This window comes from Monodelphis domestica, chromosome 8 (genome assembly GCF_027887165.1).
Source record: "Monodelphis domestica isolate mMonDom1 chromosome 8, mMonDom1.pri, whole genome shotgun sequence".
NCBI classification, from domain to species: domain Eukaryota; kingdom Metazoa; phylum Chordata; class Mammalia; order Didelphimorphia; family Didelphidae; genus Monodelphis; species Monodelphis domestica.
The window spans coordinates 139874700-139946788 of NC_077234.1; the positions used below are offsets into that span (position 1 = coordinate 139874700).

The following is a 72089-nucleotide window of genomic DNA, read 5'->3' on the forward strand; positions in this document are numbered from 1 at the left end:
CTAAGTCTGGTATTTTTAAAGTGTCTTTGTAAAATTAATTATTTTAAGCTCTTGAGATATTTAAGTGCTCTTTTTATGTATTAATCAAACATCCTACAGGGGGTAACTTAATTTTATGCTTATCTGTTTTTGTTGTTGTTTGACTCCACTGAAGGAATTAATGACCATGTTACTATTATAAATAGTAATACTATCTAGAAACTTACAACAATTAATAAAAAAGAAAGTAAATTAGAAATCAGAGTTGCAATGCCTTTTTTTTTGCTTTTCTTATTCCTTGAATACATCTGTAATATATAATAGTGTGTTCCTGAAAACCAATAGGGTATAAAATTGCTTTATGTCAATGTACATAATCCAATAAGAACAACTATGTCTTCTTGTAATTGATCTTGGAAACAATTTCTATATTATCCCATGGAAACTGTCCTAAAACAATTTAATATTTTTCATCTACCATTCTCTCAAATGCAGAAAGCTCGTTTCCTTCCTAAGAAAAATGCATATTTTTATGCATTAGTGGCAAGGTAATAGAAAATATATTTTGTTTAATTTTTCTTTTAAGTGAGCTATAATTATAACTTCTCTTTTTGGAAATTAATTAGTAAATATGTTGAAAAATAACTAACTGAATAATGGCAAACTCAATTGTTTCTTAGGTGGCTTTATGTAATGAATTTGTGGCTTGGATGTTGGAGACCTGATTTTTCTGCCTGTAAATAGGTTTTTACATTTGGTTAAACCTCTCTATGAGTTGCTAGAACTCAGATGACAGAAAGCTAAAGGAAATACTGCTAGTTACTAACTCATTGCTCCTTTAAACATCTAGAAAATGCTCTACTCTGAGTCCTGATCAAGAAACTCAAGAATAAATTACGAATCATTTTTCCAGCTCATTTAGACATAGGAAGATAAAAAAAAGGTCTGTCAACACTGGGAACAGATTCTAGTCAAGAGCATCTGAATGGAACATTACAAAGCAGGGAGAGGCTTGGTAATAGGGCAAGAAGAGGACTCAAATCCAATACGGAGGGGTCTAAATATGTGCAGGGGTATGTGGAAAAGCTGCTGATTATTAGCTTTATGGCTCACTACTCAGTTCTGAGGGGTGTATGGGGTGTTCAGGGAGGAGTAATATCTCTGGTATGGAGGGCTTATCATGCCCTCCTAGGGCAGCTCTCCAGCCTCTGACCCCCACCTGATGCCCAGCTCTCACTTGTGGCTCCCAGTAGCTGCTAGCATGCGGCAGTGGCCACACCCCGGGCAACAGCTTCGACAAGCTGGCTAAACCTTGTGAGGGTAGCCATCGGGTTGTGGACCCCTGGTGAACCAGGGCTTTGCTCACCCAGCTTGTGAAGACTGCTTCGGTGGAACAGGCGGAAGAAACCAATAAGAAGGTTCAACGGCTGAGATGGCAACGCAGCAAAGCACTGTGGAGTGCTTAGGGCATGTTGGAGCACAAAAGACAACATGGCCATCCAATGCAGCTGAGGAAGTCTCCAGATGTAATGAGTTTTCGTGCCACTGGACCCAGGCTTCCAACGCCGAGAGAATGGGACTGTCTCTGTGCATCACTTTTCCACTTAAATCTCCCTCATGCACAAGTGTCTTTGTGCACACTCATCTATCATAGATGAAAACGCACAAAGACAATCGTCATCCTCGGTTACCGAGAAACTACTACTAGTAACTTTATATGCCAACATCCACTACAAATTACAAAGTTAAGTTCTATAAAAACCCTTGGTAAGCTTTATGGAACAAGTAAACCTATACTTTGACAGAGTGATTTCAAGGGAAAGATAGGAACAAAGGAAGATGGTAAAATCTCTTTTTAAAATCTTATAAAGAAGTGGCAAAGTCAAAGCCTTCTAAATTAGTAAAAAAAGTACCCTGTCTTCCTAGAATAATGACAAAAGATTCTGACCTTTTTAAAAAAGGGAAGGGGAAAGAAGAAGAGAAGATAAAACAAAAGTTACTAAAACTTAAGAAATCAAAAATGGTTGGAGATAGCAGTCATTTCTGAATCAATTATCTCTGACAGATGCTTAATCATATCAATCAATCAATCATCATTGATTAAGCACCAGTTCTGTGCCAGGCATTAAGTTAGGTGCTATGGATACAAAGGAAAGCAGAAAACAGTTCCTGCTCTCAAGGAACTTTCAAAGGAATGGGGCAGAAAACATGCAAACGAGGAGAAACAAAGCAACTTCTATACAGGATTAATAAGAATTAATTAACAATGGGAAAACACTAGAGTTGTGTAATATCAAAAGTATTATTCCATAATTAAAAATAGGATAGCAAATTCTGAGAAATGATCAGAGAGGTTTGATTTTTCCAGAGAAAGATCTAGGAACAAGCAGGCAGATTTTAACTTAATATAAAGAAGAATCCTAAAAGATTAGACTTCGAGAATTTAGATACATGGCTCAGGCTAACAATACTGAAATGAAACTCATAAAGATTGAACAGAGGCCCTAAGATAATCTGCAAGTTCAGTCTCTATGCATAACCCAAGGTCTTCAAGAATGCTGTGTGATTATGTCTTTTTTGCCATCTTTCAGTATATTCTGACTCTTAAAATTTTACATGACTAGAATATAGTCTGTTGACTTAGAAAAAACACAGAACTACTAAAGTCAGCAAAACCCAAGTCTTTAATCAGGAAAGAGACAGGTCCAATAATCGGCCACTATCACAGAGCCAGGGGCCAAGATACTACAGAGTCAGAACCCTGGGGCTCTGGCGACAGTATCTTTGGAAGGATCACTGAGCTAGATGATTCTCCAAAGAATTACAGAACTTGGGGATCTTTTGTATCTTTTGGGGGACTTGGTACAGCAAACATACATTGACAGGCTGCAAGCAGGCTAAGGAAAGAGGCTGTAGCCAGCAGTTGGGGTATCAGGGATTGTCTACTACAATAATTACAAAAGGAAAGGGGCAAACCAAGGGCTGGGCTACCTGAGAAAGGACTTTAATACAATGGGAGAAGCTACTAAGACAAAGAGGGGTACTTAATATTTGACAATGCCCACTAGTCCCACCCAACCTGGGGTCACCAATAAGCACTTTAATGTCGATTGTTCAATCTGAAGCAGGGGAGTCTAGGACTTCACTTGGGTGAGTTCTCCAAAGGCAGGGGCAAACTTGAAATTTGCAAAAAAACCCAGCTGACTAGTCTATTTGTGAAACTAGACAAATGTTTGATAACATACTTATGCCAATTCTGAATCAGCAATATTCCTAAATAGTCAAAAGAATTAAGTCAGGAAAATTGTCAGTAAGAAGGTCTGCAATGGAAACAGACATGGAAATTTTTGCAAGGTCAGGCAGCTGGGCAAGAATGCAAAAGAAAAAGAGAAACAATGAAGAAAGAGCACTTAACATATCCCTGACATGGGAAAGCAGGTGTACCAATTTTTTGATGCAAAATCTATTTTGCAGCTTAGCAAAGGTCCCCTATCCCTTCACCTTTGTTCATTCAAGCACAGAACTACTGTAACTGACTTTTTAAAAAGTTTCTAATTGTGTTTCCTGCCTCAAGTTTCTCCCCACTCTAATTCAGCCATCACAGTTTATTTCCTAAACAGTAAGTATGACCATGTCACTTCTCTATTGAGTAAACTCCAGTGGCTACATATTTCCTCTGTAATTAAATATAAGTCCTCTGTGTGGCATTTAAAGCTTTTCATATCCTGGTTCCTTACAAACTTTTCTTACTTTATTCTTCTCCACTTCCTCTCCAAATCAACTACATTGACCAGCTAGCTGTTCCTTATACACTACACTGCATCCTCTTTCATGCCCTTAAACATTTAGCTATCTCCCAGGAATGTAATGCTCTCCCTCCCTAGATCCACATTTTGGTTTCCCTGGATTCCTTCAAAGGATGGATAAAATCCTGCCTTTTTCAGTCCTTTACCAGTCCCAGTGTCTTGTCCACAGAGTTCAATTTCTATCAACTATTTACATAATTTTGATTAGTTTTGCTTTATTTGATTCTACATTTTCATTTCCATGGGAAAGGGCAGGTTCTGTTTTTGCCTTTACTTTTATCCTCAGTTACTATAGTTCTGGGCATGTAGTAAATGCTTGCTAAATGTTTATTTATTGGTAAAGGATTTGAACCCAGAACTCTTTAGAGAATCCATTCTATTAAGTCATGATATTTCTAAAACCTGAACCAGCAAAGTAATTCCAAAAGCATTTTTCTAACTCTTAACTAGAAAATAAACTGATCTGCAGAAGAAGTACCCTTCCTTCCTCCCTCCCCCTTTTCCTTTTATCTCCCATCTACTGTACCTCATCTATTAAGAAAACATTGAATAATATAAAGATTTGATTCCAGTCTCTCTTACTATCTATGAGATAAGAGTCAAGTTGAAGAATGGGAACTTGCTCTCCAGACAATACCCTAAATAGGGTCCCTTGTCCCAAGAACTAAAATGACCACATCCTTATTTATGTACTATATATTATGTATGTTATCTCAAGTCTTCAGGTTTCACTGACCTGACCTAGGTCACTGACTGACCAATGTTAATTAAAAAGGAAACATCTGGGACTAAGATTGATGTGTCTTCACTTTTGGTGCCTGATTCTGACTCCCCACCCCTGGCCCCACTATATAAACCAGATCTCTGCAATGCTCGGGGTCTTTCGCTTCTTGTGGAGGCCCAAGCTATAGCTTGAATAAAGTACCTCTTGTGTATTGCATTACCATGTGTGTCTCGGAATCCAAACCAGAACCGGCCCGAACAGTCACTTAGTCTCTCTTAATTTTCTGTGTTTAAAAGAGAAATTTATATCTATGCTACCTAGCTCAAAGTATTACTTGTGTGAAAAGTACCATAAGTCTCTATAATATATAAACGTAAATTATATACAAAACATTGTTTTGGAAAGTAGAGTAGCTGCAAAGATTTATAAAATAATAAGTTTACAGTCAAATAACACTAATAAATATTCTGTAAGTGAAAGAATACTGAATCTTGAATAATGCAGAATATGTTGAATTCCAGTTATATTATAATCATGATAATATTTGGCATTCTGATAATGACATCCATGATGATATTTGTGCTGACTTAGAAAGGTGGGATTTGTGACCCTCGTCATCTAATATTTTGAATCAGTGAATACTCAAAATTATACAGCCTTTTCTGTTCCCCAAATTATCCAACCATTTCTTTCCCTATTAATCAGGGTGAGCAAGCAATCATGGCAGGAATGTAATGGAGTAGGAAAAGACACCCAGGTGCAGGGAAAGAGCCCAAGGATATCTGGATGCTCCCCTTCCTGTAAATAATTGTGGACACTTCAAAGCCCATGAAACAACCTTATCCAAGTCCACATCCTGGTAGGGCAGATACCCTGCCAACTTCATTAAGAAATCTCCCCCAACCCTGCAGAAATGCTAACAGCAAACATCTGCTTCTGAGAGATTGCTTGCTTGCTTTGGTCAGCCCTGTAAGAAAAGCGTTTACATATGAATTTGTTTGAATCTGCCAAAGGAAGCCCTTGCCAATCTAACCTTCTATAAATTCTGTGTGTACCTACTTTTGGTTTGTCTCTCACTTAGGAGGGCACCCTGGCCAGTTCCTTAAATTTAAACCTCTGGGTGTCTGGATTGCTGCATGAAGTGTCCCATTTTAGGAACTGTTTCTTCAAGAGGCTTTTTGAGAACACAGCATATATTTCTTAAGTTTCTTAGTAAGGTTGGTAAATGTTGTGACTGTGATAGTAACAAAAAAGCTGTAATCATCCCTGGAACCCTTGCTTTATTTTCTTTAGTTCAGCCTTGTGTTTGAAAGGATAAATTGGGACTATTGCTTTTATGTGCTGTTGGACAAGATCCTGCAAACAAGGGAAAAGCTGGATTCAGAACCTCTTTTGGGGCTCAGGTGTCTGCTTTTGAGGTCACTGAGGAGCTGTAGATCCTTTACTTTTGGTCTGTATGTTTTGCAGGTTTTTTTCCATAATTTTTAAAGGAAGATGGCATACATTAAAAATGTACTGTAGTTTTCACTGAAAATATTTCTTAGTCATATAATTCATTTTATCAAGAATTTTAATAAACCCATTTAGAAAATGTAAAAATTACTCTCATTTTCCATAAAGTTAATCATCTTCACCCTAAATGGCTACAATAATCCAAAGAGAAAGAGGGGGAGAAAAGTAGGACTACTTTTAGCTTCTTCTACTTTGTATAGAATGAAGAGAATCCTGTGCACATCTGATGTCCTTTCCTTATTATATAGTCATAAACTGTTATAGGAATTTCCCTCTGAATTAGGTACATCTTGGCTTGAATGGAGAAACATTAAGTACTCATATCCTAAGGCAGTGTGATGCTATGGAAAGACAGAAATCTAGGGTTAGGGAGCTTGGGTTCAAATCTAAACCCTGTCATTTGCTACCTACATAACCTTGGGCAAATCATTTAAATTTATATTTTCCCTATTTCTAAAATTAAAAGAAAGGTGGATCTCTTCTCAACATTAAGTTTATTATCCTTTTCCAAGGTCTATATCTATTCATAGAGATGACAAATCCTTTAACTCAAAACCCATCACATAAAAGGGGTTTGCTGATTCTAACAATAACATTCCTTTAAGATGTATATATATTTTGTCAGAACAGAGATGAGAAAAATCTAAATCATGGTTCATTCCACAACAAAAATAAAAGTTTTTATTTTGCTAATCAATATTTTGTGTTTCTTTGAAAATCATACACTACTACCAATTAGTAATTTTATACCCAATATTCAAACTTAATAAATAAAATATATATCTTGATCACATTATATAAACATTCCATTACTTTAAGGATTTGCATAAGATTAATGAAAGTTTATTTTGTATAATTTGTGTAAGCCAATGATATTTCATTTTTAATCCTTTATAAAAAATGGTACTGAAATCCCATAATCATACCTGGGTATGCTTAGACTAACAAATGAAATTTAATTCTGAAGAGCTAACTCAAATGTAGCTTTAACAATTAATTATTAAAGTACATTAAGAACAACCACCACCAAAAAATTCTTTCATTGCTAAACTATACCTGTCACTTGTAGTGCTAGAAATCGGATTAATTTCCTCCTGCGGGAAATACTTTAAATGAATCATGTAGATGTGCTTTTCATACATTAACTGCTACCCAGATTTGATTAATAAATTATCTACTATGTAATAAGAAAACAAACAAACAAAAAAAAACATGATTTAATAGGTAGACCTTCATCTCCAGGTGTGCTTGTGAAATGACCATTACCTAGTTATACATGCAACCATATCTTCATAGTGTCAAGGGTTAAATTTTTTGGGGTACGAGTTTGAACAAAAGCCAGTGTGGAGTTTATCAAATGCAAAACACTTTGTTTATTATTAGGAAAATATGGACAGGAAATAGGAAGGAGGAAAGTGAAAGTAATCTTACAATAGTTTGTAACTATACCCCAGATCCCAATCCTAACTAAATTTCTCTAAAAAACCCTAAATCTATCTGCCTCAGAGGGCAGTATCGTCTGCTAGACTTAAGTTTTCATCCACTCTCCTACTAATATAACCTATCTAATAATATGACAATTATCTCTCTACCTTATCTACCCAGGTTATTAATAATCAGTAAGGCTATTAAGACCTTAATTCTGTCCTCTCTCTCCAACCAGAGAGAGGGCTAGCAGCACACACTCTCCCCTGGAGACCCAGAGACAAAAAGCCCTTTGCAACTCTCTCCAACTCCCTAACTTGCCTTGGTCACATCCTTCTTAAATATAAAAAGGGGAGAAATTAATAAAAATTCTCATAACAATAGCAGCAGTTGGTCAACAAGGACAACTTTTCCCAGTCTGGGTGGGTGTCAAGGTGAATGAGGAAATTCCTTCTCCCTCTCTAAAATCATACATACATACATACATACATACATACATACACATATATATATATATATATATATATTTTTTTTTTTTTAACCTGGAAATGTCAAAAAAGTTGTGAGGAAGTGGGGGAAGAAGAAAATGGCAGCTTGTAATCTCTGTGGGAGAAGTAAGCAACATGAAGGCATAGAGGACAGTTAAAGTTAATCATTCTGGGAAAAGAAGTTGAATGAATGTATAAATAGGGGCAAAAAACAGATGAAACCAGGGTTATGCTGGAGCCCACTTATACCAGCTCATGTGAGATAGACAAATTTTCAGTGTGAATAAAGTCAACAAATACTACAAATCGGAGCTTCATTTACTGATTTGTTGACTGTCTAGACTTAAGAAAGTGATAAAGTACATTTTAATAATGTAGATTAAACTTAAAGAGTGTTCCCTGCCTTTTTGGAAAGCAATTTCCAAACAATTTCCAATTGTTAAACATTTACCAGCTCACTCTTAGCAGTAACTCTTATAATAAAAACATGTGCTAAACAGAAGGACAGGATTTTCATGTTGTACTCACACAACAAAACTCTGGAGAGAAAGAAGGGCTGTGAGTCTATTCTGGACGATGACAGGCTCTGGGAAATGAGGGACCCTATACTGTGACTGAGACTGACTTACAGGTAGCAGCAAGGAGAGATCATGTCTGTAAGACCAAAAGCTAGGGACCTTTGGCAAAAGTAGAAAAACTAGGTGGAAATTATTTAGGTAATAATGAATTCTTCAGATTACCGGATGCCAAAGATTTTAATTGCCAACCCCATCAGTAAAAAATTTTTGAGTATCCAGCCAAATAAAAAATATCTTTATTTGTTTATAAGTTATTTAGTCATATTACCACTGTAATGAATTATATTACCATATATTGTAAAATGTAATTATATGGAAATGTTCAAACAACATGAAATGAAACAAATTATATTTTATGTGTTGATGATAATTTTTATCCCAATAAAACATTATCTCATCATTATAGTACATATTCATAATATATTTATTAAGAGCATTATGGAGGAATATGCTTCATTACTTTTGAGAATCCTGGTCTTCTGCATTCTAAATTCAATTTATCTCCATACTTAAGTGTTAATGGCTATGGTGGCTAAAAATGATACTTCCACAAAGGTTCGTGGATTCAAATGGAAAATACATAATGTTGCCCTTGCTTAAATAAATCAGTATTTTCATTTTTAAATCCCATTCTCCAATTATGTAAGTGTTTATGCTGTATTTGACTAGGAAATGTATATCTTTGCTTTTATCTGAAGATTCTTTGGAGTTCAGCACCAAAGTCCAGAATATGGCTGTTCTAGGAGAAAGGCACTATATTCAAGATAAATGACAAGTTCCATGTCCTGGTCTGTGATGTATTTTTTCCATAATGTTTTTTAAAGGAAAGATGTCATCTATTAAAGAATATACTATAGTTTTTTACTGTTTTAGAATTTTTTTTTCTCTTATTTGCTTCTGTCTTATCTGTGTGTGTGTGGATAAGTAGGGGGTGTTGGGAGGGGCTTCTTGGAAACAAGATTGCAGATCTGACAGAATTCTGTGCTTGGCAACCTGAGATGGAATTTCGACATCTGTGTGTCTATGTATTCATATATGTGAATATATACATATGTGTGGATATTCAAATTTTACATATATATACAACTTAATTTTATGAAGAATATATTAAATGCCAGACACTCTGGCACATGCTCAAGACACAAAACCAAAATCAGAATAATCCATGTTTTCAAGGAGTTTACCTTCTAATATTTATTAAATTTGGATTCCTTATTGAATTCATTGACTCAATGAGGCCCTAATTATTCTTTTTAAAAAATATTTAATATCATTCACATTTAAGTGGAAGTGGAAATAGTTCATACTACTATATCTTGGGACATGTAGATTTTGAGTATGAGAAACAAGTCAACATTTCTGAGATTAGTTTTTTTGTTTGGGTTTAGAGGAAGTTGTTATTACTTTAAATTCATAGCAGGCAACTCTAAGACTGCTTGTGCTAGAGTATTAAACGAGGTCCTCATATGAATAGATAAAAGAATATTATCACTTAAAGTTTGCTAGAACAACAAAATCATAATTACTGTCTAAAAACTAAAAGTTACATAATTCAGTAAACTGCATTGAATTACTAAAATTTTGGGGAGCTGACCTTCAGATTATTCCTGATTTTTGGAGGTAAACCCATTTCAGAGCAGCATATTAAAACTTATAGAGAAACATATTAGTCAAATAAATGAAAACATTCCCCCCAAAAGATCAATTAGTGGGACCTATAATTTTTCAGAAACAGACTCAGTGGAAAAGGGCATCCTTGAGAAAATGTGAAGTGTAAAAATAACTTATTATAGAAATAAAAGATGTCATCTATTCTAGTTTTCTTCTTTTACAGAAGATAAAACTGAGACCCAGACTTGCCCAATCAATAAAGCTAGTTACTGGCAAAGCCAATACTATAACTCCAATCTAGGCCCTTAGGTTCATTTTTCTTCCTTTATACCACCCTATCGCTAACAGGGAAATTTCAAAGAACTTGAAAGTGGTGAAGGAGGGGGAATGTCTTTCTAGTATCATTGACTATTAATCCACTCTACATAATTACTATATCATTTTGTTCACAATTTGGCATCTTTTAGGTGGGTGGGCAGGTGAAATGATTAGTCAAACCATTTCCCTAGCCTCTTTTAAAACTCCAGAAGCTCCATCTGTTCCTAAAAATATTCCAGCTTTGATGACCACCCACCAGTCTGGAGCAACTCTGTATGTTAATCTGTTTTTAGTTTCTACATCATTTCTGTATGTGTAACAAACCACATCAGCTATATCGTCATTAGGTTCAATTCCCATGTTTATAAAGTCATTTTTAAAACATGCACACATTTTTGGGACTGGGATTTAGGGAAGCAGATTTTTTACTACAGCTTCTCCCTGACTTCACATTAATACGTCAGATCATTTTCTATAACATTGCTATGGAAACAACAAATGGCTCGCCATTTCCCTTTTTTATTTATGATGCCATTTAGCAAATGAGAGCTACAGCATTCAAAATGGTGCCCTGGTGACTTGAAAGAGTTAATGTGCTTTCAAAAGTATTTCTGAGTTACTTATGAAGATGGATAAATTAAGCATTAATAATATATAATCATATGCCTATGATTATATATAATGTGTAATTAGGATATGTATACTATTAAGTTGTGTTCGTACACACATAATATAGTAATGCTCCATTAATTTAGATTTCTCTAATTCAGTTTACATCATAATTTTGGTATAAATTAGACTGAAGTTTATTATTTTCAGTATCAATGAAAGAGGGGGCTGTTAAGATAAATAATTCTGTGGCGGTTAATAGTTGAGCTCTAAGATGTAAGAAAACATTTTTTCCAATATATGTAAATATAAAAATAATTAAACATGAAGTATGAAAATGGCAAATATGCATTTCAATATATTTTTATAGCAGGGCAAAGGACTTGGAAAAGTCAGTGTGGTACTGTGTAAAGGATGCAGGATTTGGGGTCAGAAATCCTATATTCTAGCCCCAAAGGTCAATGTTACTGTGTATACTTGAACAAGCCATTCAAACCCTTCAAGCCTCACTTTCCCCTTCTGTGAAATGAAGGCCACTGAGATCACTTTCATCTCTAAATCAATCATCTTGAGACATCAACTTACCAGAATTTCCCATAGTTAACAAGTCATTGGCTCTAAAGGAGTTGCATGAAAACTCGTCTAATTCATTTTCTTGCTCCCTGAAGAAATGAGGTCTCTTTAGCAAGTTAGAGACGTCTCACTCCTGGGAATCAGCTCTGGGCTTCTGAGTCAGTCTTTTCACCCTTGCATGCCCTCTTCACCTTCACAAGCCATACCTTTAAGAAATTGGCATTTCTCACCTCAAAATTTATTAATATTGGCTTCCCTCATAGAATGTGATTTTCTTGAGATCGAGGACTGTTTCATTTTTGTCTGTGTACCTAGTAAAGCCCTTCATACGTGGCTGTGGAAATTGTTGTTGAATGATTGATTTATGAGTTCTTATACTGTGACAAGGAAATCACTTTAAAAGACTGATATATATATATATATTAATTTAAGGTCACCAAGGAATTCAGCTATGTAATTCCTAAATGAAAACTCAAATCAGCCGTCAGCCTTTTATAGAGTTTAATTACAAACAGGAGGAAGAAAGGAATTAGAGAGAGAGAGAGAGAGAGAGAGAGAGAGAGAGAGAGAGAGAGAGAGAGAGAGAGAGAGAGAAAGGGGAGAGAAGGGAATAGGGCTTAAATACCCCCTCTGTTTAGGCTGGGCCAAAAGGCCCAAGCCCTTAGATAGCTGGGGCAAAGAAAAGAGATCAGTCCCTATTACTCACGTGACCAAAACAGTCTCAAAAGGCCCCCACCTTCAGCTTCCTTCAGAGCAAGCTTCTCAGAGCACACTCCAACCACTCAGACAAACTCCTCAACCACCCCCCTGAGTCTTCAGACCCCTCTATCTTTAAGGAAACCATCCAAGTTCCCTCCCCTCAGTTCTCACATCTACCAATCACTGTCCATCAATTTCCCTGTGCCAATGGAGGCTCTAGCTTAACCCAGGACCGCGCAGAGGTCTCTGGCTTTGCACATGTCTGTTGAAGGTCATATTCTCAAATAATTAAATCTTTGATCCTTTGCTACAGCCCTTCCTAAATCCTGTTAACCTGAGTAGGGTAGAGATTGGAAGAATTAAATTTTGATCTATGCTGCAGCCCTTCCTCAATCCTGTTAGGACTGAGTAGGGTGGAGATTGATTCCAAGTATCTCCATTGTATCAATTCTAAAATCAATCATGACTCAAAGAAATTCCTGTTCTATGCTTAAGCATAGGTCAAAGTCCTTTCCATTGTTCAGCAAAAGGTTTCTGTCCTAAAGTAATCTTAAGAAGGGAGGAGGAGGAACCTCCCATGCCAATGGGGTTCACATTCCAATAGACTATCAGTAAGAAATTTTCCAAGTATGAAATTTCCCAATGGTGAAATTTCCAACATTTATAAGTCTAAGGAACTTTAAGGTTTACAATACCAAGGTGTATTACTCCGCTCACATGTATTCCTGCACTAGAATGCGTGAGATTTGAGTGACTTATTGGTCAACCTCTACAGAGAATAGTTAGTTTGGTTCCTGAGTCAGGAAGACCTTCAAATACAGTCTCAGACTGGCTGGGTGACATTCTTGTTTGCTTCATTTTCCTCTATTGTAAAATGGGGATACTAGCACCTGACTCTCAGGGTTGTTATGACAGGTTTAGTAGATTGCCTGCCACATAGTAAGAGCTATAGAAATGCTTATCAAAGCCAATTTGAAAGAATTAGAGATTTATAATTTGTTGACATTTCATCATGAGGCAAGAAAATGGATTTGATGAGCTATATTCAGTATTTAAAACATTAGCTGACAAGGTTCAATCAATGTGTTTACTTTCTATCAATCAACAAGAATCTTTAAAGTGCTAAGCACTAGCAATAACAAAGGGGGAAATCCAATCCCCATTTTAATGGAGCTCGTATTTTTTTAGAAAGAAAAAATATATACTTAGTATGTATAAAATAAACATAAAATTAATACAAAGTCATTAAATATAAAATAACTAGGGAGAAAGTACAAGTAGTTGGGGAAATCAAGAATGGCTTTTATTGGAAGAGAACACACTCTGAGTCTTGAAATGAGGAATTCCATGACGTGGAGCAGTGAAATATGTGCATCCCAAGTTTAGGGGTTGACCAGTAAAAAAGCAGAAAGGCCAAAAGTAGACTGCTGAATATGAGGAGACAACTAGTTGGAATGGACCACATAGCATAATCAAGGAAATAAAGGATAATGAATTCAGAAAAAATAGATTGGGGAAAAGCCAAATGAGAAAGTTTATATTTTATTCTCAAGACAATAGTGACCTGCTAGAATTTGTTGACTAGCGAAATGATATGGTCTAAACTAATTTTAAGAAAATCACTTTGTCATTTGCTACAGGAAAGATTATAGTAGGAAAAGAACTGAAGTAAGGAAACAGATTAGGAAGCTGTTATAATAGTCCAAGTGAGAAACAATGAGGAGCATTGGACTTAGTTGTCCAAGTGAGCAACTTTAAAAGCAACTTTAAAAGAGAGGAATTACATACAAGAGATCTTATAGAGGCAGAAAAAATAAAATTTGGCAATTGATTAGATATGTGGAGGAGGGAAAGTGATAATGCATTGATTTTATTTGTATTTTTTTAAACCCTTACTTTCCATCTTGGAATCAATACTGTGTATTGGTTCCAAGGCAGAAGAGTGGTAAGAGCTAGGCAATGGGGGTCAAGTGATTTGCCCAGGATCACACAGCTAGGATATGCATAGATTTTAAATGTACAAACTTTGGAGCCTGAAAGGATTAAACCCTTTCTAGAAATAGATAAATCCCATAGAGGAGGATAATTATGTCTTTAGTTTTGAACAAACTGAGTTTAAAAAGTCATATAGTTATGAAATGTCTGTGAGGCAATTTATGATGTGGAATGGAGCTCAGGAAAAGAGATTAGGACCACATATGTAAATCTGTGAGTCATCTACAGAAAAAAATGAAAATTCAACTCATCAGAACTCAAATGGTCACTGAGATAGAATAAAGAGAGAACAGAAATGTGATGTCCTAAAAGTGAATCTTTGGGCATACCTAGAATTAGAAGGATGATAAAGAGACTAGCAAGAACCCATTAAACAGGTGGGAAAATTAATAGAGAATGGGGTCGGAAAAAAACAGAGGGAATAGAGTGGTCAACAAAAACAAATGCATCAGAGGTTAAGAAGGATGAGGATTGAGAAAAATGCCGTCATATTTGGCAATTTAAAGATATTTAGCTATTGGAGAAAAGTTTCAGTTGAATTGGGAGGTCAAAGATATAATGCAAAGAATTGAGTGTTGAATGAGAGGAGAGGAAAGAAAGGCAATAAATGTAGACAGTTATTTTCTAGGAGTTTCATGGAAGAAGGCAGGAGAATTATGAGGATGGTTTAATCAGCTAGAGAATGCAGGTGATTCAAATCAAAGATATATTTACCTGGATTGGTAAGAATAGCACCAATGTCCTCGTGAACCTCTATATCTTCTCCTATGCCATCAGTGGGAACTGGAAGATAATAACTAAGGGAACAAATGCATCTAGCACATGTTCCAGAGAGAGTAAAGATGAAACAACATTTGTATAGTGTTTTAAGGCTTGTAAGTGCTTTACATTTATTATCTCATCTGATATCACAACAATCCTTATTTCCCAACTGGCTGCATTACTTTGGCACTTCTTTTCAAGTATGCCCCAGGAAGCTCATCTAGGAGAAAATTTCATTATCCTGCAAGAAAGAATGAGTGTTGGTACTCCTACTTCATCACTGCCCTCTGCCTCTCTGGAAAGCAGAAACATGACCTCCCAAACCTCCATTTTATACCTGCTTGTATTATTTTGAGAATTGTCTGATTTCTATTTCAATCCTTCTCCCTCAGGGACCACTTCCTTCCACTCTGATTCCTTTTGTGTGTTGTCTTCCATTGTAATCTCCTAAAGGATAAGAGCTGTCATTCCTTTATTGTATTTCTATATCCAGCACTTAGCTCACTTTCTGGTATATACTAAGCACTTAATAAATGTTTATTGACTTATGATTTTAAAAAATTCTATTTCCCCCCACACACATATTTCACATTTGATGAAACTGAGGCTGAAAGAGTAAATGACTTGCCCAGAGTCAAAAAGTTCTTTGAGGTCTCCATAGTGGATTCTACTCAGGTCTTCCTGGCAATAAATCCAATATTCTCTTCATTATTCCATCTAAGAAAAACATGGCTGGTATTCATGAATGGAGGAATAACTCATCTTTTCTATGATTCTGGACCACTGATGTCTTTTGGAAATGTTATTTTATTTGCATGTGCATTTGTTTTATTAAGAGAACAATTATTTAGAGACAAACACTATCTCAGGCACTTACTAGCTGGGTGACAAGTCCTTCTCTAAGCTTTCTTTTATTTACCGATCAAATGCATTCATATTTGCAAAGTCTTTGTGAATCATAAAGTGACATAAAAATACTAACTATATTATTACTACTACTATTATTGTTAGTATCACAATATGCCACGTGGGAGATATAATAGCATCTGCCTCACAGGGGTTATTGGGAGAATCAAAGAGATCTCATGGAAAATGTTTTTCAAACCTTAAAACTCTACATATTTGCTGGATATTTAAAAAAAATAATAATTCTCTGTGGAGTTGACAAACTCTAACTGCTTGGTATTATTTTCTTTTGGTCTCATGTGGCTACAAGTTGATGATGCTCCAGTGGTCCCACAGCTGTTGCTGATCATTGCCAGTTACATCTCCAATGAATATGAAATTGGGACACTTTCCTGATTTCAGGTTTTGGCTTTGGCTGAAATATCCATTAGGGGTGCTAATTTTTCTCCTTAAGAGAAGAAAGGACCTTAACATGTCTGTTTTAGTGTAAAATAACAGGGCTTAAAGTGCAGGTCTTTTTGAAAGGAAATAATCACACTAAGCAAAGACCCTTTATGACTTTAGATAGTACCCTTTTTTAATGTTCATATAGTCAGGACTTAATCATATGGCTAACAATAAATGTTAGTTGATTTAATAGCTACCTACCTATCATCTCTCTTTCCATCTATAACATCATCTCTCCATCTATCTCTATCTGTAAGGTACTTTTTGTTGTAGATGAACAATTTCATTACTAAAAGGGGAAGATGAATATTTGAATAAGGAAAATTGTTTTTTAAAAAATCAATTTCTAAAGAAATAGTCTTCAGATAAAATGCTGAAAAATCATCTTTTGAGTGACTAGATAGAAAACTGCCTCTTAGATGAATGTGCAGGGAGTACCAGTCTGAAAGCAGAGCAATGACTGAAGTAACAATGGCTGCAGAAGAATGTAGCCTATCTATACTATACAATAAACATTTATTAAGCATTTTCTATCACCATAGAAGGTACTGATGATCTAAATATAGACTGAAGCATACCATTCTTCACTTTATGTCCTCCATGAATTTTCCCTAGTGTAAGCAATATATCTTTTGTTTTACAACATAGCAAACATGGAAATATGTTTTGCATAATAACATATGTACAACCTATACCATATTACATCCCTTCTTGGGGGAGGGAGTAGGAAGGAGAGAGAGAGAGAGAGAGTGCATGGATTATAAAAAATTGGAAATTGATTATTAAAAATTGTATTGACAGGTAATCTGGAAAAAAAATTTTAAAGAAAAATAGTATTTTTTAAAGCACTAAGTGCCACCTGCTATGTGCCTCAGTTTTATGCACTGGGGATGCAAATAAGAAAAAAAAAAACACAGCTGAAGGAGCTTACAATCTAATGGGGGGGGGAATTCACGAGAGGGAGCTAAAAAGATAGGGGTAAAGAATAATATCTGCCAGGATGATGATCACCATAATGGATTCAAAACCAAACAGTAGGTGGAAAATGAAGAACTGATGAGAATTTGGATTTTTTTTATGAAAGGAGTGTTTGAGCAGAGATTTTTGCCTGGTCTCTAGCCCTCCAATCAGAGAGATGAAAGCAAAAAAGGATCTTGATGAAATCTGAGTGCCAAAGTTGAAGCAATCTCTATAATGATGAATTTCCTGTTGATGAGCTTATCCTGGGGAGTGGGAGGGGGGTGAGTATATTTGTGGGAGTGGTGATGATGGTGGAGTTAAAATCAAGCAGAGCAATTGCTTTATACATATGTACATATATATGTCTTCCTAGTTTTAGTTTTGAAGTTTGTGGCTAAAAAATGATAAAACAAATAATTGTCGGCAACCATGTTAAGTTTAGATAAGAATTCTTAGGTTCATAACTGACAGGAAGGTGGATTTCTTAAGTTTTAGCTTCTAAGGTAAAAATGAGTTACTGACCTCCAGGAAGTTGAGATACGAAGTGTTTTAAGTTGTAGGAAGCCAAAAGAATAGAGGAAGAAAAAGGAAAAGCAGAAAGGTAACCTGAGATCAGGAAGAGTTACAATATTCCAGAACAAAAAGAACAGGTGACAAAACTGCTTCTGACAGAGAAAGCTTGACTCCTCAGCTGTTTTGCTAGGAATCTAGTCTTCGGAAGAGGACCTTTGCTTTAGTCACTGGCTGCAGAGAGGCCACTCCAGCTGAGAAAGCTCTTCAACTACTCTGCTGATTGGAGAACAATTGAATTCTACTGTTGAATACATAGCTGTTTAGCTAATTGGTCTTTAATTTCACCTTTAGCCTGAGAAATGGAAAGCTTCAAAGGAGTTTCACTTTCCTTCATATGGTTCAAGAGAGAGAAACAGATGCAGAAAAGATTGAGTCTGTTTTGCTGCAAGTGACACTTGAACATGTGAAGAGAGTTAGAGCTGATCAGACAAAGCAGAATCTGCTGCTATTTACAGTTCTGGGAAGCTTGGCAGTTGACTAGGAAAAGGAAATGCTTTTCACAGAAAGTGACCTTGTAAGGGTGTCTGTGAATGAAAAAAGCTTGCCACTACCTCATCAACATGAGAGTAGAAGAGGAACAATTAGAAAAGAACCAGCTCTCCTGGGAGCAGACTTTTTTCCTTTAGCTACCAAGGACATCATCCAGCCTGGAGTAAAAATGTGAATCCCCTGGGAAGACGGGTTTCCCCACTCGTGTGCCTCCTTCCTAGACTGCTGTAAGTGTGCATTTACTCTTCTCCACTGAGCCCATCAGTGGAATGTGTGACTGAAGTTTAGGTTTATTTTATGATGTTTTAATTATTCTTGTTTTTGCTTTTCATAACTTATAATTTTTATTTTTAAAATGTTCTTAAATTGTCCTGACAATGAATAAATATTTGTGCTTAGGAGTTAATGGTTAATAAAAAGTTAGTATGTCATGGTGATTGGTCATGTGCAATAATAATAATGCTTAACATTTATATAGTACTTACTATATGCCAGGCATCGAGCTAAGTGTTTTATAATTATCATCTTGTTTTGTCCTCAAAATAATTCTAAGGGATAGGTGCTACTAAAATACCCATTTTACATCTGAGAAAATGTAGTAAAGAGGGTTGAGTGAGTTGTCTGGGATAACAGATCTTCCTGATTCCAAGCCTCTACTATTCCTAAACTGGGAAGCATAGAGGTAGAGTTCAATAGTTATAAAGTGAGTAATACATGCAAAGATTCTGGATTCCAGCTTTGCATTTGAGCTGCCTTTCCCCCCAGACATACAGAAAGAAGAAAATTCCGACCTAGTTGGGTTAGGGAAAGCAGTGTCCTTGACATAACAAGGAGAAGACTACACCTTGGCAGCAATCACAGGGCTGGTACCTCCTGCCATTCTTGTGTCTTCAAGATTTCCCAAACATCCTTGACTCTTTTTAAAACAACTGAGTCCTGAGTCAAGCTGTACCCTGAGAAGCTCCTTTCACGCCTCCTTGACATTACCTCTTCCTCCATCCCTTTCCTCTAAGAAAGTAACCAGCAGCCTCTGTCTTTGAGGAGCTGAGTGGACTTTGGGCTCTTACTGTTCTGCATGCATGTTTGCACTCTCAGAGAATAAACTTACCTTTTCTCTCACACCAACAGGACTCAGTTTTTCCTTCATGAGCAATTTGAGGTTGTTCTGACCTGTGTTCTTTGACAGTCATTTTGTCAGAAATGGGATTCAATAATGGGCCAAACTGCTGACTGGACTGAACCAGACATGACAGCCTAGTCCCAGCAGGGAAGTTTCAGAGGGGTGAGTAGTTCTCTTCAGACCCAAATCCGCAGATACCTATTATGTCAAGTCTCCCAGTCTCTGGTCTCTGTTCTCTGAAAGGATTTGTTTGGTCCCCCCCAAAACCCTTATTAGGAAGTATCTATAGATAAGAGCTCTCTGTATTTCTGCGACAGGATCTTTTGGTGTTAATAATGAGTAATATTCAGGTGCAACTTCCTAATTGTCAGAGAGGCAGATAGCCCCGAAGAACAGCTGCCCATTATGTGGCCTGCAAGTATGGCCAAGATTGCTGCTAATCTTTAGAATGGCTTTTGCTAACACAGGACAACTCCTGTCTCTGCTGGGTTCTTTTGATTGTGATAAAATCCAATATTTGAGACCAAAATAAGTGAAACAATCAAATAAATCAAAAAATGACTCATTGACTCAAATGAATCAAAATCAAAAATAATAAATCAAAAAAATAAGACAAAATCTCCTGAATGGGATGTTTTTCCATAAGTGACACCTATAAATTTCAGAGTAAAAACAATGGTGACAATTAGAATCATTAAAATAATCTATGAAAGACCACAAATTTTCTTCTCTGGCAACAATACACAAAGTTTGCACTGTAGCCACCCTACTTCCCCTCTCCTTCCTCTCCACCAGACCCTTCTCCCTCCCAAATTCTCCTTGCCTACTCTCTCCCAATGCACCTTTGCCCACATTTCCCTTTAAGGTTGTGTGAAAAGGAGTGAGTTGAAGATTTTTATTACTTATTCTTACATCTTTTGGACAGGAGTCTAACTTAAAGCCCTAGGCACAGTCTTCCCAAAGCCTCAGGAGGACCCCCTAGATTTTACCAAACATTATGAAATCACCCTCCATTCTTTAAAACCAGGGATCTCCAATTTGTGTCAACTAATCTCTGTTGGACGCCCACACCAACTTCAGGATGACTGGGAAGATTCTAGTAAAAGCCAAAGCTGCCTAATAGCAATGTCTCCTTGCCACCATTCCAAAGGTATTTTGCCACCCTATAGATATATCTAATTGCTAATTTGTATCATAAACATTTGGCTGACCTTCATACTTCTCATTCTTTTTTAGTTGAAGGTCTTGACCCTGCAGTGGCCAAACTTATTGAAACCAACCTTTCAAAGTAGCAAACATGGACTTTGTTTGATGCTGCCCCTGGGTATGTAGCTGCCCTCATAGAATAAAAACAAGGTAAGAAAGACAAGGGCCTTACCTTGCAGTTGAATCAACTCCAACAATCTTTTAACCTTAGTCTGATTGACTTACCCTTTTTACTCCTCACACTTCTGCACCATGCAAACCCCAGAATAATCTCTGTATGAAGCCTGACCTTTGGAAAAACGAATGCCTTGCCCACCAATGCCAGGTCCCAAGTACTCCCTAAAACCCCAAAACACATTCAAGGCTAACTCAAAACACATTCAGGACTCCCCCAACCCCTCAATGTGACCCTCCTATCAACACTCAATTGAACCAATGCTGATGGATCTCCAAGGAGGTTATAGACAGTGGTTCCTCTGACTTGTTCCTCATTTGTCCCGTTGTCATAAACCCCCTGTCAGGGAATTGCAGTCCATGGACTTTCCCGGTATATACTGTTTGCCAAGGCAATCATCTTCTCTATCTCAAACCCCACCAATCTCCCCAACCCACCCCCCCCCTTTGGATTTTAACTACATATAACGGGAAATTTCCAATCGCCTTTTGATAGTTCCTTTCTCTGAACCACTTTTTTTTTTTTTAAACTGGGAGGTCTCAGTGATATTCACTGCTTACTCATATCAGAATCCCCTGTCTACTTCCTTAGCTACAACTTCCTCAGACAGTTTCACACTATTATCTCTTTCTTTCTGAAGGGCAATATAGTTTTGACACAATGCTCCTTTTTCTTGCCCTCAGTCCCTTCCTCTTACTTGTGTGGTTTCTAGTGTACCCTCACCCTTTATATTAGTGACTGCTTTTCTGTTGGCTGTCATTTCAATAGATGTTGGTTTGGTAACCAGCAATCTCTTCATATTCATTCAGATTGACCCCCCAAGCTCCTTCCCTTTCATTTGGCAAAATCTTCTCAGTGTTACATCCTTTTAGGAAATCTATCCTCTGAGAGAAAATTTATTTCCAAAAGTATCCTTGTTCGATATACTAGAGCTTACAATACTTCTATTTTCCCTTTCCATAAGCCTCATGGTCATGTAATGCAGCTTTGTTATCAATGTTATCCATGCCCCTACCATTCCTCCCCACAACCTAATAAACTCCATCCCTCCTAGTTCTTTATGTTTTACTGCTATTGACCTTTGTAATGCTTTCTTCTCTATACCTGTAGTCTTTGAAAGGCAATTCCATTTTTCCTTCACCTGGGAAGGGTGCTACCTCAAGGTTTTACTGAATCACACGCCTTTTTTTCTCAAGTCTTGCACCATGGCCTAGTCTCCCTGGTCTTTGCTAGTTCTACCCTACTTCAATATGTTGATGCTTTGCTCCTCTATTCTCCTTATTCTACTATCTTTGCCCATGACTGTCTGTATCTGCTCACTGAACTGTGGACACAAAGCTTCTAAGGAAAAGTTAGTTTGCTACTTCTCATGTTCAGTTCCCCAGCCTTTTCTATCCCCAGAAGAACTTTTCTTTCTTGTCCTATTCACCAAGTACCAGCTTCAAGCTCTCCTTGGACTTTCAGGTTACTGTCATCTCTGAATCCAAGGGTTTTCCAATTTTGTCCAGCCCCTTTACAAAACCCTTAAAGATTCTGTCCCAGGTCCCTTGAACTTTGACCCTAAAGCCCTCTGCAAGGCCCTAAAAGCCTATCTCCTAAAACCTCCAACTTCAGGGACACACAGCTACTCAATTCCAACTCTTTGTCTATGAGAGAGTATTAACACAATGAGTGTATTGAAACAAAAACGTGGAGAAAATTTTTACTCACTTGTATATCAAAGCAAGTGCTGTGGGGTAGTCCAGCCTCCCATAGGGGACGAGGTCTTGAAGGTGGGATGGTGTCAGTGGAATGATGGTTGGGACACAGCTTTCTATTCAAGCTGCAGCACAGGTTTCACAGGATAAACTGCTCCCCCTTGACTGAGGCTTAGTTTTATTTTATACCCTCATGATCACACATCTACTTGGCACACAATTTCATTCACAACATACATGTTTCCATAGAATATAACAACAGAGGTGAAGCCTAAAGAAATAGTCAACAAAACATTGTTGAGAAGTGCAGGGTCAAAGGGTAGAATCAATATGACACAGATTTGCCAGAAATGTTTATGCCTAGAAAAGAGGTTCCTATCTAAGTGGATATATAAGAATCCTTAGGTTTAATTTTGTAAGTGGGATCTCCTGGTAATATTCTGGGGGGACAGAGTGGGACATCTGTATTAACCCTGCAAGCATGTTGTTCTCATCTTTTTTTTTTTTCCTGGGGCTAAGTAAGAATAATAATCATAGCAATTCCAATAATAAAGGGATATTAATAAGGAAAGTCACTTAGGGGGATTTCAGTGGATGTTTTCATCCTTCCTGGGTGCTGCTTTGCAGTCCCCAGTTTCCATGTGTGACTATGTCAAATAGCATGATTTTAGATACTTCTGCAGCAGGGCTGCCTGCTTGGTTGTGAACAATAGCAGCAATCTCTGAATTCATTAAAGTCACTGAAGACATCTGCTTGGAATCCCTACATGCTGTTGAAGAAATCTTGAATTCATATCATACCTAACACTTGTCTATAAGTAGATGAAAAAATTTAAAGATTACACTGTTTTCTAAACTGAAATTTAATATTAAAATGATGAATATTTTGAAGAGAGTAAGAATTCCTGGCCCCTTCAAATAATACTCCAGATACTGGTATCAATCAGTATTTAGCCAAAGGATGTGATGCTCTAGGATAATGATTGACTAGTAATTAACAGAATTCTAGTAATTATATTTTATAAGGTCATTAAGCAAACTAAATATAACATATTTAGCTGTTTTCTTTGTAACTTCCTATTAGCTGCTGTTTCTGTAATGCTGTTTCTGTAACTTTCTATAAGCCAGCATTTTGCAATAAGGTATGGCCCTTCCCAGAGGTAGGTCTATGTACCCTAAAAAGAAGGGTGTGACTCATTTGTGGGAAGGTGGGCATCCTTTCTGGGGAAAGTCCAAAGGCCATGCTCTCTGACCATCCTCCCATGGGTTGTGACCTTTGAGCAGGTGCTTTAAGGAGAACTATCCTATAAGGCACATCCCTTTACCACATAAAACATATTGGTAGGGCATGTCTGGAGGAATGGGGTGCCTCGGACTCTGTGACCTGTCTTTTGGCAGTCTAGTATGAGGAAGGGTTAGGATTTATAATTGATAGAAATCTCATTCAATTGTCTTAGGTATGAAGAAGCCCAATGACCCAACTTTTCTGAGGGACATTGGTCTCTCTCAATGAAGCTATAATTGGCTTAGAGTTTGTCTCCTTGTTTTCTTTCATATTGGCTGAAAAATATTCATCACAACTTAATCCTGCCACCTTTTTTGCCTGAACCATCAAAGCTATTAGACACAATAGAACAGTGTGATTTTCTAGCCACAATAGAAGCCCTCCAAACCCCAGAGGATTTAAAGGAAATGCCAATAGCCAACACCAATCACACATGGTATACAGACAGTTCAAATCTCCAGAATGAGAAGGGAAAACTTGTTACTGACTATAGCATCACCCCCATCCCTGGGGTGGTACCAACTTTATTGATAGCCATATCTGTATAGCAAGCCAAGCTAGAAGGTGTGGCAAGAGCATATATTTTGGGTAAGAAAAAAAGCATGAACATATATACAGCCAGCCTTTATGCATTCAGGATGCCCATGTCTTTGGGATGCTTTGGAAAGATCAGGGCTTCCTAACTTCTTGAGGACAACCCATTAAAGACCAGAAGCAAATAGAATGCCTATTAGATAGCTTGTTTCTCCCCAATGCTATAGCTATATTAAAGATTTCAGGCAATAGCAAAGAAGATTCTGGCAAATGTAATGTACTGACTGGCCAACCAACTGCCAAAGCAGTAGCATTAATGCCACTAATAACCTATCCACGTAACTCAAACTACAACCAAAGAAATCATACTTTCTCTGACACTCTAAGAAATCATCATAGCCCAATCTATTATGTTGATGCCTGCATTTGGAAAGCTCTAAAAGATGGATTATACCTTTGATCTAGTCTCCAAGTTGTGGAAAGGGCTCAACAACCTTGTTGCCTTCCCAGATTCCTTGTCTTTAACATTTGCATTCAATCAGCAACTGGATCCTGGAAAAACAAGTCCAAATGGCCCAGAAGCATTGGTGGGGCCATTTCCATAAAGCCACATCAGAATTCTGCCCAATCTATCCCAAATGTAACACATCTAAACTACTGAGATTGTCCCAACCAAGCCAGTTTCCATTATCCTCTGCTCCATTCAAGATCTGGCAGATTGATTTTATCCACCTCCCACCCACTAGAACTGTGGTGGTGAAGCTGTGGTATGGGTGCCGGGGTGACATAGGGAGGACGGCTTTGTGCCTCCTCTCCACCATGACTGAAGACATTTTTTTTTGCATGCCCCACTCTCTGTCTAGCCACCCAATGTGAGTACTTCCTCCCTTTGCTCTCTGGGGCAATGAGGAGGGGTTCATAGGGGGCTTGAAGTTGTAGTTTGGGCATGCAGTCTTGAAAAGGTTCACCTACACTGCTCTAGAGGAAATCAAAATCTTATGGTTATGGTCTCTATGTTTTCTCAGTGGGTACAAGCTTTCATAGTAATATGGGTACTTACTTTATAGGTTCCTCTCTTTCTTTCCTTTTAGCATCCTGGCCCAACACCCAACTCAACTACAATCCACAATCCTCATAGCATGTTGACATATCTACCAGCATTCTGAAATCCCAATTAGCCAAGATGATGGAAGAATTACATTAACTATAGCCAAAAGTGTTTCTCTTAATCGTGTTAAATCTATAGCCTAGACCCTTAGGCAAGTTTTATCTTAGCCCCTAGGAAATAATTACAGGCAGATTAATACCCCTGTGCCTTTGATAAGTACTCCTAGATCCTTAAGGAATATGTGAAATTAATATTAAAAAATGTAACCCCTTACCTGCACACGCTTTAAGTCAAGACACCACCAATTTAGGTAACAAAGAGTTGCATGGGTACCTAGAATCCTGATTTTCCAAAGGGGCTGACAGAAGTCCCTGCATGGCAGGTGACATATTTGGAAGGCAGGACTTGGGGCCCAGAATGTCTATTCAGAGACCCAGGAGAAGTGACAGAATTGACCAGGAGTAGCTTGTCTTCTTGTGTGAGGGACTCTTCTCTCTCTTCTCTACTTGAACTTCCTCTGGGAGCTGTATCAAGGGAATAATTGAAGTATTTTTTTTAATTAGACTGAGCAGGTGATCTTTTTTTCTCTCTCTCTCTCCAACTTTTCCTAATAAATAATTATAATTTAATATACAGTCTCCACGTACATTTTAATCATTACTGGGAACAAGTTTGAATAATATCAGTGGACACATCTCACTTTGACATATCAAGAAGAGTAAGATTGTAATGTACAAGTCCAAAAAACAAAAATGGAAACCACACTATAGCAGTTGTATGTGTTTTATTTTCAGACACAAATACCTCACTTCAGATGCCTAGCTTTTTGAAGCATAAAAGAGTTCTTGTTTATCTGTCCCTGAAGGTTTACATCTATAAAACTAAAATAACAAACAAACAAAAAACCAATGATTTACTAAGGGTGTGATCTCTTTCAATAATCTTATACATTCCTTGTGGCTCCCAGCATATCTGATTGTTAAACTGCTGACTAAATTTAGAAGTTTCCCTTCCAAAAAATTACTAAGGGTTATCACTCTTGCAATTCCAACATATATTTGGTTTTACGAGCAAAAAGCTTGTGAACATCTGTGTTGTATTTCTCAGATACTTTGGGTACATAGTTGTTCACCTTTGCTGGCCTTTGTAGACTCAAGTATGCTACGTGCCTTTCCAACTTTGGGTTTAAAAACTTTGTAACTGAAGCGTTCATTAGGGACTCCATTCATTTTTATACAGCACTAATTGGTAAGTAGATCTTTATATTGAGTGGAACTCTCCCTCCATCCCCAATAATGTCCAATCATTTCTCCATGATTATTCCATTACAAATGATAAGTTAGGATTTTAGTTCATCTACTTCATGATGGAAGGTGGTAGAGAGAAGTGACAGGAAGAGGGCCAGATTTATTATTTCAATGATAAAGGGAACTTTATATTAGGAAATACTATCTATTAATAAAAAATACCCTCTGTTCCATATCTCAGACTTAGAGAGTTATCTGAAAAAACTGAGCGATTGATTTAGTCAAGGTTATATGTCAAAAGCAAAACTTGAATCTGAATTTTCTATTTTTCAAAGCTGGCCCCTTTTCTACTTATTGATATTGTTTTTCTTCTAAATCATAATGTGTCCAAATTACCTCCCCCCATTAAAGTCTTGCTATGATGTCTCATCTTGGTATAGAAGTAACCTTGATACTTGACAGTTATATCACTGAGCAGTTCTTTTAGGTTTTACCAACTTGTGAAGGTCTCAATTAAATGTTCTACAACATACTACACAATTCTATTGAACAAGGGCCATCTTAGCCAAATCAGACAAGTTCAATACTTGTTTGAGTGAATAGATGATATTGGTGGGGGCAGGGGAAGGGATTTATGATAATAGTAAATTTAAATTAGAAGAAATATGTTCTACATCTATAGGAGTACCAGAACAGTTGAAAACATGAATCCTTAAAGAATCAAGCATTAAATTTTTACTAGGATGGTATATGGCTTATGAGTTCATCAAATTGTGGAATTCCTGATGAGAGTATTTTTGAGGAGGAAACACCCATTATCAAAGCAAATTACTCCTGTCTACAACTTACAGTCTTAGAGAGGTGATTATGGGTACTGAGAAGTAGAATAAATTGACTAGCATCACACAACCAGTTAGTCACCCAAGGGGGAACCTAAGTCTTCCTGACTTTTAATCTGTATCTATTCATTAAGCCATCCTAATAGTTTCCTACTCTAACTAGATTACATTGACAGCTTTAGTCTCTGGCATTTTAGGTGAAGAGAATGACTGGTTATTCAAACTTCCAGGCTTTATATATATATATATATATATATATATATATATATATTTTAATATTATAATATTTTATTTGATAATTTCCAAGCATTATTCATTAAAGACAAATATCATTTTCTTTTCCTCCCCCCCACCCCCCATAGCCGACGCGTGATTCCACTGGGTATCACATGTGTTCTTGATTCGAACCCATTGCCATGTTGTTACTATTTGCATTAGAGTGTTCGTTTAGAGTCTCTCCTCTGTCATGTCCCCTCAGCCACTGTAGTCAGGCAGTTGCTTTTCCTCGGTGTTTCTACTCCCACAGTTTGTCCTCTGCTTATGGATAGTGTTTTTTCTCCTAGATCCCTGCAGATTGTTCAGGGACATTACACCGCCACTAATGGAGAAGTCCATTACGTTCGATTATACCACAGTGTGTCAGTCTCTGTGTACAATGTTCTCCTGGTTCTGCTCCTCTCGCTCTGCATCACTTCCTGGAGATTGTTCCAGTCTCCATGGAACTTCTCCACTTTATTATTCCTTTTAGCACAATAGTACTCCATCACCAACATATACCACAGTTTGTTCAGCCATTCCCCAATTGATGGGCATCCCCTCGTTTTCCAGTTTTTGGCCACCACAAAGAGCGCAGCTATGAATATTTTTGTACAAGTCTTTTTGTCCATGATCTCTTTGGGGTACAGACCCAGCAGTGCTATGGCTAGATCAAAGGGTAGACATTCTTTTGTCGCCCTTTGGGCATAGTTCCAAATTGCCCTCCAGAATGGTTGGATCAGTTCACAACTCCACCAGCAATGAATTAATGTCCCTACTTTGCCACATCCCCTCCAGCATTCACTGCTTTCCTCTGCTGTCATGTTAGCCAATCTATTAGGTGTGAGGTGATCAGGCTTTATATTTTTTAAAAATTCTTGTTTTATAAAATATTTCCTCTCTTATTTTCTCTGTTCTTCCGATACTGAAAACTTGAAAATCCCCAACAAAGAGAGATATATTTTTTTAAACTTTTTAAAAAACACAAGGAACGAATAGAGCATTAGACCTAGAGTTAGGAAGACCCAAATCCAATCCAGACTCAGACACTTACTAGATGTGTGATCCTGGACAAATCTATTTGTCTCTGTTTCCTCTTCTATATAATAGGACGATAATAATAACAGCTATTTCCCAGAGTTGTTGTGAGAATCAAATGAGATAATTAAAGTGCTTAGCACAGTGTTTAGCAAATAGAAGGTGCTATATGAGTGTCTGTAATTATTGTTCTTAATAAGAAACCTCTAACAAATTTTACGAACTCTATTCTAATTGCATCAAAACAAATTATTCTAATTTGTTTTACCATCTATGTTAGCTATTGGATTAAAGATTTTATTGTATGGGAGTAGAAATATTTGTCCCTAGAGTGCAGATTGATAATATGGCAACTGACACAAGTCTAATGTTATGTTTCTAATTTGATATGGGCTACAGAGCCATGGGGGCCTTTATTTCATTACAAGACAATTTAAATTGCTGATAATGATCCTCTCTATGAACATAAAACATTTTAATCAACAATAACAAAAGGAATCATTTCTTCATTTTGAGCATGGTCACTGGTAAAAGTTGGTATAATCTAATCACCATGCCTAAGAATAAAACTTTCTTTTCATGAAGTGAATTGTCAAGGTAGCATTTGAGGACTGGATATTTTAAGAAAAATCAGAGTAAATGTGATGCTATTATTTTTCAAGATATGGAAATCCTGAAGGAATGCATGATCATGTTAATGTAACCAAGTTATTCTTATCTTAAAATAGTATGGTATTATAATATGATAAAAATTCCTATGCAAAGCTACTCTAAAAATTATTAAGCCCCCAAAACCCAAGTAGAGTATAATTTCTTGCAAGGAACAGTCTATTAAACAAGTTTATTTTCCCATGAAATCCCAAACCTGTCTAAAAAAAGTACCTTTGGTGTAAAAATAATAATCACTTACATTTTATTCAAAGATGTAAAGAACTCCACTTTGTTCTCATCTTTCTTGCTCCAAAATTGTTTTAGGTGGTTGTTACCTTGATTAAACAAAGCTATACAATGAATCACTCCATCACTTCTGGTTTAAAAAGCTAGTTGATACTGTGAGAGATGAAGTTCAGTAAGATCCCAATGAATCACTAAGACAGAGTCAGAAAACCTCTCAATCAAAAAGTTTCCTGTTCCTAGTTTAAGCCCCATTTCCCTGAAACCAGGGTATGACAGAGAGTAAGGTGGCAGGCTATCCCCATATATGGTGATAAGACATGCTAATAGTAGAATTGAAGTTGCTTTCTGTTAATTGGTTGAAACATATGAATAATTAGGGTAATGAGGCATTGTAAATTGCACATTCTATCTAATTAGCTAACTCTAAAGACTAGATTGTAACTCTAGTAACTGGCCAGTGGAGAACAAGGTGAGGGACTGATTAGCATTAGGGATTATCTTCATCCACAAGGAGCCCTTGTGCTTCCTTGCTTTGTGACTGCTTGCTGGCTGTAACACTGGTTTATGAGCACTCTTTCTCTTGAGGATTAAATAACAGAGACTTTGCCACATTAATGCTGAGTTTCTGAATTTTTTGAGTAGCTAGTTTTTCCTCTCAATATTAATTTCATTTTGGCCACAGATACAGATATGTTATTTATCTCTATCCTGCAGAACAAAATTATTTCTTTACAATAATTCAACTCAACATCAACAATAAGGTGATTATAGGCAAGATCTATTATCTTGAAAGTTGGATAAATTGTTAGTATGCCCTCCTGATGGAGCTGTAATTAGCCCAACTTTTCCAGAAATATTTTTTTCTTTAAAGTGTATGCCCACATCCCGGGACATTTCCCTTACTCCTGCTCTTAAATATAATCTAAGTCCATAGAGGATAGATGTATTGTGCTATTATTTTGTGTATGATAGTAATATTTTTTTAAACCACCACCATTGTATTCCTTACTAAATATCACTTTGGATTAATAAAATTTTAGTAAAGGTATTTACAAAAATGATATACCAAGAACAATTATTATTAAAGGGAAAAAAATAGATATCCCTAATTCTGGGAACACTTTTCAACAAATTTAGAAAGGTCTGCAAGGAATATAGACACAAATTACTTAACTACACCTATAGTAAAACTCCCAAGTACTTCAAGTTGTTTTCTTCATTCATATAGTCCTTATGAAGTTCCTCTTAGGTGTGCATTATTTGCTGATACAGGCTATCGGGATCAGAGTCTTTATAAAATTAATAGTAGGCATTTCTTTTCACTATAAGGGTCACATTCCCTGATGCTGCTATTTCTGTCTGGATACATTATCTCCTGCTGTTCTAGACACAGAAATTCCAGCTAGATGCACTTGATGCTATTGGTTTAACCTCTCCAAAGAAATGGTCAATAGAAAGGATAGACTACCTTTCTTCTTCCCCTCTAGAAAATGCCCTGTCAGGGACAGAGTTCCAAATCTTAAACTAAAATCTTCAGAAATGGAACTTTTCTAGCACTAGACTGTTGAGAGACAGAGAGAGAGAGAGAGAGAGAGAGAGAGAGAGAGAGAGAGAGAGAGAGAGAGAGAGAGAGAGAGAGAGAGACAGAGAGACAGAGAGAGAGACAGAGAGAGAGACAGAGAGACAGAGAGAGACAGAGAGACAGAGACAGAGAGAGACAGAGACAGAGAGAGAGAGAGAGAGAGAGAGAGAGAGAGAGAGAGAGAGAGAGAGAGAGAGAGTGAGAGAGAGAGAGAGAGAGAAAGGATAAATTGCCCAAACCTGCCTTTTATCTAACAGCCCAAACCATATAATCTTCCCATTATTGATTGAGGATTTCTTTACATCTAGTTCTGGTTGACTGAATAAAATGGAGGTATTTGGGATCTCTGTGATTTCCTTAATTAGAGTGAGGATAGAGTCTCTCCATTAAGAAAGTATTTAAGAAGTTACTAAATTCTTCACCCTCTGATCCATCAATGTGATCACCATGAAGCAATAGCAAAGCATGTACAGGTGTGCACACACAGGCATACACACACATGCTTGACAAGATATTCAAAGCAACAAGCATCTTATTATAGAAAGAAAAGCCAAACCTGTATGAGATGACTACAATCAATTAGGGAATAACTAATCAAAAGTTCAAAATCAATGTTACGTAGTATTATTTTTCTGGAAAAAAATCAGATACAAGTAATTCAGATATAATATAATAAGATTTGTGAAAAATTGTTTATCATTTTTAAAAAGATTCAACAAAAAAGATATAGAATTATAAGTAAATGAAAAACGTATGAAAGGAAAATATAACTCAGATAAATAACAATAGCCAAACTTGGTTCAAAAATACTCAAGTAGAAACACATTTTGCTCTCTTCATGGAATTGGAACATGCAGGTGTAAAATGTTATATATGACTTGTTATATATGTCATATATATATATATCAGGAAAATAATTATGGTAAAGAAATTAACACAACGTTTTAAAAAGTCACTTAGTTATTTCACTTTTACTGATGATGCTTATAGAACGGATATTACTATTGTAGCATTAAATCTATAGGTCAATAATAAAAATTGTTATCTAGAAACACCTCACCTATCTCATCCAACATTCAGTGCTCATCACAAGATCTCCCATGCCTTGTAGTATAATCTGTCAAATTCAAAGGTTAACTGTTACATTTGAGTCCTCTACAAATCCAATAAAACACTGAATCTTGCCCATACAGATTTTGGTTAAAAGTGTGTCTCTTGGTAACATAATTGTTCTTGCTTCTCTTTCTACAGGGGAGATCAACTAAGTTTTTAAAATGTTCTCTGTATACCCAAAGGAGAATAGATGAAAGCAAGATTTAGAGAAAGTAATAGGGAATAATAGACATAAATGTGAAATCCAGTCAACAGTGTACATGATGGGTGATATTTTGGTGGCTTGCTTGAGAGTTGTTTACTAAACCCTGGGGAATGTGAAAAGAATTGAAGCTATTGTTTAAACACTAGTGGTAGAGGATGTGGTAGTACAGAAATTCTATGAACTTCCAAATTAGATGAAAATACATTTTGATACTTGGTCACTTTGTAGTAAAGAAAATTTTGGAAAATGCAGGTTTAGAAAACATGAATAAAGGGGGCCAGAATGTATATTATACAGAAGTCACATGCTTACATAGAATAAATATTCTCTTTGAGGAAAACAAATCATGGTATTCTGTCATGATTAACATTGATTGATGCAAAAAGTGAAATTGATTATGTTATAAGTGACAGAAAAAAGTCACAAGTAGGAATTATTTCCTAAAGAACAAAATTAATACAAGAAAAACGTTTTGGTATCCAATTAAAATCACCATTTATACATCTGCCCTTATCTGAATAGGTTTTTCACACAAAATAAAAAGGAACATAGAGAAATAAAAAACAATTTCATAATTCTAATGCCTCCAGGAGGCTCAATACTCTGTGTTCTCAAGGTTTGTGATTGCTTCTACTCTTAGGGGTTTCCAAGATTAACTTTGAGAAGTTGAATTTCTCAAAACTGTTCTGACAAGGAATTGCTACTGTGCTTCCTTTTAACTACAAGTAAACTTAATTAGCTTTTAACAAAGTCATTATTAAGAGAGTAGAGTGAGAACAATTAAAACAAAAGGTTCCCCTGAAGAGCTTGGGGCTAACTCTCCCACAAATACACAGAAGGCTGTTGAAGAACAGACTTCCTTGTAAAGGACAATGGCACTGAGGAACATGTGTAGGATACCTGTGACGAGGGATACTTTACACCTCTCAACACTATTGAATCAAGGCAAGTATGGATTTCTATCTTTAAATAGTGTTGTTTTATTCAGACTTGATCTCATTTGAAATTCCTAAGAACTGATGCTTAGAGTCATAAAAAGAAAACAAGCAATGTATAAAACAATGTAAAATACTAGTTATACTGACTAAGCTAGGCAAATTTTGTTTGGTTGTTTTGTTTTTTTTGGGGGGGGGAGGACCACAGGGAAATAATAACTGTTAAAAGAATGAGACAGGATTTTTTTTATTTCTGAAGAAAAATAAATGTTACAAGAGACAGTACCTCTGCGGAGTAGTTCAGATGAAGCTAACATTTGGATTATCTTGAGGGGAATCAAAAATTTTTCTCACTTAATGTTGACTTCCCTGAGTAGACTGCTTAAGAGTATTCAGAATCTATTAAGGCCCTATTGCATTGGAATAGAAATATTTTGACAATCACTTGAATTAAGAAAAATGCTTACTTGATGCATCTGAAAATTTTTATTCCTCCCATCTCTTCTTTGTAAGATAAAGTGAAAGATTCAAAACAAATGCAATGATTCTACCAAAAGGGTATATCTTTGCAAGAGTGGGAGAATCTTTTGTCTATATACATTGTATTGAAGGCAACATTAGGAAAAACTGGAAGAATGAGGAAGTGAGCAAAAGGTTACATTGTAGTCATGAAGACCTGAGTTCAAGTTCTGTCACAGATAGGTACTAGCTGCTTGACAATGAAAATCACTTTTAAGTGACCAGATAACTCAAAAAGATTATAAAATTTTAGGCTAGTTATTGATTTACATAAAAGAAGGAAGAGTCCATTCTTGGAGTTCTAAACACTGATATAATTATAAGGATAAATACTATGAAAAATCCTTCTACTTTTTAAAAATTCTGAACTGAGTTCCCGAACAACTCAGAGGTAATTATGAGAAAGAATACCATCCACATTCAGAAGAAACATTGTGGGAGTAAAAACACAGGAAAAAAAAACAATTGCTTGATTACATGGGTGTACATGGGTGGAGGGGACATGGCTAGGGATGTAGACTCTGAATGAACATCCTAAACAAACATCAACATCTTGGAAATAGGTTCTGATCAAGGACACATGTAACACCCAGTGGAATTGTATGTCGGCTACGGGAAGGGTGGGGGGAGGGAAAGGAGGCAAAGAATATGATTCTTGCAACCAAAGAATAATGTTCTAAATTGACTAAATAACATTTTCTAAAAAAAAAAATTCTGAACTGAAATACCCCCTCATGAGCATTTCCATATATATAGAAAACAGAAAGATGTTCATCTAGGAAACTATAAATCTCCATTTTATACCACTCACTTTTTAAAAAGAATATAATTCCAACATGTTATTTAGTACTTCATTCTGCTCTTTCCTTTGCATTTCAAGAAGGTTTTAATAGTCACTTTTTTGCTCTATAAACTTGGTTTAAAAAAGAGAAAAAATGTAAATAGTAAGTTTAGACAAAAAAAAAACAACAAAAAAACAAAGATAATTTGAACAGTAGGCATCTTCAAAAAAATAACCCACCTTCCTAGGTCCAAATGTGGCCAGCTGTGTGACCCTGGGCAAGTCACTAGACCCCCTTTGCCTAGCCTCTACCATTTTTCTGCCTTGGGACCAATACACAATACTAACTCCAAGATGGAAGGTTAAGGTTTTTTATTAAAAAAAAAAAAAGACAAAAATAGCTTAATGCTCCTTATGTCTTATCACCTTTTGGTTGATTAACTGGCTGTTTGGGCTCACCCTCCATCAGCTCTAAGCTGATCTCCATATTCTGAGTTAGTCTTATTATTTTTGAATATTCAGGGTCCTCTAGGGTATCTCTGGGTAGTGTGAGGAGCCTTGGAAGCCCTGGACCTAGAAGGTCCTGACCTGAGCCCTGTCTTATACAGACAGTTTGGAGCCACTTCCCTTTGCTCCTAAAGTATATCTGTATTATGAATTAATTGCGCCCTGAGGCTTTTTTTTTTCTATAATGTCTATAGTTGTGCTAGGAGGCTTCAGTTACTTTATCTGTACTGGCACTAGCTTTATAGGCAATGGCCTTTGCAGCTGCCAATAGTATTCTAGCTGCCTTTTTTTATTTGTTGAAGTTCTGAGTGGGGGAAAAAAACTGTCATTTTCGATGGCATTTATTGATCCTTATTTGGGCCAGTGTGAATTTTTAGATTTTGCTGGCATAGGCATATAGGGAGGGGCTGCCTACTTCTATTCAAGCAGCCATTCTAGTCAGGAATCCCTCTTCAACTTCTTCAGGAACAATGTCAGAGTAGCATAAGAGGGGGCAGAGTATGCTAAGAATAATAAATGCTGGCTTAACTGTTCATAATCTAAATAACATTCTTGCGTACTCTAAATGTGAGATCTTTTGGAGAAATAGAAAGAGATGCTAAATAAATAGATAAAAGGTCTGCTGTATAGATGAAGATAATGGACATGGAGGACAGAGATAAAGATAGTTAGGTAGTTAGGTATGTAGGGGGAGAAAGAATTAGAGAGAGGGAATGGGAAAGAGAGGGAGAGAGAGAGAGAGAGACAGAGACAGACCGAGAGAGAGAGAGAGAGAGAGACAGAGAGAGAGAGGAGAGAGAGAGGGAGTGAGACAGAGAGATAGAGAGAGAGACAGAGAGAGGGGGGGAGAGGGAATTTACCTGCCCCCAGGCTCTCAAAAAGCAAAATTGAGTGGATATTAACAGAGTGATTGCATAAAAGGAACAAGAGGTAATATTGGTTAAATTAAAAGATTAATAAATTATGGTTTGATTTAAGAGGAAATTTCCTAAGAATTAGAGCTGTTCAAAAAAAGGAAAAGGGTAACACTGATATGAAGTAAAAGATCCCTTCCCCAGGAGTCATCATGCAAAGGTCTTGAATGTTTTGGAGATGATTTGCTCATAGATATGCATTATATGAGACAAATTCTGAAGTTCCACGTTTTAGAATGTGTGATTAAATGTAATCTAAAGAAGATGGGCCAAGTGTGTGAATGAAACACCACCCTGTACCGTTTTTTTTTGGTTCCCCTGAGAAATCCTTTTGACTGGAGGAGATTTTGTTCTGAACCTTAGATGGAGTCTTCCCTACCTTGCTAGGAGAGGCTAGACTAGTACTGCGAGGCCATTCTGAAGAGGGGTGATGCCTCTTATCCATAATGATGTCAGCATCCTCCAAATCAGAGGGGCTTGGGAAAGAGCCTTCATACAAGGTACATACATTGGAGTAGAAGAAGGAAGTGGGGCATCTGGCCCGGGAATCATGGAGAGAGAAGGTGGGTAATAGAGTTCTGTCCCAACATTGGTCCGGATGCACAGCTGGCTTAGGGGGAAGAGGCTAGGACAGTACCAACACTGGTGTCCTGGCTCAGAGCTCGCTAAGGGAGTGCTAACATGCCTGAGGTCTGGCTCAGAGCTTGTACAGCCAATTCAGGAAGGAGGTGACTAAAGAAATGACTGGCCACAAGAGACCGGTGCCTTTTCTTTCTCTGGCCCACTTTTGATTACTTAATAAATAATTATAAATTAAAATATGGTCTCTAGAAAATTTTAATCATAATTAGACATGATGAGGAAACTTTATATCAATAGCCACCAGACTTGACTCTATACCAAGAGTGGCTACAATGAAAAATAAGAACAATAATTCATATATTCAGAAGTTCATAAGTGATTAAATGCCAGAAAAGAGCCAGTAGCTAACCATGTTCTCAAATATCTACACATAAATGCTGAAAGCTTAGACAATATATAAGTAAAGAAGAGGTTCAAATGCCCAGAAGCAAGTTTTACCATATAAGTATTAAAAGAATCTTGATGGAATCAAATCTATGTTTTTAGATTTCTATACAATATATAAAATATATACTATATAATATTAAATAATGTATATGCTACACAATATATAATATATAAAATAAATTTAAAAGAAACAGAAAAGGAAGAGAATAGCATTGGATATTAGGAAGGCATACTCATGTGATGGAATTCAAAATTCATGGTAAGGAAGGAGAATGTAGAATGTTTAGCTAAAGATCCATGTAGGGAGGAACAGAAGGGAATTTATCATAGGGGAATACTACAAACCACTTGGACAGGAAGGGGACATAGATGTAGTTCAAGTAGTATCCCAAGTCTTAAACAGACAAGATGCAATAATTATGAGAAACTACAATTAGCCAGTAATCGGTGGGAACTTTCATGATGCCAAAAGATAAATAAGAATAATAACAGTAATAATAACATCTATATAGTACTCTGAGGTTTGCCAAGTACTTTAGAATGATCACCTCTTTTGATCCTTCTAACAAAATACTGGATACTACTATTGTCTTTGCTTTATAGATAAGACTGAGATTAAGCAATTTATTCAGGTTTATACAGCTAAAAAAAAAGAGACTCTGAGGCAGGATTTGAATTCAAGCCTCCCTGTTTCCAGATCCAGGGCTCCATCTACTGTATCACCTAACTACCTAGTTACCCAATTTTATTTGCTTTAATAACCTCATGCAAAATGGGGGAGAGCAAAAAAAAAAAGTAAGGTAAGCTACTGGTAGAAATGGGATGGCCTGAAATAATCTCCCATAATTTCACAATGCCTGCCAGGACAGTTGGAGGAAAGGACATTTGGACTAACTTGACCCTGAGGTTGATTGATTTGGTTCCCAGAGAAAAAAGCATAAGAGCAGTTTCAGGACTTTGATGGGAGTTCCAGAGATGCCAAGAAACCTTTCTGATGCCTGCTTTTAACTCCTTGCCAGCAGTTTTTATCTTTCTCAACTCCTTTTAAGAGCTTTGGGAAATACTTATACCTCAAGGCAATGGAATATTAAAAGACTCTTTCTTTGAAAGCTCTGGATAGGAGTGATCCATTGTACCAGTTGTAGAATTCAACTTGGTTTTTCAAAATGGGGAAATTCTATCATGGATATGATGATCACCAAAAAGGAGGAAGTAGCGACTGTAGCAAAAATTATGGGAAATTTAGGGAAAGAGGAGCACTCTCTCCTGGAATTTGAAGTACTAAAGGAAAGGAAAACTGTATGCACTAGATTTTGGAAAACTAGATTTAAAAGGGCTTGGAGGAAAAATAAGTAGGGCTGTTCTGTTCGTTAAGTAAGATATTCAGCCAGTATCAATAGGAAACTCACAAGAGTTAAATTCCCACAATATAAAAGGAAACAATTTGAATTAGGGAAACAAATGTGAGTTGAATGAAAAGAATGAAGTAGATTCACACAAAACTCATCAACCTGGTTTTTTCTGAGACTAGTATTGTTTTATATTTTCCAAACTCTTTGCAATTCTTTTCAATAATGTCCAGGTGTCTGTACTATAATAGGTCAGGTACAACACTGGCCCTAAAGCCAAGTTCCATGTATGAATAGATTTAATCAGTGAGACAAATTTAAACACACACACACACACACACACACCTACCCCTGAGGAGTGCCTTTTCAGGTCAACAATAAGAACAACCTACCTAAAAGAAAGTTCATTAAATCTGAAGTGTTAGCACCCTTCCTTGACACTGGTTTATGTAAGATTTCCCCAGAAGATAGTTTTAGCTTATTCCTTTTCTTGGTCTCCTTGCCTAAAGGCTACACACAGACCAATATGCAGCCTAATCAGTACCCCAGAGTCCAGGTCTGAGCAAAATGAATAATGCCCAAGGCTTTCTTACTCTGAATCATACATGATAACCATCTCCCTTCTATGTCTGTACACTGGCCATCCCTCATGCCTGAAATACATTCCCCACACACCACTGCCTTTTAAAATCCCCAGTCTCCTCCAAAAATCCATTTAATCTACAACTACAGAAGATGCTTTTCATGATAAATGCAACTGCTGGTGCCTTGCCCTTCCCAAATTGCATACATACACACATACATCCCCCATATAGATATGTTTCCCTCAGTAAACTAGCACTTTAAGGAGGAGACTGTTTTTGTTTTTCTATACCCAATGCTTAGAACATTGCCTAGTATGTAGCAAGATATATAATGAATGCTTGTTGATTTATTCATTGAGGTAGAAATTGCTACAGCAGAGATCAGGAGAGGCTTTATGGAGAAGGGAATGCTTGACATAGAGATAGAAAAGAAAATAATAAAATTCATCTGGAAGAAAAAAAGGCCAAGAATATCAAGGAAATTAATGAAAAAAAATTGGAAGGAAGGTGACAGCTTTGCTGGACCTCAAACTATATTATAAAGTGGCAGCCATCAAAACAATGTTACTAGCTAAGAAAATGGGTATTGGACCAGTGTAATGGATTAGGCACTCCATATGTAGTAGTAAATGACCATTGTGAAACTAGGCACAGACCAACACTTCATGCCATATATCAAAGTAAAGTCAAATTGTAGAACAAATTTAGAAATAAAGGGTGAAGCCATAAATAAATTGGAGGAGCATAGACTATTTTACCTGTCAGATCTATGGATAAGGAAGAATTTAGGTGCAAATAAAACATAGAGAGCATGATGAGATTTAAAATAGATAATTTTGATCACATTAAACTAAAAAGATTTTGCAGGAAAAAAAAAACAAATCAACCAAGATTAGAAAGGAAACAACAAAATAGGGAAAAAAAATATTTATAGCCTAATGGTCTCTGACAAAGGCTTCATTTCTTAAATATATAGGTAACTGAGTGAAATTTAGAAGAATACAAAGCATTCCACAATTGATAAGTGTTCAAAGGATATGAACAGTGTGAATTTTAAAAGTCTCCATCTTGGTCTAGCACCCAAAAATTGTGCACACCCACACTACACGGGCATGTGCTAGTCAATGACAAATCAGAAATAACGAACTGCCCACCTGGGCTGTCCTAAGCCAAGCTTGAGCCACCATTGGCACTTGTGAGGCATAGGAAGTGACAGCCTAGGGAATTCGCTCACTTCCTGTGGACAGGGCTAGATGCCAGTTCATGTGAGGAGCTTGGACAGAGAGGAGGCCTGCAGACAGCTTCCCTTCTGATCGGTCACATGAGTCAAGGACTGATTCCTTCCACCTTGGCCCTTTGGGCCTAAACTCCCTCTGCCTTGGTCAGAGGTTGAGAAACCCCCTTCCCTTTTCTCCTCTCTCCATCTCTCCCTCTCCTTTTCCCTACTCCCATTGTGATTAAACCTCCATAAACTCCATTCTGACTTGAGTGTTTCATTTTAGGAATTTCAAAGGAAATTCCTTGGCGGCCATTGTTCAATATTATAACAATCTTAAAAGGTGAAATTTTCACCACAACAACAGGGAGTTCTCAGATGAAGAAATTAACAGCTCCAAATCACTATTGATTAGATAAAGGTAAACTAAAACAATTCTGAGATACCATCTCCCATCTATCAGATTGGCCACCATGACACAAAAATGGAAAATAGTAACTGTTGAAGGGGATATGGAAAAAATGGAAAACTAATATGTTTTTGGCAGAGCTGTGAACAGATACAGTCATTCTGAAGAGCAATCTGGAACCATGCCCTAAGTGCCATCAATCTGTGCATACCCTTTAACCCAGCAATGCCAAAGACATCAAAGATAGGGAAAAAGGACCTAGTCGTACAAAAATATTTTTAGTAGTTCTTTTAGTGGTAGCAAAGAAATGGAAATAGAAGGGATGGCCATCAATTGAGAAATGACTGAACAAGTTGAGGTATATGCTTGTACTAGAATATCACTGTGCCATAAGATCACAAATTCCTGGAAAGACTTATATGAAGTAATAGTGAGGTGAGAAGGACCAGGAGAATTCTGTACACAGTAACAGCAATAATGTCCAATGAAAACAGTGCAGTGCAAGGATCCAGAAAAATGCCAAGGACCTCATGAAAAAAGGTTCTCTACTGCTATAGAAGGAACTGAAGGAGTATAAATGCAGATTGAAGAATCACATTCTTCACTTTATTTCCTCCATGAATTTTTCTTTGTGTGGAATGGGTGTTCTTTCACAATATGATGAACATGGAAATATGTATTGTATAATAACACATGTACAACCTGTATCATAGAAAAAGTAAAAGAGAAGGTGAAACTTGAGCAGTCATGAAGGAAAGAAGGGATTCTAAGAGGTTCATTTAATGTTCATTTATTGAAAAAAAATTACATTAATACTTATTGTACAAGAACACTATCCACATTCAGAAGAAGATCTGTGGGAGTAGAAACACAGAAGAAAAACAACTGCTTGATCACATGTGTCAATGGTGATATGATTGGGGTTATAAATTGTAACTGATCACCCTAGTGTAAATATCAATAATATGGAAATAGGTCTTGATTAATGACACATGTAAAACCCAGTGGAATTGTGCCTTGACTTTGGGAGGGGGTTGGGGGAAGGAGAGGAAAAGAACATGATTTTTGTAATCCTGGAAAAATACACTAAATTAATTAAATAAAATTAAAAAAATTTTAAATTTAATTTAAATTAAAAAATTAAAAAAGATATTTATTATACAGTATGTGTATACATAAATATAGATACACATTTTATACATACTTTTACATGCATTCATATGTACATATACACAAGGATGTGATTGCATAGCTGTATGCATACCTATTGGTACATGCACATATGCATATCTACTTCTATATGCTGGTTGTATTCATATATTTCATATATGAGTATAAGTTCATACTGAGTATAAACATACATATACATGCATATGTACACTTGCCTGTGTTTCCCAACATGATCCACAAGCAGTCATGAGAAATATAGAGATTCCTTCTGAATACTGTATTCAGAAGATAATGAAGTTATATCAATAGTTACCCTGTAGTTCGCTGAACCAATAAAATCAAAAGATAATCCTGTATCATTTAAAGGTAAATTTATCTAAACGCTTTGGAGACAGAGATTAGGATATTGTTCCTGACATATTCCACTCCATTGTGATACGATCCTAAGGACCTTTTACCACTTTAAGGATATTAGAGATTTTATTGGTCAACTGGCCTTCAGAATTCAAGAAGCCTGACATAAAAAAAAAAACAAAAAACAATAAAAGAACAGAAAGATTACAATCCAAAGTGGAAACAAAACAAATCAAACAATATAAGTGCCCTTAAGGACTTCTGAGAGAGTTTCAGGAAGCCCTAAATCTTCAGTCCAAACTAGCTGATTTGCCTGGTGGCTGATGGCAAATGTTTGCAAGTTCCAGTTCATCTTTTCAATTTAAAATGTGACAAGCCAGTGCAGCTTATTATTACCACCTGCCACTTAGAGTTTCCTTTAGAAATACAAAGACATCCAATTCCACCAAGGAGAAAGTAACCTTAATCCAAATAAATTTGTCCTTTTCTAATGAGGGGGAAAATCATGTATTTAAATCCCTCAATATTCAATTCTTTCTGGTGGCTTTAAAGGTAAACTGAATTCTGAGTAAATCTCTTAGTAGATCTTAGGTGACACTTAAATTATCAGGCCAGAAGATCTAGGTACTCAAATTGTGCTCCAAAACTTCATTTTACCTCAATTTTCTTCAAAGTTTGCTTCTTAAGGACATAGATCATACTCATAAAAGTCTCTTCTTACTAGAGGATCACAGGCAGTTAGCTTTTTAATTTCCCAGGAGTGAAGGGCTCCACATAATAATCAAAAACATCTCTAAAGATATATCAAACATCACTAGAAGCATGAAGGTTGGTCCTGGTTTATCTGTTTCTTCAGTGCCAATTTCCCACTAAAATGAACTCATTATTTTCCAGTTTTGCAACACTTTCAATTTTTCTGGGCCCGTCCTGACTCTAACTCATGCCTGGTATTTTAATTTTGACATTAGAACAATTTGAGACACTCCTATGTCATTCAACAAATAATAACAGATTCACTTTGCCATAGTAAGAAAAACATTGTCAGCAAGGATAGGCATTAAACACAGACACCTCAACTTGATTAAATAGAGTGAAGATCCCTTGAGTTAAATGCCCATTATCATTTATAACCAATTATTTTAGCGTGCCTTCATGGCTGGTTTACATTTTTCAGGTAAATGCCTTTAGTCCCCTGAGTCAACCATGTCACAAGAATGGTCTAAATACCTTTCCAGGAAAAACAAACAAACAAAAACTAGACTAACCTAGGTAAAGGGAGGAATTAGGACATTACTCCTACCGTAGATACAGAACAGCCAGCACAAATGCATGGGAAGTGGGGTGTCTTGTTTGAGGAACAGCAAGAAGGCCAATATGGTTATAATATGGAATGAGTAATAATTGAAGAACTTTGAATGCCAAAATGAGGAGATTTGATTTTCTCTTGAAGGCAATAGGGTGCCAATGAACTTAATTAAGTAGGCTAATGACATGGTCTGACCTATACTTTATAAAGTCACTTTGGGCCATTACATAGGGAATGGATTTGAATAGGGGAGACACTTAAGGCAGCAAAACCAATTAAGAGTCTCTGTCTATAGTCTCTATACTTTAAGTAAGAGATCCTGATAGCATTAGCCATGCAGATGACTATTTGAGTAGAGAAAAAGCGTTTGATGGAATTGGTTTTATGAAGGACTTTTAGCTCTGAGTTATTACCTTTATTTTTTCTAACCTTTTGAAATCCAGTCCTTTAAAATATTGAATACTTCAGACTACAGATAATTTTCATCTTCTCTATTAAGAGCTAAATAATTCTAAAACGGAGGTATCCTCTCAAAGTTACTATTATTCCTATTATAGGAACTCTCTCTTGGACAGAAAGAATACCAAAAGAATTCACTTCTAGCCTCTTTACTTAAAAAAAATGATGATAATAGTATCATAGCTACATTGATTCATATAGAGATTTGAGGTCTAGGAGTTAAACGGTCACTTGAAGTCCTCCATCTCTAGCTGGGTTTGTTTTCTTATTCCAGATTTCTCATCTACTTCCACATTGATCTTTGTAAGGGCTGACCAACCAAAGGACTCATCCCCCCAAAGGCTCTTGATCCATGACCTAATCCCACCCAGGGTTCCCCAACTGTTCCGAAGAAGATAAACAGAAATAGACATCAAGAGCTGACACAATCTCAAGGAGCTAACCCTGCCCAGTGTTCCAATAAGATATCCTATTATGCAACTCAGACCTACCCTATATAATCCTCCTCCCCCCTTCGTTCAGGGTTCCATCTGCCTTGGAGGCTGTGGGACCCAAGCTCGAGCTTGCAATAAAGCAGTACCTCTTACTTTTACATTATCTGCTGTGCCTTCTAATTTGGGAAACCAGAACTGAGTCAAACATTTGGGGACTTGTCTGGGATTTCCTGACTGGACCACACACAGATAGAGGTACTGTTTTGGAGGACCAAAGGGTCAGAGAACATGTGGATGATGTGTGACTGATGGGGAACCAATCACGGGATTAAGGCATACGACTAGTCCCACCAGCTCCGGGGATTTTACAGAGAGGACCTATTGTTAAGTCCAAACCAATTTGGTTCTGCCTGTTTCTGAGTGTGGACCGGTCTAATACGCATTTCTCAGACTTCATGAGACGTTGAGCTGGAACAGCCGGGAAGCATTTGGTTATTGAGAAAAAGTGAAAGTGAATTGACCCTTTCAACCATCTGAGTGGAAAAGACTCACTTTGAGGGGTTGGAGGCCCTTCACCCAGAGTCCTGGGGACCTGGAATAGAGACTGGATCTCTGCAGCAGAGGTTAGAGTCCTCTGAGGCCTTGGGGCCTGAAAGGTAGCACAAGGCAGATGCTCCAAGGGATTTCTAAGAGCAGAAATCAAGATATTCACTCTTTGGGAACTTAGGGGGAGGATGCATTAGATTGTCCTCTGGAAATATTGTAGGGAGTAGTTTTAGTGCCTTCATGTCATTACTGTCCAGTCCTGTTCACATTATTGGTTGTGCTTTTGTCTTATTGTTGGTATTATTATTTTTATTCGGCCCTTGATTTCTTGGCCTTTTGATTCAGAAAACATGGGGCAGACAGAGTCTACCCCACTGGCCCTTATTCTCTCCCACTTCCAAATTTTCAAGGCCCACACTCACAATCTCTCTTTGCAAGTCAAAAGAGGGAAGTTAGTGACCTTCTGTGACTCCGAGTGGCCCACTTTCAACCTCGGGTGGGCTAAGGGCAGTACCCTCCACCAAGACATTATTTCTAAAGTCCGGACCAAATTCCTTGACCAGGGCCCAGAGGGCCATCCTGATCCAAGTCCCTTATATTCTTACTTGGCAAGATCTAGTCTTGGAACCCCCTTTTTGACTGCAGCCAATTTGGCCAAACCCCCTCCCCAATATTCTCCCTTGTACCCTCCCTTAAACCCAGAGGGGGTCAGGCGGAGGCAGATGAAGCTACCCCACCACTGGCTCACTGCACTTGTGGTCAGGGCCAGATCCCCTCACTCGAACCTGGACCCCTGTCTTCCATCACAGCTCTTCCTGTCTATACTGTGGGCCCCCTTGTCCCCGGAGGACCATGGGTCCACCAATATTGGCCCTTCTCCTCCAGTGACATATATAATTGGGAGACCCAGAATCCTTCTTTCTCTGACCAACCTCAGAAACTTATTGATCTCATTGAATCCATTCTTTTCACCCACAATCCCACTTGGGATGATTGCCAGCAGTTATTGCAGGTTCTTTTTACGACTGAGGAGAGGGAGCAAATACTACTGGAAGTCAGAAAAAATGTCCCTGCTGTGGATGGTCTCTCTATTGCCCAGCCCAATCTCATCAAAGATGCTTTCCTGCTGTCACATCCTGATTGGGACTTTGACCAACCCGAAGGTAGGGAGCATCTCCGTGTCTATCGCCAGACTAATGGCCAGTCTCCAAGCTGCAGCCCGTAAGCCCACCAATTTGGCGAAAGTAAGTTTAGTCAGACAGGGACCCAATGAAATCCCAGCGGCATTCCTAGAGTGCCTCCATGAGGCTTTTCATTTATACACCCCTATGGACCCTCAGGCTGATACCAGTAAGGTGGCTGTGCTGTTGGCATTCATCAAACAGGCAGCCCCAGATATCGGGAAGAAGCTCCAAAATGTAGACAACTTTGTCAACCAATCTATTAGTGAACTCCCAAAAGTGGCCAAATAGGTATACAACATCTAAGAGACCCCTGAGGAAAAAGCTGAAAGGTTGAGTAAGGAGGATCCGGAGAGATCTGACAGGTTGCGCCTTGAGGACCACCGTCAGGATAGAAAATGTCAGAGGGAAATGGCTAAGACACTAGCAGCCAGCATTGTAGCCCCTCCAACCCCTGGACCCACCATGGAGCCATCCCCCGCTTTGACAACAAAGGAGGCCAATGGCCAACCCTTACAGATAGGCCGGCCTCCACTCAATGCTTCTATTGCAAAGAAGAGGGTCATTGGAAGCATAACTGACCCTATCTGTGTCCCCCAAGATGTCAGTTGGGGGAAAGTGGCCAGCCCCCTAGGAACCACTCTGTGAAGACGTTGTTAGTCACTGGTGATAGTGACTGATGGGGACAGGACTCGCACCTCTGCCCCAAGTCCTGGGTAACAGCAAAGATAGAGGGGAAATCTGTGAACTTTCTGGTGGACACTGGCTCTGAGTTTTCTGTCCTGAAAACACCTGTGAGTAAGATATCCAAAAAGACAAGCTGGGTGCAAGGGGCGACAGGCACTTGCCAATACAACTAGACCACCACTTGGACAGTGAATTTAGGTACCCATCAAGTCACACAGTCCTTCCTGGTTATCCCCGAGAGTCCAGCCCCATTTCTCGGCTGTGACATACTTCATAAAGTAGGGGCCCACATTTACTTCCAGGACACAGAGATATGTGTCACAGACAAAGAAGGGGCCCCACCTACAGGTTCTTACACTGTCCCTTCAGGATGAATATCACCTCCATACCCCCTCCTCTTCCTGCCGTTGTACCCAACCATGTGCACCCCTGCATGGACAAGGTCTTTGGGGTCTGGACTGAAACTGCGGGGGTAGGGTTGGCTGTCTACCAACCCTCCATCATTGTAACCCTCAAGCCTAGCATCACCCCAGGCCACGTCAAGCAATACCCAATATCTCTGGAGGCCCGAAGGAGCATAACTCTCCATATCGACAGACTAAAAACAGCTAGAATCTTAATCCCCTGTCACTCTCCATGGAATACCCCACTCCTGCTGGTCTGATAGCCTAGGGGTAAGGACTATAGGTCTGTCCAGGACTTACGAGAAGTCAACATCGGGTAGAAGATATACACCCCACAGTTCCCAACCCATATACTCTCTTAAATACCTTAACACCTGATCTTGACTGGTATACTACTCTGGACTTAAAAGATGCTTTCACTTAGCCAGCCCCTATTTGCTTTTGAATGGTATGATGAGGACACTCAGGCACGTGGACAAAGTTACCACAAGGATTTAAGAACAGCCCAACCATTTTCAGGAAAGCCCTGGTGGTGGATGTGGGAGATTTTCGCATCAACTACCCCCAAGTTATGCTTCTACAATATGTGGACGACCTCCTCCTTGCTGTCTCATCATGAGGTGTGTGTGAGTCCTCCACTCTGTCTCTCCTGATCACCCTGAACGAACTTGGCTACAAGGTTAGTGGAAAGAAGGTGTCTACTGTTCAGCAAGAGGTCACATACTGACAGCCTCTATGCCTTTGCCACCCTGCATGTGCACACACCCATATACCGGGAACACAGAGATCTCACCTCAGGTGGGAAGCCTATCAGTAACCTAAAAGAAATACAGGAACTCCTATCAGCGGTATGGAAGCCTAAAGCCATGGCCATAGTCCATACACCTGGTCACCAGAAGGGAGAATCCCTTGAAGCTCGCAGAAATCAGGCTGCAGACCAAGTGGCTCGCAAAACTCTGGTATCTGCACCTTTCTTAATCCTTCCAGCCATCATACCACCACCACCTGAAGGGGAGCCTCAATACACCAAAGAAGATCGAGCCTGGATTGAGAAGCACCAAGGATGCCCCAATGAACCCTGGTATCGGGATCAGGAAGGGCACCTTCTACTGCCCCAAGCCCTAGGCCAACTTCTTTCCACCCACCTACATCACCTATCCCATCTGGGAGAAAAGAAACTCACCCATTTACTGGATAAAGGAAAGCTTCGCTTCAAGGGGCATAGTAGTTTTCCTCAGCAATTAGTGACCTCATTCCAAGCCTGACAACTCATGAAAATGGCTAAGCTGGGCAATAATAATGGATATAGTGTTAGGGGTCAGCGACCCTGTCAGAACTGGGAAGTAGATTTTACTGAAATCAAGCCAGGTAAATTTGGCGTCAAGTACCTCCTCATCCTAGTGGATACCTTCTCAGGCTGGCTGGAAGCATTCCCCACCAAATCTGAAACAGCTCTAGTAGTAGCCAAGAAACTCCTTGAGGAAATTATCCCTAGGTTTGGGTTCCCTGAGACATTAGGGTCCGACAATTGACCAGCCTTTGTAAGCAAGGTGTCTTGAGGGGTTGCCACAGCTTTGGGGATCAATTAGAAGCTACACTGTAAGTATAACCCCCAAAGTTCCAGCCAGGTAGAGAGGATGAATAGGACAATTAAGGAGACCTTATCTAAATTGGTCCAAGAGACTGGTGTGGACTGGGTGACCCTCTTTCCCTTGGTCTTGTTCCGTGCCCTCCCTCCCATCCCCCAAACCCTTGAGGACACCAATAATCCAGCTGAGTTGAAGCTCATGTTGTTGGGGTCAGCCAACACTCAATGACATATTTGGCCTCGAGTTAAGAAAACCTTCCGACTGGAGCCTCACTGTCTGCATGAGTACAATCTGGGGGATTGGGTTTGGGTAAAGAGACACAAGAAGGGATCCCTGCAGCCCAATGGAAAAAGATCCTCATGTTGTTTTGTTCATTACCCCTTCTGCCCTTAAAGTCAATGGCATTGGACCTTGGGTCCACCACTCCCATGTCCGAAAAGCAGAACCTCCCAACCTACAATCCTCAGACCAGTGGTGAGTCATGCATCATTCGACAAACCCTCTGAAGCTTTGTTTGACCCAGCATCATGAACCCCCTTTTGTTCCTGCTTCTGCTCCTTCAGCTAATGATCTCAAGTAACTGCTATCAGCCACATGGCAGCTTCTTCTCCCATCAACCCTGGCAATGGACGCTATCTCGATGGGAGGACTCTTGTATCCTGAGTACCTACCTCGGTGCCCGAGGGTCCACATTTAGCATATACCCCTGTGACCTTATTCCATGGGAACCCTATGCTCCCGACAGGGAGAACTCCCCTCCCCAAAGACCCCAGAGAAACCTTTCCCCTGTTTATGTTTGCCAATCCTCCAACCCTGGAAAACCCTACAACAATTCTCCAGGACATTATTACTGTGCCTATTGGGGATATGAAACCATGGCGAACCATTGGACACCTCCCACTGCTGATAAATTCCTTGGCCTACAGAGGGTAGATAAATCAGGAGGGACACAATGTACCCCCCTCCCAGGTACCCCAAGTCTGTCCTTTTTAAGTACAGAGATCGGTATTGTTCTAGGTTAAACCTTACTGTTCTCAGCCCCCAGGACGAAGGATGGTTGATGGGTTGCACCTGGGGTATCCTTTATTGAGAGGATGGCCCTGACTGGGGAGGGTTGCTCCTGATAAAAAAAAGTCCCCAGCTCCCGTCCAGAACTCCATAGTCCCCAATAGAGCTCTAAATTCCCAGCGGACAACTGTCCAGAAACCCATAGGCACCAATAGAACTCTAAACCCATAGCAGACCCCTCTGGATCCTGTCAAACTTCCACCCCACCCCCTCAGGCTCCCCATCAAATCCTCCCTCCTACCTACCAACTCCTTCCAACTCCTCCTTTCCACCTACACCCTCAACCCTTGTCCTGATCCAAGACCCGGACCCCTTATGGCCCCTGTTACAGGCCTCCTACCTCTCACTGAACCGATCCTTCTCCAATCTCACTGAGAGTTGCTGGCTCTGTCTAGATTCTAGACCCCTGTACTATGATGCTACAGCACTAAATACTTCCTACAATACCCCCAAGTGTGACTGGGGTGACAGGAAAACAGGCCTCACTTTGCAGTCCATCTCAGGGTCTGGTCACTTTATAGGGAACATCTCCAAACCACTAGCCCAGCTATGTAATAGAATCTCCACAAGTACAGACAAATTCTATATTCCCCCTCAAGGAGCAAGGTGGCTATGCTCCACCTCTGGACTAACATCTTGAATAGCCCTGAGCACCCTGTCCTCCATGGATGAAATGTATCTCCTTGTCACTTTCCTACTGTAAAATGGAGATTTGAACCCCAGACTTCAATCCCCAGAAGTCCTTGGTATTTCCCAGAATTCCCTATAAATCCACCTGGGCGAAATCACAATGAGTATTTAACTGGCCTACCTCTCCCTCTTCTATGCTCTCTCTCTCTTTGCTCTGCCATTTGCAAGATGTAGTAAGTTTTGAATGGGCTAATCAGCCCTAGGCACATGGTTTTCTTATTTTGTATTTTCTTTATTCCTGGATTTCTAATAATCTTTAATAAACCTCATAAAATATAACATTTGTATTACTAGAGACTAATTTAATCTTTACACTACCCCTCATTCTCTTCCACCCTGCGGGACCTTTACCACTACCGGGAAGCTCGGTCCCCAACACATATCAGGACTAAACGGGAACCTGCCACGGCCATCACCCTCACAACCATTTTTGGCCTGGTGGGTGTAAGAACAGGAATAGCCTCCCTGGCACTTCACCATCAAGGCCTTTCAGCCCTCTGAGCTGCAGTAAATGAGGACTTAGCCAGAATAGAGACCTCCATCACCCACCTTGAAAGATCCATTACCTCTCTGTCTGAAGTAGCCCTCCAGGATCCCAGAGGCCTGAACCTCCTTTTTCTCCAACAGGGAGGCCTCTGTGCAGCCCTTGGGGAAGAATTCTGCTTCTATTCTGATCACACAGGAGTCATGCGAGAATCCATGACCAAACTCAGAGAAAACCTCACTACCAGAGGATGGGAGTGAGAGTCCCAGGAGGGGTGGTTTGAGCACATTTTCTACCAATCCCCTTGGCTCATGACCCTTATTTCCACCCTATTAGGTCCCCTCCTCATTCTTCTTCTCCTTCTAACCTTTGGCCCCTGTATTATCAACTGCTTAGTAGCTTTTGTAAAAGATCATATTAGCATTGCACAGCTCATGGTCCTAAGGCAACAGTATTAACCCCTTTCTAATTGCTCAGATACTCCCTATGATGATGCTAACACCCATGTTTGGGAAAGATTTCTCAAAGGGCCATTAAAAGAAGTGGGGATTGTAAGGCCTGAACAACCGAAGGACTCATCCCCCCAAAGGCTCTTGATCCATGACCTAATCCCACCCAGGGTTCCCCAACTGTTCCGAAGATAAACAGAAATAGACATCACGAGCCGACACTTAACCTCAAGGACCCAAGGCTGCCCAGTGTTCCGATAAGATATCCTGTTATTCAACTGAGACCTACCCTATATAATCCTCCTCCCCCCTTCATTCAAGGTTCCATCTGCCTTGGAGGCTGTGGGACCCAAGCTCGAGCTTGCAATAAAGCAGTACCTCTTGCCTTTACATTATCTGATTTGCCTTCTAATTTGGGAAATTAGAACCAGGTCGAACAATCTTAAAATATTTTACACTGGGCTTTCCCCCCTCTGTTCCTTAATCTACTAACATGAATCTATACGTAATAGTCTACCTCCCTTTTAGTCAATTCTATATGTTTTTTAAATTGTATCTTCCATATTCAAATTACAGTTCTGAATTCCAGTCCACTTTGCCCTAAAGTCTCTAATTCTTCAGTACTTGAAACATTTACATATAGATATCCAATGTCATGGTACTTTTTGCCTATTTTCTTTTTGTATATTGTTTTTTAAAAATAATTAACAGTTTTCTATTAAATTTTGAGTATCAGGTTTTTATTTAAATTTAAATTTTGAATTCCAGATGATACTTTCACTGTCTCCTACTCTTCCTCAACTCAATAAGAAGGAAAATAATATGATAATAATTATATAGAATAAATCATTTAAACATTTTTTTCATATTAGCCAGATCACAAAAAGAAATCAATACAAAGTTAAAAAAAATGAAAATCATACTTCAGTTTGCATTTAGAGTTCATCAGTCCTCCCTCTGCAAGTGGACAGTATTCTTTCATCATGAATCTTTTGGAATTGCTTGAATCACTTTATTAATCAATATAGCCAAGTCTTTCCCAGTTGATAATCGCCACAATATTGCTATTACCATGCACAATCATGTCCCAGTTCTTCTTACTTCATTTTGCACCAGTTCATATAGATGTTGCCAGGTGTTTTGTTTTGTTTTTTCCCTGAAACAACTCACCTGATCATTTCTTATAGCACAATAATACTATATCACAATCGCACATAGCATAACTTGTTGAATTATTCCCTCAATTTCCAATATTTTGCCACCATGGAAAGAACTATTGATATTTTTACACATAAAGAGATCCTTTCCATTTTTTCTTGATCTATTTGGGATGTAGACCTAGCAGTGGTGCTGCTGGATCAAAAAGCATACACAATTTTATAGCCTTTTGTGCATAGTTCTAGATTGTTCCTCAAAGTTCCAACTAGTTCATAACTTCACCAACAGTTCATTAATGTACCTATTTTCACTCATTCTCACCAGTATGTAAGTTTTCATAGGTGTGAAATGGTACCTCACAGTTGTAGTAATATGCCTTTCTCTAATCAGTAGTGATTCAGAGCATTATTTTTTCCATATTACTATACAAAGCTCTGATTTATTCTTCTGGAAACTGTCCTTTAAGCATTTATCAATTGGAAAATGGCTCTTCCTTCTTCTTTTATCCCTTCCAAGACATAGATAGCTAAGATGATATAAATCACACATGCGTTATCATTATTAGTCTCTAGTAATAAAAATATTATATTTTATGAGGTTTATTAAGGACTATTAGAATTCAAGGAATAAAGAAAATGCAAAAATAAGAAACCACGTGCCCATGGCTGATTAGCCAATTCAGAATACGTACATTTAGCTTACTTACATCACTGCAATGGGAGAGCAGAGCATAGAAGAGAGCATTACTTCCAGTTTAAATACTAATTGTGATCTCGCCCAGGTGGAGACTCATGTGAGATTATAGGGAATTCTGGAAAATACCAAGGACTTCTGGGGACTGAAGTCTAGGCTTCAAATCTCCATTTTTACATCATATGATACATATTTCCATTTTCATCATGTGAAAGAAGACACACATTGCTCTTACTACAGAAAAATTCAAAGAGGAAATAAAATGTAGAAAGATATGCATCAATCTGTATTTAGATCGTCAGTTCCTTCTATGGTGGTGAATAGTCTCTTTCATGAGCCTTTAGAGTTTTCCTGGAGCCTTACAATTGCATACAATACATTGCTCAATACAGTTAATGTGTATGAAGTAACTTTTAACAGAATGGAATTTCTCTGAACACCCCTTTAGTTAGATCTATTTTTACTGTCTGATATCCTGGTTGCCATCACCCCCAACCCTATTCATGTCAGCTTAAGTACATTAGATTCTGCTCTAGCCCTTCATTTCAAATTTGTGTGTCTCCTGCCCAAATGTGTTTCTTGTTCAGAGAATAGATTTTGGTTTCCACTCAATTCTGTTATCCTCCTCCATTCTGTAGGCTTGCTCATCCCATTCTTACTCACAGTTAATTCTGCATTTCTTTCCATCTCATTTTCCTGTTTATCCTCTCTTTTTATCCTGTCCCTCCAAAAACATCTGTCTTGCTTTCAAACACTGCCTTCTGAATTGTGTCCTTCCCCTTAAGTTCTTCTCCTTACTCATATCTTATCCTATTTCCTTCTAGTCTCCCTATTGGTTAAGATAGACTTCTGTACCTAACCAAATTTATATGTGTGTGTTCTTCCCTTTTTGAACCAATTATGAAGAAAGGTTCACACATTGCTCACTCTCCCTTGCCCCATTTTTCCTTCTACTAAGAAAGCTCTTCCTTGTTTCTCTCTTTTATATGAGAAAATTCGTCCTTTTCTATTTCTCGCTTCCCCCATCTCCCAGGACATCCTGGTTTCTAACCCCTATATTATATTATATTCTTTTTTGGGAGATCATTCTGATCCATTTAATAATAATAAAATTCTTAGGAGTTACATGTATCATCTTCCAATACAGGAATATAAACAGTTTAACTATAATATCTATTATGATTACTCTTTCATGTTCACATTTTTTGTGTTTCTTTTGAGTCTTCTGTTTGAATGTTTTTTTTTTTCATTTTAGCTCTGATCTTTTTATCAAGAATCTTTGAAAGACCTCAATTTCATTAAAAAAAATCCATCCTATAAAGAAATACATTCAGTTTTTCTGAGTATATGATTCTTGATCATAATCCTGGGTCCTTTGCCCTCTGGAATATCATATTATAAGCTCTTAATATATTTTGAGTAGGAGCTATTAAATCTTATGTGATACTCACTGTGGCTGGAGAATATTTGAATTGTTTCTTTCTGACTGCTTAGAATATTTTCCCCTTTACATGGGAGCACTGTAATTTGGCTATAATATTTCTGAGAGTTGTCATTATGATCACATCTTTCAGAAGATGATCAGGAATTTTTTCAATATTTACCTTATCTATGAATTATAAGATATTAGGACAGTTTTGCTTTACAATTTCCAAAAACTATGATGTTTATGCCCCACCCCCCATACCATATCTTCAAGGGAAACCAATAATTCTTAAATTCTCTCCTTGATTCATTTTTTGAGTCAGTTGTTTTTCCAATTAGGATTTAAGTTTTTCCTTCCATTTAAAAATCTTGACTTTCCTTTATTGTTTTTGGAAGTTTCACAAAGTTATTACTTTCCAGGTGCTTAGTTTTCATTTCTAAGAAGTTATTTTTCTCATCAAGCTTTTCTGTGCCTTTCCCCATTTGGACAATTTTGCATTTTAAGGAGTTCTTTTCTTCAGAGAATGTTTTCGTGACTCATTTTACCACTAGGCCAGTTTTTTTTTTTTTAAATTGGTATTTCCTTCAGTATTTTTGGTGCCTCTTTTATCAAGGTATTAATTCTCTTTTCATAATTTCATTGCATCACTCAATTTCTTTTTTGATTTTTCCTTTACTATTCATCTTGTTCTTTAACTCTTTGGGGAATTCATGTTGGACTTATATACAATTAGCATTTTTCTTTGAGGCTTAGCTTATAGCTATTTTCACATTATCTTTTTCTAAAATTATGTCTGGGTCTTTCCTGCCTCTATAGTAGCTTTTTTTATAGCCAGTTCCTTTTTTTGTTATTTGTTCATTTTCACAGCCTCTTTCTTGTATTTGAATTTTATGTTAATGTTTGGTTCTACTCACATGATGGTAGGAATTTGTTCTAAGCTTTAGACTTTTCCATGCTGCTATTTTCAGAACTAGTTCAGGGTTGGGGGGCAGGTAAAGGGAGGAGGGGGTTATAAGTTTTCTTTACTTCCAAGATGGTATATGGTATGCTAAGACATGTGTGGTCACTACTCTCCTCGTCTGGGTTCTGGTTTTTATCCAGGAAGGATCCCTGCTCCCCTACAGCTTGCCATTCTTCTTGGTTCTGGAACTTTTATCAGGTTGCATGTTCTTTGTGACTGATCACAAGTATTTTTCTCCATCCTGTAACTTCAGCCTAGAACTGCTAATGAGCAATACAACAGCTAATCAGCCCTAGGCACACTTAAAACAGATATCTGCCTTCTTTACTATCTCTGGACTGAGATCTGAAGTTTTTGCTGCTGCAAGTGCCTCTAAGACCTATTACTGGTATTGCCTCCAAAAGTGCTCTGGGACAGATCATATGATGTCACAGGTCTTACCTCTTAAGTTTTCTTAGGCAGGAAAAATATTTACTTCTGACTTTTTGTTGGCTCTGAAATGAAAATATTTGATTTGAGGTATTATTTAAAAAAAAAAAGGTTCTGGGGGCAGGAAGGTGGCTCAGTAGATTGAGAGCCAGGTCCAGAGATGGGAGGTCCTACATTCAAATCTGACCTCAGACTCCTAGTTGTGTGACCCTGGGCAAGTCATCTAACCCCCATTGCTGCAAAGATTAACTTTAACTCTCCCCAGATTGTGAAAATGAAATAAATTAACTCTCCCCTGATTTTAAAAATTAAATTAACTCCCCTGCCCATTTTTAGATTTAATCACCAAAAGTATAAATACCCTACTTACAGCTGAGTGGGAAGATATGCCCATTTTTAGATTTAATCACCAAAGGTTTAAGCACCCCATTCACACTTGAGTGGGGAAGGTCTGTGACCCACATGTATGGTGGACGATGAATCAGAATTAAACTGACTGCCCCTTGGGCTGTCCTAAAGCAAAGCTTCAACTGTGATTGGTAGACTTAAATTAGGGCAATGGAACAGAAAGTGACACAAAAGAAAGTGTCTTTAAAAGGGAGTTACAACTTCCTGTGGAAGAGAGTTGTCTGAGATTCGTGTGAGAATCGTCTTAAGATCTTCAGCTGAAGAAGAATCTGCTGCCTGGACCTGAGACCCTATTCCTGTGGGGCTGTTCTTAAATCTCTCCCTTTGGACTGAAATGTGGTGAGCAAAAAAGCTGAGTCATTTTCTGGATTTTCTGGAAAAAAAAAAACTAGCCTCAGGAATGACCTACCTCTTGAGAGAGACTTCCCCAGGTCCTTGGCTTTGCCAAGGTCAGCTAAAGACTAACTCTCCCTGCCTGGGTTGATTCAGAGGACAGGAGTAAATTACTTATTGCTTAGGCTAGATATCTTACCCTCTCCTCTCTCTGATTTTCTTACTTCCCTCTTTCTATATTTTGTAAATAAATTATAAATAAAATTTTTTGGAATAAATTAAATTCCTGGTGACCCTATTTTAAATATAATCTAGTCGAACCTTTTATATAATTAACCTTTTTTCCCCTTACATTACCTAGCCCTTATTGTTCTTCTGCCTTAGAATTGTGACAAGGAAATCACTTTAAAAGACTGATATATATATTAATTTAAGGTCGCCAAGGAATTCAGCTATGTAATTCCTAAATGAAAACTCAAGTCAGCCGTCAGCCTTTTATAGAGTTTAATTACAAACAGGAGGAAGAAAGGAATTAGAGATAGAGAGAGAGAGAGAGAAAAAAAGGGGAGAGAAGGGAATAGGGCTTAAATACCCCTTCTGTTTAGGCTGGGCCAAAAGGCCCAAACCCTTAGATAGCTGAGGCAAAGAAAAGAGATCAGTCCCTATTACTCACGTGACCAAATGGAGAAACAGTCTCTGGGGCCTCCACCTCCAGCTTCCTTCAGAGCAAGCTTCTCAGAGCACCTCTCCAACCACTCAGAGCCAAAACTCTCCAACCAACCCCCCAGTCTTCAGACCCCTCTATCTTTAATGAAACCATCCAAGTTCCCTCCCCTCAGTTCTCACATCTACCAATCACTGTCCATCATTTTCCCTGTGCCAATGGTGGCTCTAGCTTAACCCAGGACCGCCCAGAGGTCTGTGGCTTTGCACATGTCTGTTGGAGGTCATATTCTCAAATAATTAAATCTTGATCTTTTGCTACAGCCCTTCCTAAATCCTGTTACCCTGAGTAGGGTAGAGATTGGAATAATTAAATTTTGATCTATGCTGCAGCCCTTCCTAAATCCTGTTAGGACTGAGTAGGGTGGAGATTGCAATTTCCAAGACTTGGTTCTGTCATTCCAAGTATCTCCATTGTATCAATTCTAAAATCAATCATGACTCAAAGAAATTCCTGTTCTATGCTTAAGCATAGGTCAAAGTCCTTTCCATTGTTCAGCAAAAGGTTTCTGTCCTAAAGTAATCTTAAGAAGGGAGGAGGAGGAACCTCCCATGCCAATGGGGTTCACATTCCAATAGCCAAGACCCACTATCAATAGGAAATTTTCCAAGTATGAAATTTCCCAATGGTGAAATTTCCAACATTTATAAGTCTAAGAAATTTTAAGGTTTACAGAATCAATACAGAGAATTAATTCTAAGATGGAAGGTAAGGGTTTAGAAAAAAATTTTTAAGTAAAAGAAAAGTTTTGAAGATTAAACTGAGTCCTGGACTGTATTCTGATAATATTGGGGTTTTTTTTATGAATTAGCAATCCTTTCTAGAGATATCATCTTTTTCTTATATTATTCTTGCTATTATATTTTCTATATTATATGGTTTGGTTGATATAAGAATCATTTTTCTTACTCTCTCTCCATTTTGTTTAAAATCTTCTTGAACATATTTTAGAAATAGGACATTATATATTTTATTGTCCCAAATTTTAAATCTTAATTTTTTTAAATTTAGAAATAATTTTGTTAACTTTTATGGATGTGTTATCTTTATTTCCAGAAACATTCATCTCTCCTCCTGGAATGAAATCACCAACTAACATATCAGCCATTTCTGTTGGGATATTCAATATTCCTCACCCTTAAATACCCATCAAAAAGAAGTTAGAAAACCTATTATTTTTGTTGCTGCCCAAGAACCAGACATCCCTAGACAAGAGGCTGTTATTCTTACTTTTTAACCTGTGATCTAGAAATACAAATACTCTTGTCTATCTTTTTAACACATTTCTCAATTCCCAAGACCTCCAGGTTTTTTATATAATCCTGAAATGCACTAATACATGGCTGATATAGTTGATTTGTGCCTTCCAATCTTTTGAAGGCAGAAAACAACAAAGACATGAGTGCATTTTTTTAAATGCATGTACAAAATATTGGAAGATCCAGATAGACTTCTGTTGCTTTAGGTAGATAGTTCATGGAGGATTTCTGAAGGAATATAGAAAATAATATCATGGAATGAGAAAGCATTGGTGATTTGCTATATAGAAGTGCTCACATTTGGGATCTTTCCTTAATCAACATATCCAAACACTTTCTAGACCATAACCCTATAAAGCTATCCAAAACCCCAAGGCATGAACTGTTGTTCCATATCCAAAATCCATTGTGGTTTGTCATAAAAATATTACATGTTCAGTTGATCAGTAATAATGCAAAAACCTTCTATGCTGTGTGGAGTTGGTAGAGTATGGACTCAACATGTTGTTGGTCAGTCAGTCATGTCCAGTTCTTCATAACCGACACTGTAGACCACAGCATGCCAAGATTGTCTATGGGGTATTCTTAGTAAGATAATGAGGTGGTTTGTAATTTCCATCTCCAATGTATTAAAACAAACAAAGGTTCAGTGACTCACCCAGGGTTCCATAGCTACTAAGTGTCTGAGGCCAGATTTGAAATCAGATCTTCCTAATTTGATCCATGCCCAGCACTCAACCCACTAAACCTTCTAGCTGCTATCTAGCTGGGCTCTGTACAGAAAGATATATCATCAACCTCAGTTTAGCCATGCAGTCTGATCCTTGGTACTTGGTATATATTTTTTCTAGTTCTACCCAATTATACCATTGTTTCTCTCATTACCCAGCTTGACTATTTTCAAGCTGGCAGCAGTATTGTTTAGTAAAAAGAGCACTGAACTGAAATGCTTTAACTGAGATCCCTCTGGGAAGGCAGAACTCGGAGAAATGCAGCTGTCCATAAATGTTCTCTTTACACTGGTAACTAATTGGTGGAGTAGGTGTTCTAGGAAGACAGCCCCTGGGTGTACACAGGACAGAGAATTAGATATTCTCTTTGAGTGACTGTGGAAGCAGAGAGACTAATTAATGATGACTTCATAATTAGCTGGGCAGATTGCTATAGCATATGCAGAGTGCTAGGCACCTAGTAACCACTCAATAAATACTTGTGGAATTAGACTGAATCAAGCTGAATCAATGGGTGTTGGGCTGAATGACTAGTGATGTGAACCAGATGACCAAAGGGAGGCCAATGACAGAATGGTGTAAGGAATGCCCCCAGAATGGCAGATTAAAATAGAAAACAAATAGGAACTGAGACCATATAGAACTGAAAAAAAAGAATACTTTTATCACTACTGGGCTTGGTGGCCAACAAAAAGGAACATTTAAAACACCTCATAGAAAACTAACCATAGAATCAGGAGGAGAAAAAGAAAACAGGAGATGGGTGAGAGAGAATTTCAAGGAGAAAGTACAAAGAAAGAGAAGTAGCAAAGGAAGAACTGGAAACTGAGAAAGAACAAGGGGATCTTCCTCTCCACATGAGTTATAGGTAGGCACTCTTTGAACAGTTTGGAACATACCATAAATATGTGAAATGACATGCTTTTTCATGAGCTCTGAAGTCTGATGGGATGAACTCCCTTCCCTAGTGGAAAAAGAAGAGGAATGATAGTGTTGTAATTGAGAAAGCCAAGGAAATGTAGATGATTGTATAAGAAGAATGCAGTATGTACTGGCAGTGTGAATATCTGAGTGACGCAGTTTACCTCTGCACTTTGAGAAATCCCAGTATTAGGAACAGCCATTTTATTTGAAAGTTAAGTACCTATTTGTTTTGAAAGGTTTCTCTGTTGAGTAAAAGTTTCCTCTCAGGAAGCCCAGCTTCTGAGTTTGACCTTTGCCTTTAATTTGTTATAGCTGACCATTCCCTAATAACATAGCTGCTCAATGTTAGGAGGTTTACATACCTATTTGTGGATAGTCTTTGTAGACTTCCCAAAAGGTATAAAGAGACTTTCAGGTTCAATATCTCTTTGGAGTTGGCACTAAGAGCTGTGTCTTCTCCCAGAGATATGGTTCCCCAGAGTCCCACAGCATTGGTTCTGTGTGGTATTTAGCTTATGACTGTGTGGTGGCCAGAATAAATTAACCTATCCCTTTTTCCTGATGAAAGAGTGAGTTTTCTGACTACTTGGTAGTGTGAATTTTAAAACTATTCCACCCTAAGGAGATCATTCTTTAGAAGATATGATTTAGCTATTTCTTGATCAGTAATAATGAAGATACTTGGAATAACAGAATCAGGTCTTGGAAACTACATTTCTCCTCCCTTCTTAGTTTAACAAGATTTGGAAGGTCAGCATCAAACTCAAGATTTAATTATCTGAGGAGATGGCCTTCAACAGACATGTGCAGAATAAAGGACAGACCTCTGGGCTGTCCTAAGTCAAACTAAGTCCTCATTGGTATAGATGAGATGCAGAAAGGTGATGTAAAAACATCCATATAAGGCACGTCACTTCCTGTCCCTTCCTCTTTCCCTGGAGAGGTGACTCTGGCTGGCAGGGTCTAGGTGTTCTGACATCTTGGGAGCAGTGGCAATTATTTGTCTGGGTTTTGGCGGTGACTTTTGTCCTTGACCTGATTCAGGTTCAGGCATGTCAGCTGAGCCCCTTTTGGAGTTCAGGTTGATTCCTTCCTCCTTCACACTCCAAACCCTTACTTTCTAGATCTTCTAATCTTCCCGCCTGGTATCAGCCAGGCAGGGGGAGAAATCATTCACCCTTTTCTTCTCCCTTCTTCTTAAACTTCTCCACTATATGAATTAAATCACCATAAAATTTGGCAGCTGACTTGGGTATTTTATTATTTGGGTTTTTCATTAGGATTTTTATAAATAAAATTCTTAGAGACCTAAATTAATTATACATTCAGTCTCAGCCATAATTTCATACTTTATAATTGTTCTGTATTTATTTCCAAGTTATCAGTACTATATGTACATGTACATTCTTAGCACTGTACAGAATTACAATTTCTGACTTGTTAGGTCAGAATCAAGGAGTTCCCTTAAGATACTCATTTGATCTCCTAGATGTGCTTGCTATAGACTGAAAAGCAGAATGAGAGGAGAGAAAAAAAATGGACAGGTTAGTGTAAGACCAGAAAACAGGAGTAGATCACTATGGGGTGAATGTGAGGCAGCATATAGGTATTCAGATATGGAACTCTGGAGCAAATTCTTGGGAGTAGAAAACTTGAGTGTAGAGGATGTGTGACTAAGTGTAGACTTTAGAGTTAATTATCTCTTTAGAACAAGTAAGTCTGTTACTAGGAGAACATGGTAAACTACATTCTAATACAAAGCATTAATAGGTGTTCTTTACCTATTCAGTGGCTGTACAGCCATCCATGTGCAAATTTCCATGGAATAATCACAGGTGCAAACGGAAATTAAAATCTCTTTGCATATCTCAGTGGCTTAGTTGTGAGCCTCTGACAGTCTCCAAGCGGATGAAAAAAAAATGTTTGGTAAGAAGCCAAATTAAGTAAAACTGTATGTGAACTTAATTATTAGAAAGCCATGAAATGTTTTACCTAAAACAATAAGATCTGAGGGCCTAGCCAGGTATGGTGGATCATTGATTTTAAGTGTTTATTTTGTAGTGGAGTCAATCAAAAGCTGTGGGGATGAATGTCATTAATCCTTGCAACTGGCAGCTGGGAGTCAAGTTGGTAAATATTGAAGATGCACTATCTCCAGATGTGCGGGTCCTTTCAAGAACTAAACTAAGCCCAGGCTACTTCAAAGCATAGCAATCTTCTCTCTATCTTCTGAGATTAAATTTTTCAAGGATTTTTTTCTTTAAATTTTAGTTACTTCAAGGCTAGTCAATGGAAAGTCCCTGAGGAGAAAACTGTTTGTATCCTTAACACTCAGTCTAGTGATGATAAATGTTTATTGGTCAAGTTAGAATAGGGAGAAGGTAAAAACTTATCTTACCACACTAGAAGACAAAACAATTGCTTCCCTAAATTTTTCCAGTGGGTATGGATAAGTTTGTCTCATTCCTAGACACCACAGTTTGCATCAAAATCAACAATATAAATCCTCAATTTTTTAATGTAACTTTTTGCTTCATCTTATCTCAATCATATCATTCTTACTACTATTACTCCATACTCCCTGCCACCCCACTGCTGCTACCCCATCATAGAATCACAAAATCTCTAAACACCATCTTCTGAGGCCATCTCTCCCAATCAGAACAACAATCCCTTCTACAACAAATCCCCCAAATTGTTGTTTGATAAGGAGTAAACTATACATGGAGAGAAGTCAATTTGATTGTAGGCAATTCTAATTGTTAGAAAATTTTCCCATGCAACAAATTTAGATTGGCCTCTTTACAACTTTTACTCATTGTCTCTAGTTCTTTCCTTTGGGGCCAAACAAAAGAAATCTAAAGTCTTCTTCCATTTAAAAACCTTCAAAAATGTAAAGACAATTATCATGTCTGTTTTCTTCAATATTCCAGACTAACTTACTCTAGTTCCTTCAACTGATATTTATTGTGGCTTTTGGTATTAAGGTCTTTTACCATCCTAATAGTCTTCTGCACAAAATTATTGATGATTTTCTAAAAATGTGGCGCTAGTATCTAACATAACCCTCCAGATATGTTCTGACCAATTTGGAGTATTGGGTGACTATCATTTGCCTAGTTCTGAGTATTCTGCCTCTCGTAACCCAGTTTAGATAGCATTAATTATTTTATCCTTTATATCACACCATTGATTCTTTTATATAATACTTTTTTTATTTTTCAAGATTACATGTTAATATAATTTTTCAGTATTTGTTTTCTAACATTTTGCAATCCAAATCCGCTCTCTCCTTTTCAACTCTTCCAAAGAAGACAGGTAATATGATATAGACTGTATATATATATATATATATATATATATATATATATATCATATAATATATATTTTCATGTCCATTATGTTGGAAAGTAGACATATATTGCTTTTTCTAGAGAAAAAATCATGAAGAAAATAAAATCTTCCAATTAGAATTTGGACTCCATCTGTTCCTACTATGGTGGTGGATATCCTTTTTTTTTTTTGTCATGAGTCTCTGCAAGTTGTTCTGGATCTTTGCTTTGTTAATAATATTTAAGTCATTTAAAATTGATCATCATACACTCTTGTTACCATGTATAATGTTCTCCTGGTTCTGCTCAATTCACTTTGCATCACTCAAGTTTGTGTGTGTGTGTGTGTGTGTGTGTGTGTATGAACATCTTGTTTGTCATTCTTATGACACAATAGTATTCCACAACAAACATAAACCACAATTTGTTTAGCCGTTCCCTAATTGATTAATCTCTCTCCAATTTCCAGTTCTTTGCCACTACAAAAAGAGTTGCTAGAAATATTTTTGTGAAGGTAGGTTCTTTTCCCTTGTCTTTAATGTTTTTGGGATATTTACCTAGTATTGTTATTTCTGGGTCTAAGGGTATGCTCAGTTTGATGGTCCTTTAGGAATAATTCCAGATTGTTCTCCAGAGTGGTTGTATCAGTTTGCAACTCCACTAGCAGTGTATGTGTTCCAATATTTCCACACTCTCTCCCAATATTTATCATTTTCCATTTTTATCTTGTTAATCAGTCTGATGGTTGGTAGGTGGTATTGTGTTTTAATTTTTCATTTCTCTAATCAATAGTGATTTGGAACATTTTTTCATATGATTAAAGATAGTTTTAATTTCTTCATCTTAGAATTGCCTATTTATATCCATTGACAGTTTTGTCAATTGAGAAATGTATTTTATTCTTATAAATTTGATCTATTTCTCTATATATTTGAGAACTGAGGCCTTTGTTAGACTTGCTCTAAAGATTTTGTCCTGGTTTATTTGTCTTTTTATCTATATCACTGACTCTTACTAAGCTTGCAGTATATGAAAACTCCTATATCTCCTTTGGATGAATTATATAGATGTGTCTCCCTTTCTCATATTCTAATTTTGAAGCTGATTTTTGAACTTGTATAAAACAATTAACCTTTCTATGTTTCATTTTATTGGATTAATCTTAATATTCTAGCTTATTGACATTTTGAAACTTGATTTGCCATCCAAATTTTGATTTAAATTACCCCTTCTATTTTCTAAACTCTTCTTACTTAAGAAGAGTGCATTTGGAAATGGCTGCTATGTAAAAACAAAAGGAATCAATAAAACAAAAAATATTCAAAGTTAAAGGAATTCAACGGGCCACCAATCACTGACAAAATAGTTCATGCATCTACTCCAAAATGTTTGAGAACAGAATTCAAAATAGCATAATTTAATCAAACAGCACAGTAATTACATTGACAAAAGATCCACACGGATTGTCCTCTTACACATTACCCACACATATTAGAGAGCAAACGTGCCAACAATAAGGTGGACCATAGTGGAATAGAGAAAAAAATCTGGTCAGAAAATATGCATGAAAGGGAACAGGTGAAGGGGTTATATGACTAGGAAATATGTGTGAAAGGACCAGATAGAGTAGGTAATTGACAGTAGGAGTAAAGATTGCTTCAGCAGTGTTTTCTGGTGATGTCATGCAACACTCTAATGAATATATCATTTCTACTGGCCATCACAGTTCTGCTTTCTTAATCTTAATCTCTCTACTGGGTGTGTCTGCTGATTTTTGCTTAATTTCTCTATGCCACCATCTTGTGGGCTTCATGACTTTGGATCTATCTATTCTCCATTCCCATTTCATATTTGCTAAAATGGGCAAGGTTCCTTTAGTCCATAGTTTGGGCTGTAAGTCACCTTACTTACCTACCCTAAGGGCAGTTGAATAAAAGCCTTCCAAATTATTACTGGTCAAGACCAAATCTTATCTATTTACTGTCTTCAACTAGTCCTAATTTGAAGAACTCTTAGTGTCTCAAGGTTAGAGAATTCTTTGAAAAACTCAATGGACTCCTAACAGACATTCTATCACCCACTCTGCCTCTCTTTCTTGCCCCTGCCTGGGGAGTGGTACACAACACGAGCTTTGCTAAAGTTCAGACCACTATGAAAAGCCCAGATTTGCTCAAGATCCTGCCATGACTGACATTTAAACAGAAATAAACAAGAGCAAAAGCTGAGGGAAGAAGGTAAGGCAATTAGTTTCAATCCTCCAGGTCCACATTCTTGCCTTTATTACATATATCTAACAATAGCAAAGCTAATTAGCTTTTGTTTTGTACATCTGACCAATTCAAAACATTGTTATCTACACCTACAATTTTGTCTTTCTATCTCCTTAACTTACAATACAATGCCTTATGCACAGTATGTGCTTATTGACTAATTTATGAGTTGAAATTCTGGCATATTCTCTAAAATCCAATTCTCCCACATTTCCTATAGTGATTTTTCACATAGGTACTCCAAGAGAAACACACAAAAAACTTCGATTATTCTCTGATCAATCGTTACAAGTATGATAATCCATATCCCACCTTGGAGAAGTTGTTTAATTCCTTTTTGAATCCCTTCAATTTGTTGTTACTTCCTACTATCTTAAAATTATATTTTAACATTAAATTTGTACTTCAGGTTCTAATATTATTCTATCAATAAGAAGTGAGAAATAATAGTAATTACTATTTAAGGTACTAGCATTTTCAAAAAATGAAAGGCTTTAAGTTCTTGTCTCCCAGCTATTCAGTATCAATATGAAACTGTATTTATTAAATTTTAACTTTTACAAATTATTTTCCTAACTAGTATTCTTCTATTTACTAACAAACTAATAGTTTTAAATAATTCAAGTTGTTCCGTATGACATATTATATAGATTTTTTAAACCAATTAAGTGAAAGCATTATTTGCTTTATTAAATTTAGAATTGCTCCTTTAAAAATTAAATAAATTAAATGTTCCAGATAAAATTTGCCTAGTTCTAGAGAATTGATAGATCATGAAGAATAAAGTGGCAGTCTTAGAAAGATTTATCCCTTCATTGATAATGAATTCAGATTTTCAAAATGAAAACAAGGAAAATAAAATATCTAATTCTAGTTCAAAAGACAGGATTGTCTTTATGCTTCTGGAACTTCATTGTCATCTGAATAGAGTAACCCCTTTCCACTGGCCAAATATTGTGATTAAATTTGTTGCGAAATGCCAATAGTTGTAAATATATCCATTATGAAATGTTTGGGCATATGTTTCACTCCTGAATGAAAATCTAAAGTTTCTGCATAAAGATGAAGGTCAGGGTGGAGAAGGGGAAGGGTGTCACAGAAAAGCCTTGTAGCCTAAGTAAATGGATAACTATTAATTTAAAAGCAGAGGGTGGAAGGTGGGGCAGCTAGATGGCTCAGTGGATTGAGAGCCAGGCCCAGAGATGGCAGGTCCTTGGCTCAAAACTGGCCTCAGCCACTTCCTAGCTATGTGACCCTGGGCAAATCACTTGATCCCCATTACTTAGCCCTTACCACTTCTTCTGCCTTGGAATATTGGTTCCAAGACAGAAGGTAAGTAATAAAAAAAAAAGAGGGTCTTCAGGATTCTTATATTGTAATGTTTAGTCTGGTTAATTAGAATTAAAAATTGTTGAAACAAAAGGAACAATCAAATCCAGGGTCCATTCTAGGTTTTAAAAACCCAGGCATAGAAATTTTGGAAAAGGAAGGCTTAGTCAACAAGAAAAAAGATAGGAAAGAAAGAAATTCAAGTTGTTTTCCTAAGCCAATGTCAGTAGCTTAAGATTTCAGAGTTAGATGAGAAAAATTAAGTAAAACAATTCCTATTTCAAGATGAAAGGGAAAAGAGCCAGAGAAGTTCTCACAGAATCAGGTTCTGAGAAATATTAATTAAATATTTGGTCACATCTAATGCTGTCTTCTTTGAAATCTAATGCTTTGCCAGATGTTAAACACCTGAGAACTTTGCTTTCCTTCTGGGATCTTGACAAAGTCTCTATAAAAATTTCTTCAAACCGAGTGTTAACACCCCAACTTGCAGTCAAAATTTGCATCCAGGATCAAACATGCTGTATGAGATCTAACATTAATCAATGACATCCCCAAAGGAAAAAAAAAAAGCTATTTAGTCAATGTTGTAGATTTATAAACTTTTTTTTTTTTGATTAATCAAATTGAAATCCAGTAGCTATCATTAAAGGAGTAATCACATCTTAGCTAAACATAATATCTGATCCAATTCCTAGCACAGGGCTCTGAACACAGTAGGTACTTGATTAATATATTAACATTGAGCTCTTTCTCCTTGATTTTAATTATTTCACCTTCTGAAGCTTGTCTTTAATCTTAGACCTTCCATCTGTCAATCCTAGGAATTCTGATTCCAATTACTGGCTGGGTTCCACTACTGAATGATAACAATAATAACAATCATGATGATGATAAATACCAACTTGATCATTGAATGTCACCTTTTCTTTTTTAAAACCTTTAATGTCAGTCTTAGACTCAGTACTATGTATTAATTCTAAGGCAAAAAAGCAGTAAGGGAGCAGCAATGGAGGTAAGTGACTTGCCCACACAGCTAGTAAGTATATGAGGCCAAATTTGAACTCAGGACCTCTCATTTCAATTCATTGGCCACCTAGCTGCCCCCATACCTACCTTTTCCTCCTGGCCCTTACTATCACCTCTAACTAGCACATAGCCCTCTCTTTCATATGTTCTTGATAACAGAAAATACTGGGAAATTCAAATTTTGATCATCTTATTCTTAGCAAAATGGAAAAAAAGGATTGTTGATAGATTCAACCATTATCTCACTTTCTATAAGCAAGTGCTGAATATCTTCATTTCTATAACTTGATCTCTGAGAAAAGTACAACTATATGGGAGTAAGAGAAGGCATAAAGTAAATGTAAATGAAGAACTCAATTGATTGATGATAGAAAGCTAGTCTTGACAATACAAGTAATTGCTGCAAAAGAAGTATAGTAAGTTGCAAGTTTTCAAACAACAATAGTCCATACAGATTTGTAAAGTATTAGCCTCACAATAGCCTTGTGAAGTAAGTAGTGTATATATTTTTACCTAATTTTGCAGATGAGAAAACCAACAGTCTGAGAGTTTAAGTGACTTACCTAAACTCAAGGAACTAGAAAGTTTCATAGATCCAAAAAAATGAGATCAAAATTTCCTGACTCTACATACAGAATTCTTTCCATTTGTTACCCTGAACAGGCAAAAAATGATCCCCATGTACATAAAATGGGGGAAAAATATAAAGAAGCTGGATGACTAAGCAGCATAAGGATCTAAATAAAATACTAATAGAAATGCTGAGAAATGTGGAAACTGGTGCAGATTAACAAGTAGGTGTACAAGTAAATATAGAATGTTTGTAGGAGTAAGACTGGAAAAGCTGTAGCAGAAAATGAGATGCAGTTTGTAAAAGGCACAAGGGAACATAGAATTAAAAGATTCTTAAGTATATCATCAACTAAAGGAAAGTAGAGCAATTTACTTTCTCTTTATCTGTTTAAGTAGGTAAACTGCTAATATATGTTACCAAAAAACCAAACCACTACCCATCCTCACTACTTCTATCCTGGTTTGATGAAACCTGAAACATGAACTTGCCATGCACTGTGTACAAACAATTCTATCAGGTCATCTTGAAAAAAGATAAAATAAATAAAATTCAACTAGACCTTCATTAAATTGTCTGCTGTCTACAGAGCACTGTACAAGAGTGGAGCTCTAAGGACACTCTTGTGTTCATCATGCAAAGTCAAAGCAGAAGCCAGTCCAGGCCCAAAACTAGAATGGGGAAAAAATTCCAATGGTACGAAACACAGGGTACAGAGAGTAGGATAATTTTAACTATGGGTAAACTAGAGAAAGAGAAAACTTTCAAGAGGTAGTGTATTGAACAATTACAGAGGCCTTTAAGTGAGAATTGAAGGATCTTGAAATGAAATTTGGTTTATATTACAAAATGTTAATTTAACATTTTTGAGATGGGGAATATTAGTCTGTTACTAACAAAGAATAATAACACAATAAAATAATTATTTTTTGATTTCTCAATTCTGTTCTCACTGTATTTGGCTATGGGCCTTTCATGAGCACTCAATTTGTTTTCATTTATGTATTTTTAATTTTGATATGCGTTTGGACTTGCACAATAACTTAACTGTCACTTCTGTTAGTTTTTAAAACATTAAGTCAATAATTATTAACTCAACACCCCCTTTCAAAATAACACCATCTATGTCTGCATTGGCACCTGCCCACATTGGAGGTGGGGTGCTGTACCTCCTTCCCTTTTTCTCAGTTCCTTTGAGCAGCCAAAACTACATAAAAGATTTTAATATAGAAGGAAGGAATATATTGTCAATTAAACTGGCCTCCTCCTGTGTTTAGGGGGGGAAAATGTGGCAGCTTTTTGCAGTGGATATAGAATTATTCTTGGAAACACTATAGAAAAGTGTCCAATATACATGGGTAGAAAGAATTTTTTAATCAAGAGTTCCAAAAATCTATCACAAATCTAGACCTTTAAAAAAAAAGTATATGAGTGTCAGGTTCTGAAACCAATATCTCTATGGACATAATTACCTGCTTCCCACAACCAATTTTCTCAATCTTATTATATCATGGTACATATTGCACACAAATTTCCCTGACTACCCCTCTAATTGACTTAGTTTTTCTCTTAGAAACTTCTAATGACAATGACTATGTCTTATTTGTATTTGTATCACCTGGAAGATCACCAAATATTTATTATATCAACAAATTGTGCTTTTGTAAGATTTAAATCTTTGTGTTTAATGACACTGTAAAAGTAACTGGTAGAACATGTTTTTTCTAACATTTTTCTAAATCATCATTTTTTTTAATAGGAAGGAGGCTATATTTTTGGAGCTGAAAAACTAAGCTAAGAAACATTGTTCGAAGAAACACTTTCGGATTTGAGCCATGCTTTAAATTCAGGATATAGCACAAATTGAAATAAACTGGTGATATGCCAGAAATACTTCAATGATCCTTCTAAATAAGTCTTTTTCATTGAGGCTAAGGAGCTTTGAAACATTGGAAATGTACCAAGGCAAGGATGTTATGTATTTCTTGACAGTGTTCAAAAGAATCACCATTACAGTCATGTTCCCCAGACCTTGGATCATAAATGCTGAGGTTTCCTCACAGAATGAATAAAGGAAGTTAAAACAAATTACATACTTGCATATATTTGTATCTATATTGAGGAATGAAAAAATGGCACACGATTTTATTTAGAAGATTGAAAAGATAGCATTCAATTCTGAAATTGCCAGCATTACCACCTTTGTTAAGAGAAAACACAATAAAAGCAGTCTATTACAATAATTGTGACTCCTTACACTACTCTTAGGCTGATAAAATTTTGACCCAAATATGTTCCATCTATGTAAGATCAATCATTTCTAGAGATGTAAAAACCAAAAATGATACTTTACATTTTCCTCTGAAAACTTGTAAGGTACATTTTAAAATACAGACATATAAATAACACTTGGCTGTATATGCCACAAAATGTTAGAACTCTGTGACTGATTAAAGTACTCAAACTGATTACAAATGGTACATCGGCAAATTATAAAGGTACAGATGGATCTGAGAAAACTCTTTGGTGTCATAAAAATATCTTTAGTTTATAATGAACTTCTCTGAGCTTGCCAACATTATTTCACTTTTTTAAGTATTGTTTTCTTCATCTGTGAAATCAAAGGAGTCCTTCCCTTTAGGGAGAAAAGGAGGTTCATCTACTTTTTCTTGAAACCCTTCCCTTCTGTCTTA

General features: G+C 37.4%; 1 long non-coding RNA gene across 1 annotated transcript; it reads left to right on the plus strand.

Annotated features, from left to right (window-relative positions):
- Positions 1–18521: 18521 nt before the first annotated feature.
- Positions 18522–20718, plus strand: LOC103105307 (uncharacterized). Its single transcript, XR_001624239.2, has 3 exons — positions 18522–18681; positions 19583–19736; positions 20602–20718. It is a non-coding gene; the product is annotated as an uncharacterized LOC103105307 (long non-coding RNA).
- The last annotated feature ends 51371 nt before the right edge of the window (positions 20719–72089 follow it).